Raw genomic sequence first — 61811 nt, forward strand, 5'->3', positions numbered from 1 at the left:
TGGATGATATGTTTTCTTTTGCTCATTTGTTCTATATCTCTTACTCTAAAAACAAGACAGAATTTAGGGGCAGGAGTGTGCAGCCATAATGGCTGGTGTGTTCTCCTAGGGGATGGCTTTTGCTCAGATTCTGGCTCCCGGAAACCCCACAATTGGGGAAGATGAGTTTGCAAGGTTTCTTCCAGCTCTTTTTTTTTTTTTTTTTTTTTTTATGAAAGGCTGATTTCTCATTTCTATGAAAAGGCACATTTGTCATAGACTTATCATGCACAGTTGTCAAGATTGCAAGAACTGTTCCTACTGCTTTTGGTGTTAGCACAAATAATTCGTAAATCCAGAGGAGTCATTGTTATTTGTGAACAGCTTTAAAGGATGCTTTTGTATTTCTTCCTGAATTAAGAACTGCAGGCAGTAAAATTTGAATCTTAAAAAAAAATAAAAACCAAAAAAAACTTACTTCTTCTAATACATAAACCAGATGTTCTTGTGATTTCTAAGCTGACATATATTCACTTCAGTGGAGTTAAAGAGATTTCCTAGATGGATAAGGTTTAAGCCACTAACCTGGGTCATTCCTTACTCCCAGCTTCCCAAAGTATCTGTTGTCCTCAGAAACTGTCTTCTTGAACCCCTCTGTGTTGCATCCCCTTCAGCTCTGACTGTGGTGATCAGCTTTTCTAGTTAGATATTTTGATGACAGTTACTGTAATACTTGTGCAGAAGACAAAATACATGGCAAATAATTTATTCTCCAAGAACCCCATTATAAGAGTGTTGTCACGTGCCTGGGAATGGGTTTACCACATGGCGTTTCTGCCTTGCCTGGCACTAAAAAATATCTGCCAAGCTTGCTGTATATGGGATGACAGATACCTTTTTTTTTTTTTTTTGAAATGCCAAGACTACACTTGTGGCTCAGGGTGCCCTCTGACTGTGAAACAATACAGGGGCATGTGCCCAAGCCTGCAGCCTGCACCAGAGTCAGAAGTGGTATTTCCCTTGCTATTATTAATCTGATTGGGGTATTGGCATTAAAATCTGGTGGTGGGACAAGATTAACCGTGTCATGGCTGATCCCACTGGTGAATAGAAAAGACTCAGGCTGAGAAAGAAGTGCAGGACAATAAAAACAAAACCAGAAGAAATAGAAGGATCCAAGTAGGGAAAAACATGAGAAGAAAGAGAAAGAAGAATAAAAAAGGGAAGAATTTGCAGCACCCTAAAATGAAGCATCAGTAAAGCACTGAACACATACCTCATGCCTTCTGCCAAGGGACATGCTCTGCCAGCACGACAAGCTGCCCACCAGCACTGGAGATCCTTCTACCTGTACTGTGGGATGAAGAGACATGCCTTTATACTTGCCTGCAGGATGTTAAATATAAAATTTGACTCCCTCCACAGGCTAATGTGATGCTCCTGGACCAGACAATGTTAAAAATGGTTTACCTTTATTTTCTAGCCTAAAACACGTCTGCGCTCTTTGATTATTCCTGCCAACTCAGCCTCTCCCCAGGTTCCCCCCACGTTGCTAGTTCCTATATAAATCAAGTGCACAAATGGAGGTTTCTCTCTGCCGTGTGCCCGTGTGCAGCCTGGAGCCAAGTTTTGCAATAAGGCTGACAGGAGACTAGACCTCTATTAAGAGAGGTGGCAGCAAAGAACAACACAGTGATTAAATGCAAAATTGAAATCATAATGAAAATTGGGGCACTGAAAAGAAATTTTAATTAAGTAAGGAACTGCAAATCAAACAAATGTATTCATTATTTAATCAACTAGTGAGTGCAAAAATCTCAACTAATCAGGAAAGTCTCAGGGAGCAGATAAAGAAACAAATCAAAGAACCAATTTAAAAGCCATAAGAAAATAGCACACATCCGCACTATAAAAGAGCATTTGTCTGAGAAACAGAAGGTGGGGATTTTTTTTTTCCCCCACAAACTCTTTCTCTCTCATCATTTTATGGCTTTGCGTTTTTGTGGTGGTGGTGGTGGGTTTTTTTTGTGTGTGTGTGTATGTTTTTTTTGCTTTTTTTTTGTTTGTTTTTATAATATGCTGTGATTTGTGATGCCATGTTTTCTTGCATGTTTACTTTTAACCTGTTCAATCACAAGTGACTATGAAGTGATGTTTTTCTTTTCCCATTCCCACCCTTTTTTCCCCCACTGCAAAACCCCCTATGACGTCTCGTTATATCCAATTTGTTTTACAGGGAGACAAAAGTTTGGGTGATCTGAGGGGAGCTGAGCACCTCATCCGTATGGTGAGGATCTCCAGAAGGCAGTGCTCTTAGCTGTGCTCTCACCCCAACTTTTTTTTTTCTGCTGATAGATGCGACCACGGGAGCGGGTGTGCATCGTTGGCTTAAATGAACTCCTTGCGAAGTCAGCAAACAGCTCAGCAGGAGCACGGAGAGCCCTCTCAAACCTCCGAGCTACTTCAGGGTAACCAAATGAGTCACAAGCAGCCAAGTAATTACTTTCCCAGGCTTCTTTACTCGAGGATTTGGATCTGTGTGCAAAACCACGAATCCAGAGAGAATTGGCCGTCATGCCTTGCGAGCGTAGACTTGTTTGTACTCAGAGCAGTTGGAAAGGGGCAGGAGATATGTTAAAGAGTAGTACAAACAAGTCATTTGCTGCACGGGCTGGTAAGTATAGCCTGCCTAGAGCCTAATAAAAATCACACACTTAATTAGTGGCTTCATTCAGTATTGTGTGAGCGGTGATTCACTGTGCCAGGCAAGAGGAGATGGGTAGCAAATAGACCTTGCACAAAGTATCTGAAAAAGAAGGTTTTTTAAGCATATAGTAAAGACCAGCTGCAAAACGAAGACCTGTGTGAAAACACGGTGGTGCTTTTAAAATGCAAGGGAGGCAAACTCTTCTGTAGAAAAGGTGGAAATTGAGTGCATATGCATGTAACAAAGTCCAATTTTACATCCTTTGTAGGGAATTGGGACCCCAGATATTGGGTTTCTTATTCTTTTTTTTTTCTAAAACACAGCACAAATGCTTTTCCTTCCATATTTCTTCTTGTCTATGTTATTTCATTGCTCCTACTGCCACAACAGCCAAGCACTTCACACTCATAGCATTTTTCACCTCCTCACATCTGTTTTGCAGATGGAAATGCCCAGCCCTACCTCCACACAGGGCTGCTGGTTGCCTGAACACTGCTTGGGGCTCCAAAGTGAAACTCTTGTTTTGCAGGGTTCAGGGGGCCTCTGATGTTCAGAGCTGGAAATGTCTTTTTAAATTAATGTTTCCAGGTACTTCAAGGTCTGCCAATAGCACTCCACAGCCTTTAGAGGACCAAATATCCCAGTGCCCATCTGGTTCTTCAGGCTCCTCAGGGTGCACAAAGTAGGAGCTCCCTGGTGGGGCTGGGGCTGCAAGCATGCTCAGAGCACATTTGCAAGACTTGAAAGTCTTTGTCCTCTCCAAAATCAATGGTTCCTGCAGGGCCACAGCTGAGGAAGCTGGTTCATTTATGTGAGACTTTACTATGTTTTTTTCATCCTCCCCTAAAAATTTAAGCCCATATTCTGGTCTCCGTGGCCACAAAAGCATAAGGGATACTGGAGCAGTGATGTGTGCTTCATTCCCTGCTGTTGATGCTGTTCCATTCTCTTGAAATAAATAAATGATAATTGGGCTGGGAAGAAGAGAGAAGTGCGACTCTATAGCTTCATGACTAGGGTGCTTTCCTGGGAGGGAGCATAGCTGGCTTCCAGTCCACTCAGTATTTTACTGCTTGATCTTAAAGAAAAGGCTTTGGTCTGTGCTATCCTCCGAGTGCCTCCAGAGCACACAGACCTTCCATCTCATTCCTTTGGTCCAGCTTTGCTGTTGATTTCATGTTCCAGGATAAAAGAGACTAAGAGAGCACAGTGCCAGCCACTCCTGTTGCTGATGCTGCGTGGAAGCATCTGCCCATCACAAGCCCCTGGGCGGCCCCAGGGAAGCCCAGTTCAAGTTTCACACATGTTTTGCTGAATCAAGGTTGACTTGACTTAAATTGCAGAAGTCATAATGCAAAGGTAGGTTTGGATGGTTGTCCCGCTGCTGACTACCACAGTTCAGAGCAGTAGCCCTTCTGGCTTACATGTCGTCTTGATGCTTCAGTGATCTAACTCCCACACTGTTCCAGTTTCATGGCCAGGATGCAGCATCCCTCTGCCTTGCAAGACTCACTCACCCTCAATGCCCCTGGTTCTGGCTTCGCTACCAGCACCCAACATCCCAGACATCCCAGAGCATCCCCTGCTCCCTCCTAACAACATTAGCAGGAGGTAATGACGTTGATCAGATCGAAAGGAAATAGCAAATTTGATTGTGCCTTGCTAGCAGGATTGGTATGCTGTCAGGAAGCACATGCACACATATACGTGCCCATGGAGTGACCTATCCTCACATGCACACCAGGCTTTGTCTCTGGAAACCCACTTTCTATTAATCAGCAGAGATCAGAAACAAGCCTCTTAGTCTACTATGGGAGATAATGTCATTCTGGGCTAAGAATAAATCTATCAGCTGGAAACTGGTTGAATAGTACAGATTTTAAGGAGGGTGAGGTCATTTTTAGGTTACATCATGCAGACACGTTGCATCCCCATTTATATACTGTGAGAGCATGCAGCAATTTCAGCTTTCCCACAAGAACGTATTTGAGTAAGCATTATCTTAGGAAAGAGGCTAGAAATCTTCCTGTGTACAAAAGAAGCTGCTTTATGAACTTCATCCTATAGTAAAGGAAGCATTATTATCTCCAGAAAATCCATCTCCCCAAAATCCCTGGTTATATCTTGAGCTGGAGGTCAGAACCGTGCTTGCTGAAGGGAAATCCCACTCAGCACACATCTAATTATTTTTCTGTCCTCCAGATCCCACGTAGCAGTCCCTGATAAAAGGATAGACAGGGAAGAGGAATCAGTTGCAGTCCAGTTTATGATTTTACATTATTAAGCCATTGGGGACTGCCAGACAATCTGAGAGCTTAGTGAACTGAACTCTCTAAGACCTGTTAAGTACTCAGGAGGCACTATGCAAACCCACAGAATAGGAGCATTAATCGTCAGGCAGAGCTGTCAGGATGCTCAATATGTGAGTGACGGATGAAAACAGAATGGAGAAGAGAATAGGGAAGGGCAGAAAAGAAGAATTTGGGGGTTTCACACACCTCCCCTCTCCAAAGCTCACAATCATTTTTCAAAACTCTTTTTTTCAGATTGATTTTGCTTTTTATTTCATAGGGGAAAATCCGTGCCTTAGCACTGATTTCACTGGAATTACTCCAGATTTACTGCAGCGTGGCTGTGCAGCATTGGCTCTTCATAATAATATGCCTCATTAGTGGCTACTTACAGTGTAACTGAATTATAGGACATCTAGTTCTGGGCAGTGGCTGCAAAATGGAGCGACGTGACACCTAATAAAGTACTTGTAAATGCCTTCTGGGAGTCACAATGCTATATTATTTATGAAATGCCATTGTGTTTTAAAGACAGAAGACCAGATGTTAAAATCTGCCTTATTTATATGAAATCACCAAGGATGAAGTCTGTTGTCTTTATCAAGCAGGTCCCAGTATACACCATGCACAGGTTGGCACAGAGCATTCCTGGAGAGTCAGAGGTCAGGCACAGCATGATATGCAGGCACCATCTATGGAGACAGAATGGCTCAAAGTGGATGTGTCCTGGTATGAGCACTGAGCCAGGTGTTACAGATGTGCAAAAATAAGTAGGGAATTATGTTCTTCCCACATTTGACTTCCCACAGCTGTACAGCCCCCTTGCTCAGAAGTGACTTTTTGGAACAAACCAGGAGCCTTTCCTAAGAGTCAAATCTTCTTTGTCTACAAGCTCTGAATTCATATTAAACAGCCTTCTGAAGAGAGAAAAGAAATGCAGTGTAAATCTGAGCTCCTAGCTTGCTGCGCGTGCTGTTAGGTGCCTGCAGGCAGCATGTTGCCCGAGTCCCAGAGCTCGTAGGCAGAGGTGTCTCCTGCCACGTAGGAGGTTTAGTCTGGTCCTACCCTGGGGCACTGCCACCAGGTGATTGCAGCTCCAAAATGCTGTCACATCAGCAGTGTTCAATGCAGTCTGTGTGCTGCGTTGCTGTGCCACAAAGACCTCTGTACCCCAGAAAGGAGCCATGAGGAGCTTACAAGGGAGCCCTGATGGTGGAGCAGGACCCATTACTCCCTTGGGCTTCTGTCCAGCTCTGAATATCAGATAAGTGAAGTCATTCTAGTCAAGCTCTTTCCTTTTTTTCTACCAACAGACGAGAGCATGGACTATCTTGCTTCTCAAAGCACTTACCTTCAGTGATTTGAGCATTCCTGGTCTCCTCCCAACAGGTACATCCAGTTGTGGTGAACACAGTGGGATGCTGTAAGCAACCACAACAGCACCAGCCCCACAAATATGGTGCAAGAATGTTGTGTTACACAGCTTAGGGCTTTAGTCCCCCAGAACTGCCTTGTCTGAAGCTTTGTTAGAGTTCTAAAGAACACTTAAAACAGAAATCATGATGACCAGAAATATTGACCTGCTTTAAACAAGCACTGACTTAGGGAAGAAAGCTGCTTGTTAGGGAAGAAAGCTGCTTGTTGGAGGAGTCTTAGATGAGTGCTCCAGTTCTCTTGCCTGGACTGTTCTCTACAGGTACTAAGGGACAGGAAAGGGGTGTAAGGCAGGATGGGCAAGCCTCTTCCACCACCATGAGCTTTTGTCCTCTTCTCTCCACCTTCTCTTCAGAGCAGACCTATAATACCCATGGAGAGGGTCTCTCAGAACAAACCATAGAATCAGAGAATCATAGAACAGTTTAGGTTGGAAGGGACCTTAAGGATCACCCAGTGCCACCCCTGCCATGGGCAGGGCCCCCTCCCAGCAGCCCAGGCTGCCCCCAGCCCCATCCAGCCTGGCCTTGGGCACTGCCAGGGATGGGGCAGCCACAGCTCCTCTGGGCAAGTGTGTCACTGTGCCAGGGCCTCATAGTGAAGCACTTAGAGAAACTCATTGTAACGAATAATAGAGAAAGGCTGAGGCTGGCTTGCTGGAGGACAGAACCTGGAGTAGGGGATATCCATGTTCTTTGGTTCCTACAGCACAGATGGTACCAGCACATTTATGTATGCAGCAGTGACTTCATTATATAAATACCTAATTATCACCAGTTTCTGTCCCCAGTGGAAATGACCTGGGGATTTCTCAGTATCTGATAGCTACATGGCTCAAAATGAGGAACGTTAATTCCTCCACTTCGGTGAGAGTAGTGCCACATCTCTGATGAATATGAAATGTTATCTCAGGCCAATGAGGCATTTCTCAAGCATACAATTTAACAACTACTTAGACATGACTGTGTTATACATCTTTTTAAATACCACTTCTTCAACAATATCCTTCTACAGCCTGCTCAGGTCAGAGCCAGGCTAGAACTACTCTGGACTTTCAAATAGCTGTTTGGGTGTACAGCTGGCATGTAAGGTCTCTGTCTTCTGCCACAAACTCATGGGGACTTCATAAACTATGCAGGATAAATTAATCCTTTATGCAGCTCCAGAGGAACAATGAAGCTAAAGTAAGGATGAATTGAAGAGCATGGTCAGTGTAGAGTGGCAGAAGAATCTCTCCTGTCATCTCTATCATGACATCTCTACCATGACCAGTGCAGCTGCGCCTTAGAGGTGAAGATGCTGCTTGCTGTGGAGGTTGCAGGTGACTTAAAAGAGCAGCTAAGGAAAATGTTTTGTACTCCTTGTAAATATGCACACACATTATTACGGTCTCTGTAGGCATAGACCAACATGACTAGTAATAGCCCAGGCTGCCCAAAGCCCCATCCAACCTGGCCTTGAACACTTCCAGGGATGGGGCATCCACAGCTTCTCATTTTTCCTCTCTCCAGACCCTTGGTGCCCATGGCACAGAACCAAAGAGCTAAACCTGTGAGCAGCTGCCTGCTGTGAAGCCCATAACCTCTGCCAGGTTTGTGGCTTGGCCTCTGAAGATGCTTTTCATTCAGGCAGTTTCCCCAGGAGGACAAAAAGCCCACCATCCACAAGTCCTTGCCACAGCTCTGACCCCAGGGAAGAGCAGTGCTGCCCATGTTTTGAGAGGTATTGTGGTGGTTTTTTTGGTCGAGGTGAACACCTCAGCCCCCTGTGGGGCTCTCCAAACACAGCCAAGCATACTAAACATACCCAAGCATAAATCCATCACTCACCTTACCAAAACCTGGTGGGCCACCACCTTCACCCCAACAGGGAGAACAGCAGGGACAAACCTGACCCACTTGCGCTTATAATTACTATGTGTGTGCAAACACTGCCCTCTGCCTCTTGGAGAAGGGCTTTGTTCTCGGCTTTGGGATATCTTGATTGCATTTTCTTTTTCCTTTCCTATGCAGCAGGGTGATAAAATAGCATTCTCCAAGCCTGGCCTCATGCTGGTGCCCGCTGGCACAAAAGGTGCTGAGAGCAAAACACCAGGATGCTCAGTTTGCAACTGGCAGTGCCAGCACAAGTATCCAGAGCCAAGGGGTGAGCAAAAATCTTTAGCTATACAGTAAGTAAAAGTCAGGGCTTTGCTTCTGTGTCTTAAGCAAGGGATTTTGGGGGGCTTGTTTCACCTTGTAGGTTCACATTTTCAAGAGTTTTCCATGAATGTAAAATTTGGAACTTTTTTTGTTTGTTTTTATCTGCGCTGAATTTCTCCACTGAAGGGGGAGATATAATGGCATCAGTTTGTCCCTGCAGGACATGTCCCTTGAAGGACAGTGTGGCCACCAGCACCTAGGGACTTTAATGGGACTTTCAGCTCCCATTCACACCTTGGAAGATCCCCTTGGCCTTTTGCCTGCACCGGCCATACACAGTTCCTGGTCGCTGCCCAAAGAGGCAAGGAAGGAAGGAAGGCTGTGAGCCAAGGAGTCGCAGGAAGAGAAGAAAAGGGGTGAAGGTTGCAGCCATTTGGGTTTCCCAGGCATGGCCTACCCTTCTCTAGATGTGGGATTCCTGGTTGAGGTGGCAACCCTGCTCCTGTTCCATGCTGGTTTAGCAAAAGGGTTACCATGGGGAATGTTGTATTCTTAAGAAATGCATCTTTTCTTCTTCTTCTTCTTCTTCTTCTTCTTCTTCTTCTTCTTCTTCTTCTTCTTCTTTTTTCTTTTTCTTTTTTTTTTTTTCCTCTTTTCTGGTCAATAAAGCTGCAGTTTGACTTTAGGGTGAAGATTTGGATCAATTCTCATTTTCTACAAAATGATTCACTCTTATACACTGAGGAATAGAATTGAAAATGTAATCTATCTTGTTGAGAGGTAGAGTCAGGGTCATGAAAATTAACCCCCAAGTGTCGTTTAGCATGCCTTTTCACATGCCAGCAAATAGCAGGGAACATCTTTGGATTTCTAAACAGTAATTTAGAAAGAAAAGAAAAAAAAAGAAAAAAAATAAATCAGTCCTGGCTAGGCATCTGAACGGATCCTGCCACAAAGTCATTTTTACCTGCAACGTAAAATAACCGAGAAAAATCCTTTTCAGCAATGATTCACTAGCAAATACTATTGCCAGACCCGAACTGGGATCTGGATGAATGTGTCTCACTGCACTATTTTTTAAAGCAAGGAAGAAAATGTCATTCAAAAACTTTTTGGTGGCAAATAGCAGGAGTTCATACCTTGTGAAATGGACTCCCTCGCATCTCAACATACTGGCTCCAGTATATATATTTTATTCTGCATGAAAACCCAGGGGGAAAGAAAGTTGTGAAGCACCATGGAGACATTGTGGGATGTGGGCAGGGAAATGTTTTCAGTTAAAAACTCAAGGTTTCAAATCCTTGTCAAAAGAAAACAACAACAACAACAAAAATTCATTAATGGAAAAGCTTTCACAGAGGCAGTGCAAAAAAGCTAGCTGCACTCACGAAGAATGGGGTCTGTGGATTTCATTCATCTGATGCATGAAGCACAGTTTTTTGAAAGAAACTAAGCTGACTTTTATCCTCAGCCCTGCACAACTTAGAAGCAGCGAGCTCTAAATTACTATCCTTCTATTCATCATCTGAGTTCCTACAGCGCTTGAGAGAGTCCCAGCTGTGGATCAGGATATCTTTGTTCTGGCCACTGTAAAAACACAGAGTAAAAAGTTATCCTAAGAGTTTCCAACCAAGGGAAAAGGTGTTTAATAATAGGTGTAATAGATTACTGGGGAATGATGGAGTGGTGTCTATCAGCGCAGTGGCAATGATACACGTCTATAAGCACAGTGGTGATGATACTCGTCTATCAGCAGCTTAACCAATACCAAGGGCTCTCTTGCAGCAAAAATAAATTAAAATGAGGGCATTGAGGGCACTTTGCAGACAGTCTCTAGGTGTCCACCAGAAAACACAACAGTATTTGTTTGAAGATCATGCCAGTGAGAAGAGGCTGGTGTTGGGCAGGTTTGAGGAGGGAATTAGCGATGACAAGGGACAGGACACAGAGGCCTTGAAAACAAAATCAGGCTGCAGTGGCTGATACAATAGATAAGGCAAAGTGTGGAAAGAGAAAAGCACAGAGGTGTGCCAGCCAGGGCAAAGGGGAAATGCTGTGAACAGATGTGTGCCTAGAAACACTGTGCTTGCCTAGGCTAAGGAAAAGGTTGCTGCAGATTTGGGTAAGGTACACTCGGAGCAAACTTCGGGCTTTTGTGAGTGGTAGGAAGAACAAATCCTAAATAACTAGAAACAAACTGTGTGGGGAGAGGCTGGGGGAGTAGAAGATGAACCATGTTGTCCACAGAGACTTGGCTGGGGGGAGCCCAGGAGGTTCCCCTGACCCCCCAGGCTGTGCCGGGTAGGTGGCAGAGCCCTGGCCCAGGCTGCCCAGAGGCTGTGGGGTCTCCTCCTTGGAGAGCTCCAAAAGCCGCCTGGCCATGGGCCTGGGCACCCTGCTCGGGGTGGCCCTGCTGGGGCAGGGGCTGGGCCTGAGGGACCCCAAGGTGCTGCCAGCCTCACCAGACTGTGATCCCTTGGTGCTGTGAGACAGCAGCTCAGCTTGGATGCCCAAAATACCAGTGAGATGCCTAAGTCCCAAGAAATGGAGGAAAGCACTTGCACACCTCTCTGCTTTTTGCTGCCACCTTCATGCTCACAAAGTGCATCCACCTCTGCTAGAGCAAATGCTGCCAGAGCCTCAAACTTACCTGGGGCAGATGCACACGTGGATCGGAGATGTGAGCACAAAGCCACCCACCCACCCACCGTCACAGCCGTGACACCCATGGGCGATGAGGAAGGAAGCCACTCGGCGCAAACCCATCACTCACCCGCTGCGCCTGGTGGCCGTGTCCCAAAGCCGCATCGGTGTCAGCTCTTCCGCTCTCACAACAGCTGCTAAAGCGCTGCTCCAGCACTTCAAAAGGGCCTGCTGAAGTGGTGCTGCAGCAGCCACCGCACACGCTCCCCTTATCTATCTGTGGGGATAAGACAAGACATCAAAGTGATTGATTCCCGGCTCTCCACATCAGAGCTGAACGCGGGGGCTGGTGGCAGCCCACGCATCCTCCCGTCCCACAGGAGCGTGCCTGCACGTGGGAAGGACTGTCAGATTCCCAGGGGCTTGCTTCGTGTTTTTTTTCTCCCCAGTCAACTTCATCTCCTTCCTGTTGGCAACCAAGCTTAATTTGCACTTTTGAAATTATTTCCTTACCTTTAAATAACAATAAGAAACACCCACAGAAAAATGTCTTGGTGCCCTGACAAGCAGATTTACAATGGGAAACAGTGACCACCCAGCAGCAAAAAATGATAATTATAGGCACATAATCCACTCTATCAGTCCACCAATAACCACAGCATGAAATGACCCCATTAACACCCCGAAGACTTAATCATTCACCTTCCTCCAATGCCATGTCAAATAAACAGCTCATGTAAACGCTTGTTATTTTGCTGGATGCAAAAGCCTACCTGCTAGCTGATAGAAAAAATGGGGAAACGTTGTAAATCAGAACTCTCCCTTGATTTATTTTAATTTTGCTAGCAGATAGTTGTTGACGGTCTACTTGAGCAGCAGCTGGCAAGCTGTTTTGCCCTCCCTCTTCACTCTCGTCATTGCCTAACACACTTGATACCATCCCTCCTCAGCAGGACTGTGAGGAATACATATGTCACACTGCCAACCCAAAGAAAAGAAGAGCATCTCTTATCTGAGCTGAGCCACCCTGAGAAGGTGCTGGCTGATGGGAGATAGGCAGAGGCTTGCTTGAGGGACCTCTGAAAGCTCCTTATTGCCTGTTGCGAGGTATCCAGATATGGGCTGCAAGAGGATGATCCAAGGGCTCACTTAATGTACGTCTTTCAGAGCTCACAGAGTGGTTTTTAATGGTAAAAGGAAAGGCAAACACATTGTCCCTGTTTCCCCCAAAGTGTGTCCTGGGTTTCTGCAAGGTTGTGTGAAAGGGCCCAGCTTTCTCCAGCAGGCTAGGAGCTGTTCTCACCAAGCAGGACCTGCTTGCTGTGTCAGTGCGGCATTTTGAGGGACTCCTGCTGTTTGTGTTGCATGAGTGAAGGTCCCCAGCCACCATTTCTTTCACGTCCTTCCATTCTGGAGCCCCTGATCCTGGGGACTTCCTGTAGATACACAGGAAATCAGGAAAGACTTTGGAAAACTCAAGTCTTTGTGCAAAGCAGAGGATAACAGTGAATGAAGCTGGCCTGAAAAGCCTGAGCTACACGAAACCCACTTGTTCTTCATCGAGGAAAGACACTGTGCTGGGACAACATCAGTTTCCCCGGTGCATGGTCGGGAAAGAGAAGCGTGTGCTCCTACCACCCTGACAGCATCTACTGCTGCAGAATAGCGACTGACCACAAGTGAGAAACAAAGTCCTGACGGACAGGCAGGGAAAAAAAAAAAAAAAGAAAAAAAAAAAAAAGGAAATGTTACAATCAATTAAGCAACAGAATTATATTCCAAGGAGGAAGTCAGTAAGACAGAAACAGTCGTGATACAAATAGCCCAGAGGCACACGCCGAAGGCTTTAGCACAGCCGGCTCTTTGCCATCAGCAGTGAGGGATTGTCCCGCTGGACACGCGGGGTCACTTTCTGCTTCGGTTCCTCCCGACGAAGAGCTGAGCTAACAGGTGCAACCCGGTGCTTAAATTTAAATAAGAATAACAGAAAGCTGTCAGCACAGCCATGGATGAGTGTGCGCCTGCCTGTTTAGATGAAAACGGGAACAACAGGAGAGCGCACGGGCTGCAGGGATGAGCAGTGAGGAGGGGACATTCAGCCTGTCCCCAGCGCCGGGGCTGCTGGATATCCTGTGTAACACGAGCAGGGAATCTGTACACAACGACAAGAGGTCAAGTGTCCGCTTCAGAAAGCTATGAAAATCACGGGAAGTGATTATTAATAGCTGTAGCGGGGAGTCGGAGGGCTTAGCAGGTGGCCCTTTCATAAGAGGGCTGTACCTGTTCTGTGGGGGACACGAGAGCTCACCCCTTGGTGCTGTCAGTCAGGCGCTTTGCCTCTGGTGCCAGAAGTCTCCATCGCAGGGAAAAGAGAAATGGGAGTGGGTAGGAGGGGAAGGTTGGGTGGGTCTCCAGCCTCTTTAGGTGATCGTGGGCAAATCCTTCCCAGGATCCACCTCTGATAAACAAATGTAATTATCTCTTCTTATCAATCACTGTTCATGTGAATTGTTAGTAGGGGTGATTATTAGGGACACCAGGAGGATCAGGCCATGCTCATTTGTATTCTGCTCTGGTGAGGCCGCACCTCGAGTGCTGTGTTCAGCTTTGGGCCCCTCACTACAAGAAGGCCATCGAGGCCCTGGAGCATGTCCAGAGAAGGGCTACGAAGCTGGTGAAGGGCCTGGAGCACAAGTCCTGTGAGGAGCGGCTGAGGGAGCTGGGGGTGTTTGGTCTGGAGAAGAGGAGGCTCAGGGGAGACCTCATTGCTCTCTACAGCTACCTGAAAGGAAGGTGTGGGGAGCTGGGGGTTGGCCTCTTCTCACAGGTAACTAGTGACAGGACTAGAGGGAATGGCCTCAAGTTGCGCCAGGGGAGGTTCAGGTTGGAAATGAGGAGACATTTCTTCTCAGAAAGAGCAGTCAGGCATTGGGATGGGTTGCCCAGGGAGGTGGTGGTGTCACCATCCCTGGGGGTGTTCAAGGGAAGGTTGGACATGGTGCTTAAGAACATGGTTTAGTGGTGACATGGCTGGTAGGGGGATGGTTGGACCAGGTGATCTTAGAGGGCTTTTCCTGCCTTAATGATTCAATGATTACTTTAGGACTTCCCAGTCATGTGAGCAAAATCCATTTTTCTACCCAAAAATTTGCATCAGAGGACTGGGACTTGCTGTGCAGTAGAGTTTGGCCCACCCTCACAAGCAGGCCTGAGACCCAGCTGCAGCTCCTCCTTCAGACTGGGTCTCCCACATCACAGGAGCTACCACACCGTGTGACAGCACTTTGGCCACTGGTATCGGCAGTTTTTGGAGCCTTTGCCTGGGGAAAGTAGGCATGGGCACAGTGATGGTCTCTCTGCTGACTTCCCTGTGCAACAGCCTTGTTTCTGCCCAGCCTGTCCTTGGTTCATTGCCCTGACTTGGGCTTCTGCATTCAGCCTAGAATTCAAATACCTAAAGTACTCAGTTTTATTCCTGGAAGCCACTAAACTGTAATAGAGACTTGAACACAGTCATTCTCACTAAAACCCAACTATTTTTCAAAATGGGTTAGATTTTGGGGGGTATGAGGCCAGACTCCACCCAGGAACAACCCTGAGGATGATGCCAGATTTGGAGCAAGTTGGTTCTCCATTTAAAATTGTCTCTGGGTAGAAGGGGGAGAAGATGCAGTACATAGTTTTTAGAGGGATTTGGTTGGCAGAGGCAATCCCTGATGCTTTGTTTGAAATAACTCTTACTCCTTTATGCAAGAAGAAGAGGTCATAATCCTTGCATTTCCACTGCACCTTATTTCTCCTGTAATCTGTATCTCATAAGCATTAACTTGATGCACAATAAATTATGCAGACTTAAAGTGGTCAGAAAACTCCCATCTGCTAAGCAACAAGTATGATCAGTGCTTCTTTGTTCACTCTGAGATTCTGTAAAAACAAGGCTTAAAAATTTGAAAATGTAGATTACTAGCAAACCTTAAAGGTTGTCTTGACACATAAGGCATTTAATGAATTCCCGGTTTGATCTTTGTCTTAGTTCTTCTAGAACTGGATTGTAATGATAGCATTTGGAGTCTCATTGTTTTTTGTATTTTTATTTTTGGAAATAGAATATTTGGCTTCGTTAAATAAACTAGGGATTGTTTTGCTTCAGAAAGAGTGATTGGCTTTATGAAACTAGCTAACTGCAACTAAAACCTGGGTGCATATGCTGCACTAATCATCCAGCTCCGTGATAGCTTCAGTAATTCAAATAGTCTGACATACAAGAAAGGAAAGTAAATTTAGCTTCAAATTGAAGGCTACGTATTGTTGGCATATTTGACCTCAAGAGATATTTATGAGCAGGTTATTCTTGGGGAACTTCAGCAGGTATAACCAGGCCTGCATCTTTTAAATTCTTCAGGGGCACCAAAATAAATGGTCAGTGCTTATGATATGGAGATAACACAGGTCTAAGCATGTGAAAAATCTGCCCCAGGGCTTCCTTATGTAAAAGGGCATGAAGTTCTTACAAATGGGTAAATCCACGCAAGAATTACCACTGATTCCTCCTTCAGACAGCTACACTGAAAATGTGGTTACTTAAAATTGCCATCCTTAATTAGAATGTACAAAGCCTGTGGAGTGCATGGGAATGCCCTCTGGAAGACCCATGAGCAAAGGGCAAAATTTAGGACACGATGCTTTTATTTCTGCTCCCTCCCAGGCAGCTCAGGGAGCTTCCTGCCCCTTGGCTCAGTGCTGCGGGGTCCGTGAGGTGGAAAAGAGATAAATAAGCCAAATATTGCAGCGCTGAACCAAGTAAATCAGGTTTCCAGGAGAATTTATGTCCTAGCACAAACTTAGAGTTAGTCCTGTAGTACCTGTGAAACTTTTCTTTCTTCTCTTTAGCAGCTGTGTAATACAGGCAGCTGTATTATGCCAGACTAAATAGGATTTTAACCAAATGTTTCCTTTTAAAAATAGATGTCAGGAAAATGACGGGGTCAATATTGCATGAGCATTGGCCCCCCTCAAACTGTGACACCTCCCAGGCACAGCCATGCAGACAAGTACAACTCCTTATGATGATCTTCTTCTGAAACCTCCATTCAGCTCTTATTTCCTTGGCCTATGGGCAGATGCAGACTTGGGGAGGTGCGGGTGCAAATATAAATGTCTCTGGTGCCTATCACTTTGCCCAGAAACCTCGGGACAGCTGCAGGGATGGCTGGGTGATGCTCATGACCTCCCTCCCCTGTGCAGAAAGGCAGATCAGATGATCACTGTGGTCTCTTCTTGTCCCTGTCCTTGCTAAAATAAAAGTCACCCTGCTCCTCACCCTGCGACTGGCTCCTGAAGGCAGATGCCTGCTCTCACATGGCATCTTAAAAAGCCCATGCATCGCAGTTTGGATGCAGGCTTTTCCTGTTCTGATCTGATCGCAGGAGACAGCCATCTGTGGAGCTGCATGGGGTCAGCACGTTTTTAAGGGCTGCCCCATTCTTCGGTCTGAACAGGGGAAGAGCATCCCTGGAAGTGACTCTGATGGGATGAAGCTAGATGTGAGCACTGTAATGACTTATCTTTCTTTTTCTTTCCTTTTTTTTTTTTTCTTTCTTTTTTTTTTTTTTTAATGCAAAATAAGGATGCCTTTTTCTGGCTCAGCTTATACTGCTTGCAGCTTGCCTTGCTCCCGGCTACATCTCAGTGGTAACAGAGGAAGAGACGTGATGGGTGGCGTGAGCAGGAGATTTGGCTGCTGTGCAGCAGCAGCTTCTTCTGGGACTATTCCACGGCTCTCCTGCCCCCTCTCATCTGAGCAGAGCTGTGTGTGGATGATGGAGAGCAAAAAAGGTGTGTGTCCAGCAGTCTAACCCGGTGGCATGGCACTGGACATTTGAAGAATTTGCACAAAAATTGAGATGAAGTTTTCCTTGTCAGATTTACTGCAAGTCCAGTGGGGTTAAATGTCCACCCTCCTCAGGTCATTAGCAGCCTTCTCCAAGCTTTGCTTCCCAAGCCCGAGGCCCCAGGTGTCTTCCAAGCATTGCAACAACGCGACTTCTTTGACACAGATCCCAGTTTCAGCCTGTATAAAGAAACAAACCTTTAAAAAGTCGGTGTTCTGGTTGAAACCTCCACTTTTCCTTTTAAAAGAGATGTAACTATTAAAATCAGATATTGTGTAGCCCATATCACTCTAGGATGGGCTGTTAATTCCCCGTCCATGTTACAATACATCAATGTCAGCAGCATCAAGGCATATCTCCCCCTTTCACCCGCAGGTTTATTTTGCTCCTGAGCTGATGGAAGGAAATGCAAAAGCCAGGGCTTGACTTTGGGCTGAGTTTTGGGGTACCATGTGCTGGCAGGTTTGCCGCTAAACTTACAAACTATGAACGCCCTGGTGTATTTGGCTGGCTTGACGCTGTGATAACCTCGCCAGCTTCCTGGGATCCTTCCAACATCACCTTGGCTGCAGCATCCAGCCCCTGGGATCTCTGGGCAAGCACTATTAGGGCCACAACACTTCCCTTCAGCTTCACCAAGGCTCATGCAGGCTTGGAAAGCCTCCATTCACCGCTGCTGGTAGCAAAGGTCGGGGTTTTCTGCTGGGCTTTTTTCTTCCTTCTCTCCGACTTGGAAGAAAGCAGCAGAACCACAGGTGATGCAATTCGATTAGAAGCTCCCGAGGCTTAAATTAAACAGAATTATTTATCAAATCTCTGGGCCATTAGCCCCGTCTTGAACAACAGCCGTGCCATAACCTCCCCCTCGCTCCTCCCACGTGCATTTCCCTTCTCTTACAAAGGCTCAGCAAGAGCCAATAAAACAAAATGAAAGGGAAAAAAAAAGGGGAAAAAAATTTAAAAGGCAGAGAGTAGCAGGGATGATAATGCACACCCAAGTAGCCACAGTTGCCAGATGCTTTGTGCTTCCACATAGCACCTCTGCATATTCCGCCCCCCCACTGATGCTCCCACCCCATCCCCAGCTCCATCCTTCCCATCCCACCCCTCCAAACCTCACTGATGAGGACTTCAACAACCAAGATTTCATTGCTGAGACTGCATGTGTTTATTTATATATATATATATATATATTATTCGTTTGTAGTTTTTTGTCCCCTCACTGATGGGAGTTTGGGTTTTAGCAGAGCTGGACATCCTTGGCCTTTACCTCCGTCACAGGGAGTTGTAAGGAAAGCCAAGCTCTGCACTCACTTATCTGTGGTCCTGGGAGCACCAAGCCACACATCAACTTATTTGTGACTTACAGTAAACCTGGCAACTAGGCAAATGAGTTACATGTCACTGAACAGACACTGATAAACTGGTTGAGCCTGAGAAATTTTACATCTCCATTTTTCATATTTTATTCTGTAGGTTCTGCTTTTTGATTGTTTTGTTTGTGTTTTTTTGTTTGTTTGTTTGTCTGCTTGTTTGTTTGTTTTCCTCTAGGGTAAAATCAGCCTGAGAAGGTCTGTTTAGACTGAGAAACTTTGTTTCTTCTTGTTTCTCTGCTTAAGTAAATTAACTATCTTAAATTTTAGCTGTCTTCAGTATGCCTTCCCTGCAGGAATGTTACTGGTGCTATTTGCAGAGTGAGATGATGTTGAACACATGTTAGAAGAGCAGAACTTGTCCCTTGGTACTTAATGCTTCCCCCAGCTTAGGCTGATTATCGGAGATTTCAGTTCTATCTCAGTACTTGCTTCCAGTTTTGTCCAAATTATTTGGCTCAAACATTCCTTGGCTGGAAAATGTGTTGAGGTCAGCCTCCCCCATGGGAATCCAAGGGCTTCTGAAAACACTGCAAGCACAGCCTGCTCCAGAGCAAGGAAATCAACTTCAGTACAAAAGGACGGAGCATGAGCTGGAGGTCCGCGAAGGTACGAAAACCACCAGGAAGATTGGGGTCTAGTTGCCAAAGTTTAGACCTGCTTGTGTTTAACCTGCACTGTTTTCCAGTTCCAGATGAAATAATAGCACAGTTAGATGTAGTCTGGATCAGTCAGAAAGGGTACAAAATGAGGATGTAAGAAAGCTATAGAGCTTTTATGAAGCCTTCTGTATTAACTTATATGTATAAAGAGAAACTGTACGTATATAAAGAAGATATGGTTGTTACAGTTCTGTCATCTTTAAGGAAGCTGGGTTTGTGCTTCATTTAGCATTTGATTATGAATGTAGCCCAATGAAGTTCTTTTCAACTGCTGTTTGCTAATTGGAAGCCTGTAATGATGCCCAGAAATGGTATTCCGTGTTGAAATGAATAAAGCAAGATTACATGATTAAGAAATGCATAGCAATTGCCTAATTAGATGTACAAGTAATAGAATAAATCTTATTGGAAAGTGCTTTCTGCCCACTTCCTGAGCTGTGAGACAATAAAAAATAATAATTAAAAAGAAAAAAAGAAAAAAAGAAAATCCAGCCAAAATGTAGTAGGCCAGAACTTTTCTTTTGCCAAGGGGCAAACAAAACTCCCAGGGATTAGTGGCCACTCCTGAAGATAGAAACAAATCAGGCTTTCGGAGTGGGCTCTGAGTCTGACAAAGCAAGTCATCCTATTTCTGCTTTAAATCACAACCTGAAAATAAAGGGCATTTCAAATGTCACTTGATGCAGCGTTCTGACATGGCTATATTTTGGTGAGGCACCTATCTTTAGGTCTATTTCTCTCAAAACTTTGTGCAGGAGTCAGCATCCATTTGCCGTTCTGCTGCAGAGCATCCTCAGTGCTGGCATTTCCCAACGGGTAGGAGCTTGGCGCATAACCCGAAGGCCGTCCCTTGCTTGTACGTGGCAAGGACAGATCCTGTTTCTCCTTTCCCTTACATTTGCTTCAGTCATTCACGGCCATGCAAAAACCCCGTCACCGCTCCACTGTGCTCACGCAAACACCAAGGTCAGTCCGTGCAAGGAATGATGCCTCGGAGTTAATTACCCCCAGTTTGATTGGGGGCGAGGGTAAAATCATGAGTACAATCCTGAAGTTAACAAGCACAAAAGAGCATTTAATTATTCTAGTTATGCGGCTATCCCCAGATACTTTCTTGCTTTTCCGACAGGATCTGCTCCTCGAGGGCATGAGGTAATTGCTGATTTCCTTGCACGCTTCAGCGAGCGCTCTGGAGTAGTTAATGATTTATGAGGAGAGCTGGAAGCGCTCGGCCGGCAGCACCATGCCCAGCACCTTGGATGCTGATAACAAGAACCCAAAGCCCAGAAGTGGGGCCAGACAGCCAGCAGGCTGCCACGCAGGGACTTGGGGATGCTAGAGGCTCTTTGCAGGGCTTCCCCTCCTGCAAGAAGCCTGCGAAGGGTCAGCCTCTGGAAAAAAAAAAAAATAGAAAAAATATCATGCTGGTGTAGCAACATCTCTCCCAGCCCGTTTTTACCTGCTGCAAAGCCTCCTCCAGGCTGATGGAAGCACAGCTGCATGAGCACCAAGCTCGTGGTCCGTCTGGAATCCTCCCCAGACTTTCAAGTTGTCAAATTAACATTTGCATCAATTTAATTTTCACATGACTCATCACTAAATGATTCAGTCTCTCTCTGAGCAGCCTTCAAATAGCACTGACCTTTCTTTCAAAGCTTGACCTCAGGTGGGGATTTAGAGGAGGAACATGAGAGTGATTCAAACGCAGATGCCAGGGTCAGGCAGCTTGCAAAGGAAGGGAGCTGTCACTGCACAGGAGATGTTCATGATGCATGGTTTCCTGCTGCCTTGTATCAGTTTCCATAAAGGACGGAGATATGGCAGGAAAGTTATTGCAAGACAACAAAAACGTGGTCATAGGACCCTAATGTTGAGATGGAAATGTGTCTTTGAAGTGAGATCTACGAGTTGTGTGAGACTCACCCAAGTCCTGTGAAGTCTCTTTGCACAGAGCTCTCTTTTCTACCTGGAGCAAGCTGGGACCCACTGGTGTTAAATTTCAGATGACACTATTGAGGAGTATTTGTGAGGGGCGCACGCACTCTTTTCTGAAAGCATAGAGGTCTACCTTTTTTCTCTGTTAGTTTCTGTAGCCTTTTGCTTTGCCTTTAAACACATCTCTGTGACACATAATGACTGAGCGATCACCCCAGCACTTGGTCAAATTGAAGACTGGTGCCTGCTAAGGTTGCTTGTAAAACCTCTCTGTCCCCACTGCTTCCAGAGAAGCACAGGCACTGCAGCCCTTGGGTTGATGGGGAATACAAAAGCCAAATGTGGTGATAATATTTGTGTGTTTGTAGGGAGGAAGGTGAAAATCTGGTGGGAGACATACTCCAAAGCAGGAATCTGCCCACAACCTGGGTAAGATGTGCCAAGTCACCCTTCTGGAGGCATCTACTGCCCTTCCAAAGCTAGTCAGGGAGCAAACATCTTCAGTAGGTGGTCCCTATGTTGTTGACACATGTCCCAAAGTGCTTAAATTGTTCCAGACAAGGTTGGGCTCAGCCTGGCAGTAACTCCTGAGTGCAGTGTGCAGGACTTAACTCAGCAGCAGCTAATGGGGAACCAAACAGCAGTTTCAAAGAGATCACCTGGCAAAAGACCTGCAGACAGGTCTACATGCAAGGGTGGCCCCTGTAGATCGTCCTCCCCATCCCTCGTATTTGTTACATAGTCCAGAGTAACAAAGGAGCAGTGGCTGCTTCTGAGCATCTGCTTCTTTGCACCACCCCAACAGAATCAGAGGAAAACTCAGGTTGGAAGGGACTGCAGGAGGTCACCTGCTCCAGCCCTCCTCTGCTCTCCCAGTCTGCTTCTTGGGGGAAATGAAAGCCATGCCAGGAGTAAGGAAGACCTGCTGGTTTGAGGAAGTTCCCACTAGGATGACCACCTTGGGCTCACCTCACTAAACAAAGTGAAGTGTTCTTTGCTCTGAAGGTGGGGTGCCAGACCCCATTCCCAGCATGGTACCTTCCTCCCCTTCTTTTCATGTACACCCAATCTTCAGCATCCTCCCCACCACGAAATCCTACTTTTCCATCTCTTGTATCCCCCCAAATACTTGCACATCTCAGGTCTTTGGCTTAGGTCAGTTTTGGGAGCCACCAGCAGCTTCCCAAGCTCCCTGCCCTCCTACAGTCGAGAAGGGCACAAGCCTGACATGGAGTGTCCTGGCTTCTCCTGAAGGCTTATTTTTTTAGTAACTCTTCATTTTCAGAGATTATTGGCTTGCTTTTATCATGAAAGCTGCCCCTGGCGATATTCATCCTTTCTTTGTGAGAAAAACATCCCTGGCCCGAAGTTATATAAGTGTCACGTGGGTTTAAGGCATTTTTTCCCCACTCACTCATAAGTGTCAGCTAGAGTTTCTTATCCACAGGCGGGGAGTACAGGAGCAGTTTGGGTCTCTTTGGCTCCAGTATCTCATCACGGGGCACTTTTCACTTCAGAAATCTCTCTTCCCTTCTCAGGCTACTCCTCAAGTCAGGAGAAAGACTGTGAACTGATGTCTGAAGGGGGTCAGCACAGCAAGCAGCTTATTTTTTTTCCCTCTCCACAAAGCTGGAAGTCGGGAGTGTTTATAAGACAGAAAGATGCAAGCTGCTAACCCTTTCATCTCACATTTCCTTGTGAAAGATTTGAACCGTGCACTAAACAAGCAGGACACCAAGAAAAGTCCCAGTTGCTAAAAACCTCATAGCTGTGAGAGTCACCTTGTTTGTGGAGTGATAGGACAGGATTCAAAGATAAAGACTCTTTATCAGGGGGTGTAGTGACAGGACAAGGAGTAATGGCTTTAAACTAAAAGAAAGTAGATTTAGATTAGATATTAGGAAGAAGTTCTTTACTATGAAGGAGATGAGGCCCTGTCCCAGGCTGCCCAGAGGAGCTGTGGCTGCCCCATCCCTGGCAGTGCCCAAGGCCAGGCTGGATGGGGCTGGGGGCAGCCTGGGCTGCTGGGAGGGGTCCCTGCCCATGGCAGGGGGTGGCCTTTAAGGCCCCTTCCATCCCACACCATTTTTTGATTCTTTGAAAGATATATAAATAAGTATGAAAAAATGCTGGGAAAGAGATAGCAGAAGTTGGAGAAAGAAAGAGAGTGCCAGGCTGTCCTCATGCTGGGGAGGTGAGCCAGCCATCAGCAGCACAAGCAGACCTGAGCTGGAAAAGCTCAGTCTTCTCCCTTATCTCTGTTGTGGGCACCTTCCTCCACACTGCCAGAAGTTCCTAGGAGCTATGGTCAAAGCCATGGATAACAGCATGCAAGGATGGTCCCTGTCTCTTCCAGACACACCCTCTGTACCAAAATCCAGGGTATCTGCTATGATTTAGCCTTAGACCATGAAAGACTCTCCCAGAGCTTAAGGACACCTCTCCAACCCCTTCCCCTGGATGGCTTTGTGGGAAGAGACAGTGGAGAAGTTTCCATGATTAACTCAAGGCTGGAGCCCTGAAGATTTCTAGTCATTAGGGCCAGCTTTATGAATCTGTGCTAATGTATTAGCCTCCTAATGTACCCATCTACATTAATGGTCCTGATTTATATCAGTGTTGAAATGACTTTGTTTCACTGTGTTAGCCTGAACACAACAGATCCTGAAACATTAAGATCTCTTAAGGAGAGGACACTTCATCATTTAGCTTGCTACTAAGACACTTTTTCTAATATTCCATCAACATCAAAAATCTTTAAAATGGCCATGAAACTCAGATATAGAAACAAGAAAAGTAGTGTGAAGTCATGTTGGGTCCTGACAAGTTCTGGATAACTGCAAGCAAGATTTTTGCTCAAATTTCACACAAACTGTGCAAAATAAGATGGAAAGATGTCCTCCCATTTTTATTTTTTTTTTCTGACCAGAAATGATTCAGTTTCTTAGAGTTTTAAGAAAAACACTTTCAGATGTAAAGCATGGTATTTGGACAAATGTCTCTTACACCTCTGGAACATGTCTTGCTGATCTATAAACTGCTCCCTTGATTCAGCCACAAATTTCTGCTATAGCTTTATCTAGGTCTCTTTATCCCCATATTACAAGAGTTTGATTCACTTCTTTCCCACCCATAAAATTTGTCTGAATACATGCAGTATCACAGAAACATAACTGCTGTCATACAAGAGGAGACTTTCCAGAGCTGAGATTTGTGCTCTTGCTTTCATTTTCTTTGAAGTACTTGAAGTGTATTATTTTACAGTGTTGTTAGCAGAGAAGTGTAACACCTAAAATAAGAGTCTGAGCTGTGGACACGTTGATATTAAGGATTTAGCCAATGCACTTAATCCTTACAGCAGGGTGTGATATACTTCCTGGGTTTAGTTGAAAGAAATTTGTTTGATTTTGTTGGTGGTGGTTGGTTGATTTGGTTTTTTTTTGTTTGTTTTTCTTATTCTTAGATCTTTTACAACAGCTTTACAGCCCACCCCCAGGCTCTTTTGATGAGAACTGCCACTGATCAGCACTGATAATGCAGTAAAAGAGGGACTTGATGGACATCTTCATATCTCTATCATCCAAATGCTGATGGGAACGCTTCCAGATCAATTGTATTTCCGTGTATGAAACCATCTGAAATACAATATTTTGATATGCAGATTTTTTTTATAGGCTTGAGCAATGTATCTTGCTCAATATAAACTCAGAAAGAGGGGATAAATGCCTCCTCCAAAACCAAAAGAACCAAAAGAAACAGACCCCTTGGGTACCTACAGATTAGATGGCAGTTGAGTTATGGCTTTGAGAGCCTTGGTTATGTTGAAATTTGGTATTTGCTTTAAGGCTTTTGGTTAAAGTTTCAAGAGATTGAAATCCCCAATTCATTTTATTTCTCTAGAAGATATTCATGGATCATTAATACATTCAGTTTATTTAATAGACAATAATAGCATTACAACAGGAAAAGAAGGGGAAAAATCAGTACAATAATTTGGTTAAGTGGCTGAGCCTGCATGATGGGGCTGGGACTTCTGGGTTTCATTGACCCCATGTGTGACCTTGAGACAGCTGTGTCCGACTGTTCATTTGCCTTCTGAATAACAACCTGCATTACAGGGGTGACGCAAACTCACTGTTCTGCCTAGGAAGTCCCCAAAGAGCATCTCATGAATGGTACCTCCCTCACCTGGAGGAGCTGGCAGAGGATCAAGGCTAAACATCCCACCAGGACATCATCAGGGTGTGACACGCAGTCCTGCTCCCTGCCAGGGCATCCTTGTGCCTGGCAGGTTTGGGTGAAGCAAAGGTGGGATATGGGAGTAACCAGAGAGATAACCTTGCACTTTGAGCTTCTCTCTCAGAGCTTCATTAGCACACAGTAATGCTCATTAAAACCAATGACCACCCAGTTCAAGCCCCGCTATTTCTTCATTTCCATTTCTTTAGTAAACTTGTAGCATCACCATTGAACATTTCATTAATATACGGCCATAGGTGACCTGCACTTGATCGATTACCTAAGCAGGTATCATGCCTCGTCGCCTACCTAATTGCATCCCTAAAAGAAATGGCACTTGGTCCTGTAATGCCCTATTTAAAAGTAATACAGTTGTGCTGGAAAGCTGTTAATGGTGCTGTGCCACATTTCAAAACAACACAGCGGCTAAAAACTCATTCAGGAGGAAGGCACTGATGTTAGGTAATGAAAGGAGAAGTGATGTAAATCCTCTGTGTGTGCTCTTCTAATTGTTTAATGCATGAAAATGGACAAACGCTTGTCGAGTGTTTCTTTGTTTCAAAGACAGAGCTGGTAATGCACGGGAGGATGGGTTGGCTGCTGCTGGCGTGGGCTGGCCCACTCCCGATGGGGTCACCACACTTCTGGCAGTTTTTACATCAGCAGCGAGTCTGGCTCTACAATTATGCCTCTTCTGAGGAGCTAATTGCATGCTTCATATCAGGCCCTGCCTCTCCAGAGCAGTCTTCGGTACCGATTCCTAAATAAAAGTGCATCTCAGAGGAGTTTGATTCGGGAGGCTGCAGGCATGATGTGGATGACCTGCTTAGGTCCTTAACATGAGCACAGTGACAGCAAAAACACCAGGTGCCTTGCCATGCTAGGATGATCCAGACTGCCTGCATCGAGCACCTCCCGATGTTTGCCACCACCCGCCTGCGCAGGATGGGTATATTTTGGTGCTGGTGCCCTGGGGGGCTGACAAATGGGAGATCAGGTTTCTAAGAAGCAAGAACAGGCTCCATCCTACAGCTGCTCTATGCCAGCCCGTAGCTTCTCCATTCTAGCCCTGCCACAGGCCATGGGTACGCCAAGAGTAGGACTTTGTCCATGTCCAGCTCCAGAGGTGGAGCTGGGATGTCTAGGATTCACCATACCTAGGAAAGAGAGACAGAGCATGAGAGCATCACTCGCAGGCAGACAGACCTGCTCTGGTCTCTCATCTCAGGAGTATTCCTGAGTTTTTCAGCCAACAACTGTCTCATATAAAAGGAATAAGTCATGCTTGAAGGAGGACCGGCCATGAGGTGAGACTCAGCAGCCCCCCAGGGTCACCTGGGCCAGAGCATCACCCATCACTTCGCGGTTAGGATGCCCTTCCCTGAAACCTAACTTTATTTTTCTTTGCTGGCAAAATACAGCAATTTCTTCCAGCTCTGCCCCCACAGACATTCCCCACCCGCCTAGATTAGAAATTCATAGAGCACACAATAGGACCGTGATTGCTATTTTCCACATTCTGCTCATCGTTTTCTTTAGTCACACCTCTGTGATGTTTAATAAGTCCTTATTGAATTTGACAGCAGTCGTATGCCAGAAGCACAGACACAGCATTAGTCATATTTCCTCTACTCTGGAGTAATCCAATAATGGCTAGGTAATTAAAGCCTGCCCCTTACTAACATGTTGGGCTTCATGCTTTTTCTTTTGTATATTCAAAATCTAGTCATTTTTTTCCCCTGCAGATCAGTCCTGCCAGAATTGCATGGAACCTTGTGAGCTGTGTGGTGAAGGCAGTGCCAGAACATCAAGGAGCAAGGGAAGAGCAAGTAAAACGAGAGCAAAAGAGGAAAAAAAGGAAGAAAAGAAAGATTGAGGGAGAAGTGAGAGGGGACAACCTGCAAGCCATAGGCACCCCAGGCCTTTTCCTGGTGCCTTGTTTTAGACTTCTGCAAAGTCACACCGAAAGTGAAGGAGCAACACGCCCCCCATGGTGCAAGGTAGTATTGCAGTAGGACACACAGGCACATCAGGCAACGTGAAATAAGAGTGCTTTAGAAAAGATGCTGGTCTCTACACCAAAATCCTTTTTTTTGAGTGTTGAGCTTTTACTTCACATCTGAAGAGAAGCAGCTATGAGGCAAGACAATTACATCTGCTGGTAAACCCATGATATTTGAACCTTTTTCTCACCGGTGCTCCTCATGGATTTCCTTTCTCATTTTGTTCTCCCTCGTCCTCTTCTACCTTGACTTTCTTTTGAAAGCCAAGGGCAGCACTTTCATATGCCAATGCTTAAAATTAGGACATAAGCACACTTTAAAATAAATATCAGGTCAACAGCACAACTATATTATCATTAAGACTGACAGCAAACTAATGCTGTCCACATAAGGTGGTTTCTAACCATTTCAGGTATGAGGTAGGAGAGCGAGGACCTGGTCGCACAGAGTGACCCTCAAAAGCCAGATAATTGGGGTATTTATCTAAATGTAGCAAGTGGCTTTAAGACTTTTCTTGGGAGCCCTGATATATTGGCTTTCCCTAAGGGAAAGATCAGTGTGCCAAGGGTGCAGCGCTGTCCTCTGACCGTGGGCAACAGCATCATGAACCTCCTGGGCTCCAGGCTGTTCTGTGGATGAGATATCTTTTTGACATTAGACATTTGCTGATGAGAGCTCTGGGGACCCAAACATCATGGCAACATCCAGAGCTGGAGCTCCACTTGTTGATCCTGCTCTTTTCCTGCACTCTCATTTGCAGTGCCTGCTACAACAGCACAAACAGGGGTTAAAACCAGGATCATGCCAGAACCCGAAAGCCAGTTCAGGAGTGACTTAGCAACATTGGCAGGAGATGGAAATATAAACTATGAAGGAGGTAAGGTGGGTCAAGGAGCCAAGCACGGTTGACCATGAGTGCAGATCCACTTTCACCTATAAAAAATGCTTAAATGTGCCAACCAACTCAAAGAAGAGTAGCAGTAGCAGCCAGGAATACAACACTTGTAAAAATAAGTGCACTTTCCCCGACCCCCCTTTCACATAATACTGAACTTTCAGCCTAAATAATGCCTTGAAGGCCAAAACCCCTTTCACATAGCTAAAGTTGGGTATATGTTTCTGTATCCTGATGCTTCAGGGCTTTTTGCAACCCAAATATAGCTGAAGAGAGCTAATATTAGTGCTTTAATTTTTCCAAGTCTTGGCCGTCAAGCCCAATATATTAGTGTTTATATTGTTAAATGTCTACCCTAAATTATATAGGTGGTGCACCATGACTGACTCAATGTTTTCATTTCTTGCCTTCTTAACTCTAAGGAGGCAAATTTCCTTTTTATGAAGAGCCCCCTTTGAAGTCATTGAGACTACTTGTGTGAATACATGTTTGTAGGATCATGCCTTGAAACCGTAAGTCTTTTGGGTGGGAGCCTCATCCTCTCACATGGACACAAAAGGCAGTAAACAAGTACATAATTCTGTGAAATTATACATTATAGCCGAGGCCTCTGCTCTGCCATGTGGACTCATTTGGAGCTATACTTTGCTCCATTAAAAAGAGTGTGTCTACTCAATAGCTAATGCTATATTGGTAGAAACTGAATATTTCATCCCGTGGTTGCAGATGTTATTGCGAAATCAGAACACAAGGGACTTCATATTTGGGGTGAAACCCTCTAGCAAGACCATTCTTTCCTGAACTTCAAGGCACATTCAGTGTGTCTGTACTGGTAAATTAAGCAGTGTGAGATCTGCTTACTACAAATGGTACAGGGGCTTACAGTAATGTTTCTCTTTACCTCTAGACTGGTTGGTTTTATCCAGATTTCTCAGGGAGAGAAGTGCCTGGCTCACACCATCACCCCTCCCACGCCCAGAAGAGTGCTGGGGGGCATGGGACAAGCCTGTGACAGAAACTATGCCAAACTCTGGACACCCTGGATGCTGTTGGCCCCACACCAAGCCCCATCCTCATCCTTTGCATATTCCGAGCACGCTTTCTGCTGCCTTGGAGCCCCCCACAGCAGGTCCCGCAGCCCCCTGCCCAGCTCAGCAGCCCACTCCCTGAATAACAAAGGGGGTGCTGACACCCTCAGAGCAGGGCATGGGGCTGCTACATAGCCATGGGGTATTGCCCTTGGGCATCTCTTGCCTTATCTCCACCAAAATGTGGAGATGTTTGCTGCCAGCTGCCTGGAGGAGGTTACTGGTGAGCCCTGTGAGGGTGAGAGCAGCTCCTTTGGGGAACTGAGCAGGCTTAAACCACCTCTCTCCTATGCCCCAGTTTAAAAATAAAATCGTGCTCCCTTTTTATAAGCCTGCTCCTTCTTGCGAGTTCCCAGAGATCTCTGAAAGGTCACGCAAGCTGCAATAACAGTCTTTAGTAATAGCAAAATGCTTCTTTTCAAGCGTTCGTGTGATGTGTTGGACATTGCTTACTAAAACATTCACCTAGCGGCGACGAAAACACCCCCTCAGACACACATACACACGCACACACACCCCACGGATAAAAGCTCCTTCCAATTGCAGCAGGAGATGTGACATTTCAAATGGGACAGACGAGGGCACAAATAATCCCTGGTGAAGAACAAACCTGTGGGGACTGAGAGGGGAGTGGGCAACCGCGCTGCTCTTTTCCAGCCTCGGTGCCAATATTCACATTTTTGTGATTTAATCAACAGCCCTTCAACAAGCCCCCACCATTCCCCTTCTCCCAGGGAGCAAATACAAAGCGGAGAAAAACCTGTGCTGGGACAAAGGGACAAAATCAGTTTCACAGTTGTTTGATAACAGATGTATCTTAAATATTGTGTACGTTAAACTCACGGCTTGCTGTCCACTCCCCCAGGCTGTCACAGTCCCTCCAGATATTAACAAGGATGTAAATTCAGATCTTCAGCTCAGTGTATGATCACCAGGACCACCTACAAGCAATGCCATAGCACTTGTCAAAAGACACATCAAATGACACATTGAGACATGAGCTCACAGTCAATAAATTACCCATCTCTAATTTAAAAATCCCATTTCCCTTTTCCCCTCCACGAACCCCTCTTTCTCAGGCATGTGTTGGCTGCAGCATTTACCTGGATCATAATTATATGGTAATTATTCCTTATCCTACCCCATATGCAGACACAGCCCTCTGTGACACCGAAACTTGGCACCATTAGGTGGGCCCAAGGTCCAGAAAAGTCCACCAGGGAACGCTGATCACTACATTGACATCTCACTGTGCCCTGAGGCTTGAACAGGCTGAAATTGGGGCAGCCATCAGCACCAGTCACAACCAAAGACACCTTCCTGCAGGGAAAAAGCTTAAGGTGTCATTTCAGAAGCCCTGGCAGGGTGAGGCACCTTCTGCCCTGCCCTTTGGGCATCCCAAGATGCGGGATATTCGTCTTGGACTTGTCCCATGCAGAAGAGCTGGGTTGGATGTGTGAGTCAGCACAGGCTCAGACCTTGGAGACAGATGTGTTATTGGGATGCTAGCACGGAAAACACAAGTCTCTGGGATATTTGCATCCCACCTTGTCCTTTTTGCTCCTTGCCCATCCATGGCACCAGCAAACCTTGTAAGGGAAAGGGCTTGGTGGAAAAAGAAAGGAAATGGGGTCTTAAGACCCCATTTAAGGTGTTGGCATCACCCCCCCCAGTGTCACCTCGTGCTTCCCTCGCCCCCCTTCCCTCTTCACCTTGCCATTGCTTTGCCTTTCTCAAGCTTCTCAGTCCAGTGTCCAGCTGCATTCGAGGAACGAATTTGTCGTCTGGGGGAGGAGGGGGTAGGAAGGGTGGGGGGAGAGAGGAAATAAAAAAAGGAAAGAAAGAAGAAAAAAGTAATTTACTGTGAAGCACTGGCTGAAAATCATTTTCTGAACCACTGCACAATTTTAATCAGGCGACCATACTGTATCCAATCAAGGGAGAATTTGCGAGGGGAGCGGGGGGGCGTTCACCGTGGTCTTCCCCAGAGGACTGTAAATCCAAGCTCTGCTCAGGAAGACAAGATGTCTCGGGCTTCGCAGCCTGCCCAAACCTAATTTGCACTAGAATTACATGGCCATTACTAATGTATACAGTGACTCGAAATGATTACTTTGCTATTAGTAAGAGCAAGGCACTGGCTTTGGTGATGGCAGCTTCCGACAGAGGGGGAGAACCAGGGGGCGATAACAAAGCCAGGCGGCTGCGCTGAGCCTGGAGGGGGGTGAGGAAGAGCGTGGGGATGAAGAAGGCCATGGGGATGGAGACGGTCATGCTCAGGGGGGAGTCTGGCACGGCAAAGGGGTTGGGAATGGCTGGACTCAGTGTTTAACATGCTTAGCATATCTTGCATTAAATATATATATATGTATATATATATAAAAAAAAACCTGGCTATAAATATATATATATATATTAATACACATATATATTATATATATATATATATAGCACCTGACTTAATCTTGGGCTCACCGAAGTTTTACCATGAGCACCAAAGCTAGGGAAAGCAGAGAAGATTTAGCAGGAGAGCTCAAGTCCCACCTCCTCCTATACCCCAACGGTGACTGTGTCCCCCCCAGTAGTGGGAAACTGGTGTTCAAAGCCCTGCTTGCATATTGACCCCTAATATTCACTTCTGCTTTTTATGGACATTGCTTTTGCAAGAAGGACATGGCCTGCCTTGAACACCTGGCAAGGGTTCAAAATGGGCAACTCCACAGATGGAGAGAGTGATGCTCTGCTACCGGCAAGAATTATTCTGAGGGCAGGAACATCAGTTTCTCTCCTGAAACCACCTACTCACTACAGCACAGATCTCAGGTAATGAAAACATAACCCTGGAGGCAAAGCTCCCTCTCGCAGCCACACGCAGATCCTGGCTCCACACGAGCACACCCTTCGCATCCCCACCCGCGGGAATCTCCCCACGCACTTAAACACCCAAAGATGAAAGAGGCTGGGGAAATTTTGCTGCAACCTTTTTGCTGTTCCTGCACAGCCGCTGTTACAATTGCTCGGCAGACTACAGGGTGCCTGCAACAAAGCAAAAAGGAAAGGTTAAGAAGTTGTCACCCACGCTAATGTGCACAAAGCAATCGCTCTGCTCGCTCTCTGGCCCTGACAGGTACTCGCAGGGCTTCCAAGTGCCCCTGGCAGGGTGTGGGGACAGCGGGTGGCTCCGGGGAGACATACCCCATCACCAGCACATCTCTGCAGGTATCACAAGGGACCTGCTGATGGCACAGGGACACGGTTTGGCATCCCCCCTCCAGCAGCACCATAGGTTAGGTCAGCTTTGTCACCTTGCTTTCACAACCTCGTTGTAGCTTACCTTGCATCTTGCAGGGCTCAGGTGTTGCAAATGAATCCGAGCCCACGTCCACTTTCACAGCCACACTAATTCAGCTATGGTTTCATTTCACTATGCTTTCTGTCCTACTGCAGCTCCCCAGGTGCTCAGGCATGGCCAGCCTGTTCCCGGGGCAATGCATTGCCAAAGAGCATCAGCTGGGTCACAAAACAGCCATGCAGGGAGGAATGCATATTTTTCCAAAGGGGAGTAAAATAAGGCTGGACTACTAGAAAATGGGTATTTTTTAATCTGGACCTGAAGCAGAATCCACGTGTGATTTTAGCCAAACTGAGATGTGCTGCCTTCGTTTGCTCTCCCCTCTACTTTATAACTACTGTGCAGAGTTGTATCCTCCTGCTGGTGCTCAGTGACCACTGAGCAAACACCAGCTCCTAGTGCAGATTATGGCTCCCATCCATCACAGAAGTGGTGGACCCAGTCTGATCCAATCTGCCCGGCTCACACAATGCCAGGGAGATGGGCTGGTCCTCCTCTGGATGGATGCACCATGAGAGGAGGAGATGGGGCTTGATTCTGAAGGGTCGCAGCTCCCAGTCCCAGCCGCGCTCAACGCTGAGCCCTGCTCCATCAGCTGCTAGAAAAGGTTTGCAAGGGCCTTTTTTTGTTGTCCCAGAAAACATTTATTCCTGGCACAAACCAAACTTACCTTTGTGAGCAGCCAACCACCTCCACTCTGCTTCGGAAGCAGAGCTGGAAGCACTTTGTTCCAAAAATGTTTTCTGCTTCTCTCCCCACCTGCCGAAGGCGCTGGCAGGGAAGCTGGGATGCCAGCCACTGTACCTCTTAAACCAACATCGAAAGCCTTGCATTCAGCAGTTTGAAGCGAGTATTTTGGGAATATTATGTTGCCACAGCCATTAATTTTTCACATGGCAGGTGGGAAACCTGCCCTGTTTGAAGGGCATAGTGGGAACTGCCAATCGCTCTGTAATATTTTACACCATGGGAAAGGGGGGGATGTTTGTAGCCAGTGCTGAGCATCCATCCCAGGGCATCCATGCAGACAGTTCAGATATTTGAAGGAAATACTCAAATCTCTTATTCAGTCTTTTCTTCCAAGGCACGGCAAAGGCAGATAAGCCATTAATTGCACAGGCAGATGGCTATTAGGAAGCATATGAGAACTGGCTACACCAGCACTGTGTAGGTGGAGTTGATTAGATGGACCTGAATCAGAAAAAAAAAAAAAAAAAGAAAAAAAAAAGGAACATTTCCTACAACCCCGCCGATACTGGCTGATCTGCTTTGCTGCATGGTGAGAAAAGCTTTTCCTGTGTAACTGCAGGAGAAGACTATTCAAAATAACAGCAAAATTGCTCTTCACTTACCCATTGAGCCAGGTTACTAGTAAGAGTGCTTTGGGGTTTATACATAATTCCACCACAGCTTCGCTGCCAGGCAACAAAACATGGGGACAGGATGAGGACAGAAGGATTTGCTTCACACCAGCTGCCATGGGTTTAACAGCACCAAGGGATTGGGTTGGCTTGGCAGCACCTCAGGGTCCCTCGGGCCCAGCCCCTGCCCCAGCAGGGCCACCCTGAGCAGGGTGCCCGGGCCTGTGGCCAGGCGGCTTTTGGAGCTCTCCAAGGAGGAGACCCCACAGCCTCTGGGCAGCCTGGGGGTCAGGGGAACCTCCTGGGCTCCAGGCTGGGCCTACGGCCTCCTGTCCTGGCACTGAGCACCACTGAAAGGAGCCTGGCTCCGTCCTCGTTACACCCTCCCTTCAAGTGCAAACACAAAAAGAGTCCCAGGCGTTAGAGTACCAGAGGTGCCCACTGCTCTGGAAGCTGCCACCAAGTCCTAATGCCCCTCCCTGTTCCTCTGCCATTGTCTCTTTAAGGTGTGTATTTTGGGTGATGAACTCCTCAAGAGCCTCCTGGGGGCCCGAGGCCTTCAAATTCACCAGGGAAGGCCCCAAGCCAGGCTGCTTCCCCCACAAGCAGCCCCAGGGGACAGCAAGGCCCGAATCGGCTGCTTTGGCAGCGTTGACATAAGGTGGAGGTTTCCACTTGGAAGATCGGTGGCTTCAAGGCCGTGAACTGAATAAAAGGGCCTGTGACAGGACTTCTGCTTGGATGTCTCACAAAACCAGGTGGCATACTGGCCTCTGATGGTTTTCCATGAAGGGGTTATCTAGCCAGTCCCATGAAAACGCTCATGACTGAAAACCCTCAGTGAAACCCGGTGCCCACCTCCCACAGCAGTCATTGCTGGAAGCTTTGCACCTTCCACAAATCCTGGTTTTTCTATCTACCTGTCTCCATTTATTCTACACCCAAGTGTCTCTGTCAGGGAGATGATTCCAGTAATTGAAAGGACACAAAGCTGGGTGTTGTAGAAACTGAAGCTCTTTTATGGGTTTCAACCCAAATTTCTGGGTGTGCAGGTTCTCCCCTTCCGGTTGTCACCTGCTGTATCCAATACATATTACATTTTCAGGACAGGGACTGTTTCTCCACAGGTTAGTACAGCCCTTAGCACAACTAGCTAATGAGACCCATTTTTTTTTTTTCCACTGAAGTGCAAATTGAAAATTGTAAAACAGCGCTCCGAAGCGAGCCAACCACACAAAAAATAAAGAGCAGAACTTAAAACTGCTCAATAAGATGCTTTTATAGATGCAAAGCAATATTATTGCAAGACTACGGAGTTAAATCCTCACCTAGAATGAGATTCATGAAGAAGCTGGACTCAAAATTGTCTTTGGAGCAGATACTCAATTTGGCTGGTCAATCTAAAGGCACTTTAAAACATTGTCAAAACCCTTATCCATGAAAAAACATTAGCTCCATCCTGCACTGCTGTCAGTATAACATTTCAAACAACAATTCATTTTAAATGGATAGCTTAGTATATCACAAGCAGAAAGAAAGTTATTACGGGCCAGATATATTCGATTCATATCCCCCACTATTTCTGGCCACCGAGGCCGACACTGCAGAAGCAGCCTGCCACCAAAAGGCCAGACACCAACAGCACACTGAGCTGGGACGGTGGCTGCAAACCCAAGCAGCACCAGCCCTGGTGAAGGCAGGAGCTGAGAGCCCTTGAGCACAGCAGCAGCTCTCACTGCAGTGTTTTAGACAGCATCGTCCTATTTACCACCACTTTCCCCGAGTCAAGATTAGGAGCAACAATCAGGAGTAGGTAGCCAGTGGAATATCAGAAAATTACTGTATCAGGCCACGGCCAGTCTAGCTGTCAACTTCCCTTGCAAGTCAGCTATTTAGCTTTCGAAACAAACATATTGAAATAGTGGAGGAATGAAGGAGTCTTCTCTGTTTCTGGGACTCCTGGCACGTAGGTGCATCAAGGGGTTCACATCATCACTAGAGATGCACAGCTGCAAGTGATTAAGCTCGCAAGGGGAGTGACAGGTGGACGCAGACACAAGCGCTGTTCTCGTGAAGAATCTTGAAGCAATTTCTTGTGGAGGTGGCTCAAATTGGTGTTGAGTCAGTCCCCACACCCCCTTGCCATCACTTGTCCTGTATTTCTCAGTAAAAGAGAACACATTTGTTTTGTTACATGCTAGACTCCACAATTACCTCAGGCGACATAGCCAGCCGAAGACGTGCAGGTGACCATATCCTTCAGCACATGAACCATGGTGTACAAACCTTTGACATATGAACCACCATGGACGTGGTTACACAGTTCATCACCTGCTGCCACCCTTCGAGGGAAGCTGAGGAACACCAACCGTGCTGAAACAGCTGAAAATTACACAGGGAGTCGATGCGGTAAACCACAAGGCATGAAAATTATGGTAGTTGGGGCTTGCAGGAATTCAGTGGGGCACAGAAGGCCCAAGGAGGTATTGGGTTAGGGGGCAGCTGGTCTCCATGGCTGGCCTCTGTCAGGTGAGCCACCCTCAGCACTTCCACTCCTGCTGTAACAGCAAGCTGGCAGCAGAACAGGGAGGTAAGAGTTCTTCAGATACAACTGGTGCTGTCCAAACACAGGTTTTTGCCACAGTTGGACACGTACCTGTAGCAATGAGATCTGTTTCAGCTGTAGCTAGGTGTGTGTGAGCATCTGTACCTCTCTGTCCTCTCAGCTGAAAAATTCAGTGACAGAGGAAGAGGAAAGTGGAAGGTGGAATTAAAACCATAAATAACTTGGGTAATGCCGAAACGAGGAAGTTGATGCAAAAAGCAATGACCAAGTACCTTTTCGACAGAAGCTGATGCCACCACAGCACCAGAAGGCAGTTCTAAGGGCTGCCTGGACTCCTGTGAAGCACATGTAAGGCCCCGAGAACACACACGAAGTATCAGGCAGGTTGTTCTTCCAGGCAGCAACACTGACATCTATATCCCACACAGTGAGAGGTGGCTTGTTGTTTTGCAGTTTACTGTTTTGTTACATTCAGTAAGATTAACAACCAAAATTCTGGGCTAAAATTGAAATGAGCAAACATTTTGTCAGGACTTCGCCCAATCTGTCTCTAATTTATGTGGGTAGTAAGCTTTTACGATGTCCTTAGCTAGGCACACTTCTCTGCTTTTAAATGTCTGGATTTTGTAAATGGGTTCTTGGCAAACACAGAAGTATCATGGGAACCGTAACGACATTATAGCGATCTGCTTTTGGATCGTGCAACTGAACTGAGATGAAGGAAACTATACAGTTTTTAAAACATACACGTCAATGATTCACAACAGCCAAATAATGCTCCTGATTCATCCTTTAAGGAAACAACCCAATTCAGCCTGGCATCACGAGACCCTTCTCAGAAATTATTAGTTCTCACAATAAAACTATTAAAGGTATTTTTACTGCACAACTCCAAATTTAAATAGATGCTTTTCATTAAAAAAAAATATTCTAAATATTGACTTTTTTACTCTTTCTTTCCAGACATAAAATCTCACAGGATACAAGTCACACTAATTTATGGCTGAAGCTAAGATGCATACGCAAGAAAACAGTGCAGAACTAATGAAAAAATTTATTAAAATCTCCCAAGAAGGTGAAAATCAGAGCAACTTCAGCTGCAGCTGGAACAGAAGTGGAAATGCATTTTTGGTCAATCTGCTTTCATGTTGCAAAGCTGACAGACCAAAGCCTATGATGCTGGGCAAAAAGCCAGCGAGTGACCACCACAAATGAAAAGAGCAGCGTTAACCTCTCAAATCAAACAATAAGCAACAAAACACATCTATCCAAACTTAGTGGTTAAAGTGAAATATCTTACATTAATTTACGAAGACCTAATCTACGCTGGCAGCAACTTGTGTAAACTCTGCTTCAGCTGTTTTGGTTTGCTTTTTTAAATTTGCAGTATTCTACGGGAAGAAGCCTGTTGCAGATGACAACAGTTGACAGCTACTGACATGCTACGGTATCCAAAGCATGCAAGGTCAGCAGAGGTAAGAGACAATGTGTTTTGTTTACCACAACTAACTAAAGACTGTAAGGGATTCAGATTATGCCTTACAAGCCTCTATTAAATGTGTTAAGTATTTCTAAATTAACTTAATTTTAAAAAATCCCAGAAACTACCCCCATTTCTACAGCATCATTCTGAAAGACAATTGCAGGCTGAATTACATTTAGAAATGTTCCTGCTATACTCCCAAGGTGTCTACTGTCTATTTTTATAATATTCCTAGAAGGGATTCCGTACAAACCCCAAGTCTGACGTCCAGCTTGGAAAATAGCACAAAGCCTTTTCTGGAGGTCCTGTAATCTATTCATGCCAAAAAGGGGTCATTTTCATTTCCCACATCTAAATACTGCAGCAAGCCATGTGTGGGCATCGTGTTACACAAGAATGAACATTATCCCAAACCCATCATCTTCCAAATGTTTCTTTATTGTTTTCACAATTCAGAAAAGGATCATTTATAAAGCCCTGTTTTTTGTTTGCCTTCAGCTCCCCTCTCAAAGTACAAACACCAAGCATCTTCCTGAAGAAGTACTCAGCCAGCTTTCCCCTCTCTAGCTGCTGTTTGTTTTTCCTGCAGTAGTTCTTCCTCCTTCTTTTTGTGAAGCTTTAGGAGATACTCATCAGGCTCAATTCCTGCCTCCTTTAACTCTGACATGGCTTTCTCCAACCGGTGCAACGTACGGGCACTCTGCACTTTTCGAGTAGTGATGTACAACGTAAATTCCTTGAAGCCTATCAGTTTACAGGTGTCCACCTCACAGATATTTTTAACATCTCTGGTTTTGTCCACTTGGGGGAAGAAAACTAAACCTGCCATTTTTTCCAGCTCTTCAATATCTACTTGGAACTCAGTCAGCTGGTGACTGAAGCCTATGGGATCATTTGGCACCACAAAAGCCCCCAGCACCAAGGGTTCTTTAGATGTTCTGGTCCGTCTGGCAAGGATCACCTTGTAGAGGTGGGATGGCACAGCTACGTCATCCTTTCCAATTACCTGTCAAAAGAAAAGACACAGATCTTATCAACTGAGGGGAAAAGAGAAGTGAGACCAATCCTACTACCTCTAAAAAGGTGTCACAACACATAACTACACATTGAAATCATGTGCAATGTTATCAGACCAGAAGCTGAGGTGGAAAAGCACAATTTCATTGCAGCTCCTCATATAGCTGGTCAGGACTGGACTAGTCATTCTAGATCTGAATCTCAGACAGAAGAAGCAGGGCAGAGAACAGTTCACTGCAGGGTTGTTTGGCCACCGTTGGTAGAAGACTCTCCCAGAAAGTTCTCTGCATTTCTCATACCGCCGCTGACTTTACATTGCACTATTAAAAGCAACGATGCAGACAAAAGGCCAAAGGATTAGCCAGTCATTGTCTACATATTTGTAAAGATCCAGACCAAGGAGCTCTGGTAGAAGAATGAATTCAACTTAAGTCTCCCAAGCACTTACAAACCAGAGCAACTTCAGTTACAGCTGAAACTGAACTGGAACTGAATCTGAAAAACATATTTGGAACAGGGAGTCAGTCAAGACCCCAGCTCCCTAATCCTCTGGTGCTGATCTGTAAGTGTAGCTGACATGAAGGCATGGTAGAGGTTCTTGTCATGCTGCGTCACACTGTTAACACTTTGAGCGCTGTTTTTAATAACGCTGGGTCTATACGTTTTACATGAATCCTGATCTGACTGCTCCAAATCATGTACCTTTTAGCACCCATTTCAAACCTGCTCTAGCTTACCTTCTGCCAGTCATTTTTCATATCTCTAATACCCTTACACAGGCTGTTTTTACAAGCTGTATTACCTAAGGAAATACATTTTTGAGAGGCTCTGGATATAAAGTACATTCGGTGACTCAGTATCCTGAAGAAAGCCTATCCAAAGAAAATGCATAATTTGATGAATCTACTTCTTCCATGAATTCACTATGATTCAACTTAAGAGCTCGTATGTATTAGATTTCCTGCTGTGTCACTCAGATCAGGATCCAGGAATTTAACTGAAGCACCAGGATGGGATGATCAGGAATCTGACGTCACATAAAGACCACTGCGAACTCACACACGTATGTACACAGAAGATATCCCACCATGTCTCAAAAATTAGTCTCAGGGAAGATACCTACGATCAAAAGTGTAATCTCTCCAGTATTCGAAAAGTGATGCTCATGCATGCATTGTTAGGCTTTTCTTTTTTTTCCTGCAGCGTTGCTGAACTGGGTCTGCCGTGCTGACAAAGTACAACAGGCTCATGCAGGGGAAGTTTCAGTTTTGCATAGCCCTTCTGTATAATCACCCTTCCAGAACTCATGCTTTTATTCTAATGGCAACAGAAGAAAAAGATACAGACTCCCCGCAAGAACTACAAAGGCATCTTGTTTTTACATCAAATCCAGTAATTTGGTAGTATTTCCAGTACTTGCAATACCTGCAGAAGCAAAGACTGCCTATTTGATTTCTGACGGCTTTTGTTAGATGCAGTTAAAACACAATTTCAGAGAAAGCAGGCATTTATTTTGCTGCCACAACTGATCACATTAATTGCAAGTATTTTACAAGCTAAGTTGGTATATCAGTTCAGACATGCTTTGTCGATTTATATATACAGTATAACTCAACCACAGAAGAAATATTTCCTATGCATGCTTTATTCTGATAGTAGTCAGTACTTCTGCAAAAGGAAACACATTTTTTAAATTAAAATTTGACTGTGGGTACTGAAACAAAGTTCACTTCAGTCTATTCCAACCATAAACTATTTTCAGTTACAAATTCTTTCAGTGCTGGACATGCGTCTTCTACCTCTGATGCCAGTCCTTTCAGTCTTACTGGTTAGACTGAAACCAGAGAAAAGCACCTTTAGGAGAAAGGCAAACCTCTAAATACAGAGAATTTATTTCATGCTTTGTACAGCAATGTAGTAGTAACCTCACTACTGTCTCTGGCGAATGTGCTCTTAAGATTTCTTTACTCTGTTACCAAAAACAGAGTATTTCCTCCCCTTCCCTATACTAGGCTGTTTAACAGCATTGCTGTAGTTTACACTTTTCTACAGAAATGATCTTGCTTGTGCCACCAACACTCTCCTAAATAAAGCTCTGCTTAAACATCTAGCAGTGATTGAAAACGGAAAGCAATAAATAAATGCCTTATGCCAAAGTTACTTTCCTTTTCTACGACAGATGTCTTGATAGGGAAATGAGAGCTCCCGAGTGTCAAAGCACTTTACATTTAGCATTCAGTGTGGGTGAAACCACAGTTACAGCTCCTCAGGATCGACTGCATAAATAATCAAAACCGACTGACGTACAGGTAATTTTAAAATACACTGAAAACTACGCTTCGACCCACTGTTATACCTGGTGGGCTACACCGAAATACAAAAACGAGGAGTGTCGGAGTGTAACCTGCTTGAGATAGCTGGCACTCAAACCCGGGAGCACATGCGACGTGTTGGGGGTGGGAGGGAGGGAGCTAAGCAGCATGAAAAGCCCCGAGGGGGAGAGGAGGAGGGGATTCATATTTCTATATTCACCCGAGCACAAGCAGTGACTGATGCTGTTGAAGGCTGGAACTCTTTTTTCCCAGTGGAGAAGGGAGCTTGCAGAGCCTGTGCTGCAGTCCCACCTCCTCCCCGCTGGCAGGGCAGGGCAGAAGAGAAAGAAGGGGCTGTGCACAGCTGCGCTGCACCCTGAAGCTGCTGTGGCCTCCCCAGGGAAGGCAATACTGAGAATAAACCCTGCTCCCCAGATTCCCCTGGGCCAACAACCCCTCCTCAACATCATTCCTGTGCCTGCACTGCCTTCTCCAGGGCTCTTTGCAAACTTTTTCCTACTATAAATACCTGCATAACACCTTGGTCCTCCTTAGCTTTGTCCTCTCCCCTCCTCAACACCTCCCACACGCAAACACACACCAGCATCCTCTGCCTGTCGTATAAAAGACCAGAGGAAGGGTGAACATGTAGCTGGAGCTGCTGGGAGTACCTCCAATTAGGGGATATATATGGCATATGTAAAACAAACAGGTGAATGTGTGTGAGCGAGCTAGCAGAGGGAACAGGGGATTGAGGCTGAGGACTGAGTGGGTGGAGAGAAAGGCGAGGGAATGAACAGAGCTGCACAAAGAGGGGTTAGGTATGAAATGGAAACGCTGAATGCCTGGAGTGGGTGTTAAGGGAAAACAGACCCTGTGCTTATGCGATATTATGCCCCCCCCAAATATATATATATATATATATTCTATGCAAAATAATGCACATTTATGCATTGTATATGAAGTAAAGAGGAAAAGAAGGAAAGAGAGGACGAGTTCCAGAAAAAGGAAGGGTTGGCCTTTTGAGAAAAGCAGTTCTAAAAAACTCAGCTCGGTACAGGCAATGGCCATACGTGTAATTTATGTACCACTTCTGTTCCATGCAAGCTCTCTTTTGAGGATTTAAACAAAATTTAAGGAGTGCACAGGCTTTATACCGTATCCTCTGAGTAGCAATAAACTATTTCTGCAATTACTTTGCTGAGTTCTAATACCGTTAAAATGATTAAGACAAATTCCAGCCTGCCAAATGGCCAGAGTCCATGGCAGCGTCCTCTCCTTACACAAAACGGGGTGTAAAAGCTCTGCCACCAGCTCATTCTGCAGGCAGGGAATACCACCAAAGGAAAACGGAGGGTGCCTCATTTCTCCGACAGACTAAATATGCCTGACAAAAATTTTTCTGCACTTTAACACTTACATGAACCACACACAGGATGCATCACCAGTCAGCTCTGCTGCCAATATGATACAGTGATTCTTGTTAAAAAAAGTGCAGTTCTGGAGCACACCATAATATTTCCATCATTATGCTCTGTGATATACCACAATTTGCCTTTCTCTGGGAGTTGACACAGAAGCTGCAGACGAATGAATCCATATCACTGGCCCAGACACACAGCCCAGCAGCCAGGGAACGAAGCAGTGTGTGATCCTGCAGAAGTGAAGTTTGCAACAGAAGCAACTGGTAAGAAAAACAAACTCGACAAGTCACTTTCTAATGCCACCTAGAGGATTTTCCTACCTAACTACAGCAGCCTGAATCACTACCCTGACCTGTGCCATCCCGTTTATATCAATGCATGCCTAACAGAGGCAGGGAACATATGCCCCTAATGCACGAAAAGGGAAAATGGGTTAAGATTATCCATACAGAAGCTGACTTTGATTTGTGCTCGTCTATCCACAGGCAGCAGACGATCTTTTAGCAATCAATGCCTGCAACAGCTATCTGTCCCAGTTGGAAAAGAGCAACAGTTTTTAATAGTGTATGTGACTCAGAAATATCTCACGAGCTAATACAACAATCTAGAAAATACAGCCGTGGCATATTGAAAATCACTGCTGTCCCACACGCTTTTGCACCCTGCTGAGAGCCGGCCAGACGGAAAGTTTTCTCTATTCCTGTAAACTTTTGCTAAATCTTTCAGATTGTCAACAACCTCATGACAAGGAAAAAAACGCACTCTACCTAAAAGTCCTCTTTTTACAGCAGTAAAAGTACTCCTTTCCCATCATCATTTGGGATACTGATGTGAAGTTTCAGATATGACTTCACTTTTTTTTTTTTGTATTTGTTCAGCATACAAATGTTCACTGCCCTTTTTGGAGCTGCTTATTCCGTTATAGTTTGCTTTGTTCTTGTTTTGCTTGGTGATTTGGTGCTGGCTATAACTAAACTGGCATCATCTAATAATGCAACTTTATGACAATGTCATTTTCAGCATAGTGTTTATTGTGTTTTTTTTTTTTTATCATTATTGACATTCCACAAGTGTGTATAAATTTGTTACACTCAATGTTAATGCCCAATTAAACATGGACAGCAGTCACAAGGACGGGCCATTAAAATGCACACAATTCCTGACATTTAGAGATACTTATATACTGCTAAAACAACAAATATAACAGCAGTTATCCAAACATAAACAGCCCACGTGGACAGACGAAGATGAGGGCAGGAACAACAAGATTTCTTAAAACAGAGAGAATTTAGTGAACTTTGATAAATTCAGTCTCATACCTAAGTCACTGGATGAGGATTCTTCCTAAACTTGTCTTTTTGCATAATATTTTTTGCATAACTATTCTTGCTTGCAGTTTCTTCAATTAGAGGAAGGACAAATTTGATAATACCTGCAGAGCCATTAGGTATCACAATAAAGAATGAAGGCATTTGCTAACAACGGCATCCAGGGTAAATTTAAGCATATGGCATTAAATAATGTCACCTTCATGGGGGTAATTAGATAAAGACAGGAAAAAGCAGTCCCTAAAAATCACAGTTTGGGTTTTATGAGAAAGAAAATTCCATTCTTACATAAACTGCTTAATGGCAGAATACCTGAAAGATTGTATTAGAACAGTAGCAGAACTGTTATTCTTATTAGACTTTTTAAAACAAGCTTTATCATATCTTTGTTTTACATTGTACTTGTTACAGCTGCCCAGAGCAGTAAAAGCCTTATCTTCTTTTGAAAGGGTAGGAATCATTTTTAAAAGTAAGGACTCATGAATGGGAAAGTAGTATTTTGCCACCTAGTGACGAGAAAATGAAAATCAACCACGAAGAGAATTAGCAGAAGGGACTAGCCTTTTACCAGCGAGTGCCAGGTCTCGGCTGGCAATTATCTGAGATTCTTGTAGAACCTGGTAAACAGAAATCACGTTCAATCATGACTTAACTGCCAGCACACGCTGAAGAGTCCTTGCATCAGAGGGTACCATCACAAAGACATTAAAACGATAGCTGCAGATTTTCCCTCTGCACTCCAGTAACCATTTCTTCCATCCCACTCTGTCTTTAATAACCCGATTTTAGAACAAAGCCATGCTGCAAGCCTGGATGGACTGAAAACAGCACACGTACAATTCTCCAGGTAACAACACTCCTACATCTGGCCATTAATGAAATTAAGACGTCCGTCACATTTCTTGAAGTAAAAAGGACATTCCTGTCACCCAAAATAAGACTGCATCTCTCTCTGAAGAGAGGCTTGTTTCATTTTAGCTGTAACTTACAGCATGACACTGACCAGGCCCATCAGATGTTTTATTGTAGATAGTATTCTTCCTGCTGATACGACCCCGTGTTTGACAGTCAGGAGCTCATTATAATTTGATATTGAATTCTATATAGAAGCAGACAATCTGGCAATGTAAAAAAATCCCGTTCCTATCAGTATAATTTGTTTACTTGATTGTTGTGACAGCTTTAACCGCCTTCACTCCAATTCCTTCTGGATTTGTGTTACGCAGCACTGATTCTGCTGATAGTGTTTTTTCCCCAGTATTTGGGAGAACTCCATCAGATAGCACTGAGAAGAACTGAATGTTGTGAAGGCAGTTCTGGTAATACAGAAAACATTACAGATAAAAACATATTAACGAACTGTTACAAAAATGCACAACTGAGTTCTCCAAATGTATGTACTTCTGAAAAATTTGTTACGGCCATTTTGCTATTCCAAATCTTTGGCAATCTTAAAAAATAAATGAAAAAAAGAAACAAGAGATGGTAAAAAAGCTGTGCCTAAAAACACAATTACAGCATTAAAGGACACCCTCCGCCCTATTTTTTTTTTATTTTAATAGAGAGGATGCGTATAGGCATTCCAATCCCATATTTACGTGATGACAGACTACTACTCCCACAAAATCCATTTAGGTTATACTCAACACTGAGTCCACTACAGCCCCTATCACCACTCTTCCTATAATAAAAGAACCTTCAGCAGGGGTACAGTGCTAAATAAAAGCAACCCCATAAATCTACCCTGCACCTTTGGTGTCTCTTCTCCTCCAATCTTAACCCAGCGTCTATTATTTTCACTTGTACATCACGTCTAAATTTAGGGCTGACAGCGCTCTGGTCATTTACACCAGCTGATCTAGTAACTACCCATTTGAACGTAGGTTTTATGGGACGTGTATAATGGACCTACATCCCCTAGGTGGCTGTGCAGCCTTGAGCACATTTGGCAAAGCCCCAGTAGTCCCCAGGTTTATTTCTTCCTTTAACAAAGATGCCCGCTCTCCTGGCTAAGATACTATAGGGGAATCTCTACCACTTCTGAAAGCTGACTGGGGAAACCATAAAGTACCATCTTATATTTGAGAGGTGCAGTTTGTGTCCCAGGGACTTGTTTGCCACAGAAATAGATGACAAGTAAGTGTATTTTCTGGTTCAGCTGTTGTGCAACTCAGGCCCAGCTTAGGAAAGGATCCATTCCATTTTGAAAATTAAACCACAAACATGATTCCAGTATGAGCTCACTAAAAAGTACCGGAAAATGTTGTCTTCAAGCAATAAACAAAGCGTTATCTAAACCATAGTTTCTTTCATAGGAAACCTTTCTCAAATTAAACGTTAACTACAGTGGCATAGGGAATAAGAGAGCGGAGGGTTGAGCACAATGCGGCAGAATTACTGCAAAATTTGTATTTCCAACTCCAAATCTGCTGACAGAGGAAAATCACTGAAGTGACAGTCACTGGAGAACAGCAACGTACAAAACGAGACAATGTCATTTTGATTCAATCTGGACGAAGACGAAAAACCTGCATCTGCCTCTCCAATGACACAGAACAGATTTTTCCTGTTGGCATTCTATTTTACGTATATTCTCAAAATGTATTTTTCAGATACCAAGCGTGGTCATCAATCTACTCTTTGCAATAAAAGCCACTGCTGGAGACAGATGAAATGACAGAACATATCTGAGGATACAGCAAGTTCAGCCAATAGATAGAACAACGCTGGCATCTAAGGAGTTCAAGGTTAATTCCCTTTCTGGAATTAAACAGCAAATGGTACCAGAGTCCAAGCAGGAACTGGGAACAATGCCATGACCGATGCTCTGTTTTTCCTCTATAGTGATCTAAAAATAACCTTTTTGGATGTCTGATGAGAAAAACACCAGCCTGTAAAGCCACGGATACATATTTCATCACTCCTTTAGCCAAAAAACAAGGGAACTACAATTGAAGAGATGAACTGAAGCAAATCAACGGGGACACATTCACTGTAGTACTTCTATGTTTTCTTTTTCCACGGCTCTAGTCTTGTAGGATGAGAACAACATCAGAAAGGAGCTCAGCCTTAACAGTTACGTTGCCAGATTACACGTTGCGGGTTTCAGCACTTTGGTGTATACTACAGCACTTTTCCCTAAACAGCACATACAAAGAAAAAGGACACTTCCCACATCAGCTTCATAAGCCCAAACAATGAGGAGTAAAAGCCTTTCATTTCTAAGTCATTTGTTTGAACCTTACAGAGTTTGCTCCTGAAAGACAGCTAAGAGGTACCTTCCTGTCTCGTTCAGCTGCGAACTCTTTTAAGTGTTCTCGTTTTAGGGGCAGAAGCCCAGACTACCAAAATCAATGGCGATGACAGCAATTGTGTATGTTTGAAAAGAACTTCTCCTCACTGTTTTGACAGGTTGTGTTCCCTCTTCTAAGAGTACGTGTTGATGGATGGAGGAAAAAAAAAAAAAAATCAAAACCACAAAAAAAATCCCTCGACACTCTACTCTGAACTCTCTCTCCCTAAAGGAGGACTCCAATGGCAAACAAAGGCACTTATGCTATAAAGAAATCTCACAATAAACAAATTCTCGGCCTGCATTTATTTATGCTTAGGAGTGTACCCAAACAGGATCCAGCTCAAATAATTGCATATTCAACCCAAACTAGCCTTCCCCTTTCCACAATCAACATTTTATTTTTCCACCTGCTGACAGCATTATCTGTTCTTAAATACAGCTTAAATACAAATCAATCTATATAATGAATCTCATCCTAGGAAGCTGACCGAAGGATTTATGAATGGCCAAATGGCGAAATGAACACGTTGAGTATGATCGTTCCACCCTTTCCAACTCCACACTGAACTTCACTTCATAGTTTATATTAAGACCAAAACTGATAAAACATTCGTAAAAGACCAGAGTTGTCATCAAACCCAAAGATGATGAAGACATCTTGGCAACAGACAAGAACAGAACGATATGATAATCAAAGCAGCACGGACATTTTGTGCAACTATTATTCCAGCACCAGATCCTGGTATCGAGTTACTTTGAATAAAGGCAGTAAGATGCAGTGCCTGCCCTTATTTTTATTTTACCTGGGGAATGCTAACGTTTACATTTCAAAACCAAAATGTAGAGCCATAACTGTTTTTCAGAAAATGTAATCTTTCCTCTTTTAAGTAAACACTTTCTCTAGAGAAAAAAAGTAGATAAAGACGAGCAGTATTAAACCAAAACGGTTGATAGATGCAGTTGATAAATGATTCAACTGCTTCCTGGAAAATCATTTTACCCTATACAATTTTCAAGTCTGCTCAGGATTTTTAGCTCTTTGCAATGTAAGACTAAGCTGTATTTTTAAGGATAAATAAATGAAGTATCTTGACAACTACAAGGAAACAAATTCCAGCAAGCTATGTGCAAACCTGGAGAACTCTTACGGTACCATTCTGCATGACAGTAAGCCAAATGTTCAGCTTGACACTGTTGAAAAGGAACATTTCCCTTCTGCTCCCAGCTACGTGGTTTTGCCACATATCTCACAGTGTCACCGGTACATGCCGGACTCCTCTGTGTGCTGAGGTATCTTTCTATAGCAGCAGAAAAAAAGCCAAGGAAACAAACAAAAACAACCTGGTGTGGATGGACCTCTATTGCACTACTTCACTAAGTACCTTGTGGAAGGATGTGCCAATCAGCACCTGCACACAAGGTAAAAGGCTGCAAAGTATAACGGGCAGTAGCGAAGACAGCCCTCTCCCCTTAGGTGGCAAGGAACCAGAGCCAGAGTAAAGTCACCCTTGCCACTAACTTGTCGTGTGACACTGGTCATATCCTTTAGCCATGATTTACTACTTGTCCCCTTGAAAATAAGCACGGTTGTCACCTTCCTCACAAAGATACGGTGAGAACTGAAGGTTGCAACTGCCACCCGACATGAAAAAGATGAATTATAATTATTGCATTTTCATGTGCGTAACATAGGACTGTCTGAGAAACAAACAAACAAAAAAAGAAACAAAAACCAAAGCAGTGATTTCATTACAGTCAAGGTTATAGACTTGTGGGTGATATAAGGGATAGCTTTTAAAGACGTAAACAGGTAAAAGTGAACAGGAAAAATTACGTTCTGTCACGACTGAGTTCCAAGTTCAATCAAACAGAACTGAATGTGCATTTACAACAGAGAAATAGTGCCTAAATCTTTCTGCTAAACAAGCTAGCATTGAAAGCTGAACATCTTTCCCTTTTGTCTCTCTCATATCCCTCAGCTACAGAGGCTTTTTTATAGCAAGCTCGTTCATTGCTCCTCAGAGAACTAGCTGGACAGCTGAATCACTCGCGAGCTGAAGCTGCAGTTCATCTGAGCACTTATTTTCACAGAGAAGCGTTTTTTCAAGAGGTACAGAATATTGTATTATTTGCATTATGCTTGCTAGCATCTAACAACTGAAAGCAGCAATAATATGTCATTACAGTAGGGGCAGAAGAGCATAGTAAGGTTTTCGAGGAACCTTACAGATCCTACAGATGCCTAAAAGCATGCTTACAAGAAGTCACCACAAGCAACAGTAAATTCACCTCTCAACATGATAACCTTTCCTGTTTGTTCTATCAGTGATTGTTTCTAGAGACTGTGCCTGATCAAACACCTATCTTCAGAGTATTTAAAGCAAATAATAAAATGGGGGACCAAAAGAGGTACCAGTACCATGGACAAGCAATTATATTGCGTTCACCTAAAAACTACCAAACTTGAATGAAGTCTTCCAACTGACTTTGGTGTTCTTAGAGAAGGCCTTGCAACTGGGATTTTAAGTGATGCATATGGGGTACCACCAAGCAACTGCTTTTGAAATTGCTTTTAGCGGAACACAGGCACTGCAATCCCCTAAACAGGTTTGAGAAACCCCCACTACCTTTGTAGCGCACTGTTTCTAAAAAATACTTTAGTGACTGCATAGATGCATTCAAATCAGCAAAACCCACTAACTCTCTGCTCAGACACTGTCAAATATAAGTCAGAAAACAGTTTTACTGCAAATCGTGAAGACGTTCAATAGTTCTCTCAGTGTAAATAAAACAAATTATTTTAAAATGATATTTTTAACATGTAGGCAAGATATTTCCAATGAACTAGTCCCAAATACTATTGGACATATTGTACATAGTGAGATGTTTAACTTTGTTTTATCAAGCTACAGAGATATCAGACCTGTTCTTAAATTTTAAATAGTAATTTTAAAAAAGTATAACTACTGCATTATTAACCCAGCAACGTATGTACATACCTGGTAAGTAACACTCTTCTTTCCGTCATCATTTGTTTGAGGCAAGGTCAGAGGTCCAGAAACTACCCAAACATCCTCAAATCTCTCGGTCAATTCCCGACAGTACATTTCCATTCTGAAACATATTTGTCAGACTGAGTAGAGCCAGCTGGGAAAACTTAACGCAACAAACTTCAAAACAGACTATGAAGGGCAAGAGGACTTCTCCACGCTCACACAACTGATTCACATGCCAAAGAAGGTAAACCACAGGCCCAAGTCATACTTCCCTCTTGTTCCAGTTTCACTTATGTACAGATAGGCATGTGTTATCACGCACATCTGAAAATGATTTCTGTAGCCTTGCCACCTAACTTGAAAATCTGAATTCTCAACTTACTCCCACACCTGACACCAGAAAGATAACTATTGGTTAGATTAGCAAGACACTTGTTTTAAACAGGCTGTGGCATTCTTAATTCAAATGGTTCTACCACGTTACTGGGTTTGTATGCATCCCCCAAGGAATTAATGTCCTGAATAAGCAGCTCTCTCTGTAGCTCAAAGAACTTTTAGAGTTACTATGTGCCATTCCTACTAAGTCTACTTACTGCTTATTTTGATATGTAACTAATTAAAAATAGTTACTCCAAAAATGTTAACACTGTTTTTGTTTTCTAAACTAACTGATACAGTTTACAACATAAAATACTTCTCCAAACAAAAAGGTTTCTGGACCACACCTTTATTACAGAAAATGGGAGCTTGTAGCCACTCTGATCTAACATCCCAGGTGTTACAGAAATTACATAAAATGAGTACCTACTGGGCCTTTACTAAAGACAGAACTGTACCTCACTCAAATGGACAACAAGACCAGAAAATGAGACAGAGAACTCCAGCTAATCTGGCTGCTTGTATGGGGGAAAGTTTCACCTCCTTCTCCCTCCTGTTCCTCATACCTCTTACTTGGGCTACCTTTAGCACTCCTCACCTGTCCATAACCCTGAACAAAACCAGACTTTTTTCCTCTGATGGGTTAGTGAGTCAAAAAAGCTCACACAAACCAGAATTAGCAGGAATTAGCCCATCTTTCTTTGGTGATAGTGCGCTGCCATGTGACAAGCCAAAGCACTGACCACAGGCTAATTTTTTTTTTCTGCTGTTAGCTTTGCTTCTAAGTAGCTCAGCTCCTCTGGACGTCTCCCTGCATGGCAATACAAACACCACCTGGCACAAGGGAAGAAGGAGAATAAAAGCAGCTAGGGAACAGACTGCTGTTAGAGGCAGCAGGGACAGAGATCAGACTACAGGGACCATGAAGTTACACTCAAGACAGAAGGGAAGAAAGAAGCATGTTGGTAGGAAGAGAATGACAAATAAACAGTTAGACCACATCAAGAAACCAATCTAACAGTTTACTAACAGCTTCCTGAAAGACAGTCCTGCAGTCTCCTTTCCCCCTGCTCCCCTTGCCTGCCCCAGCTGCACTGTCCTACTCCATCTTCTACGTTGGCTCTAGCGTTCGTCTCACCAGTTGATCCAATTTTCTAATCTGGCAGAAATGCAACAAACCAAACCAAAACGTGGATCAGTTTAACTGGGTTAGTAAATGGCGTCGACTCGCTGTAAAGTAAGGCATGTATCAGAGCTGGAACTGGGAAAGCAGCAAAAACACGCAGCTGGAGGGCAAACACCACTTTAAAAATCATCAGACTGTTAAACTGTCTGAGCTGTACTGTCTGCACCTCAAAAGACAATTCAAGAAGTGATTAAAATAAAGAAAGGAAGAGAGTACTGAAGACAGGAAGGGATACAACACACACGAAGCGCAGTATCCTTAAAACTACATATCATTTAAAAAGTGACTGACAAAACAAGTGACACAAATATCTGGCTTGTGTACTTAAACTGTGGGGATAAGGTGCTGGGGTTAGGAGAAAGTGATAACAGCAGCTTAAACTGCAGGGCTGATAGTGCCAGGGAAAATTCCTAAACGCTCCCCATGATTTCCTGATCAGGCACCAATCCTGCTCCAGAGAAATAAGGAGGGTTTCCAGCCTTAAACTGGTACCAACGCTTAGCTTTGGTACAAGGAAATTTTATGCTCAAACACTTGAGGTATTAAAACAAAACAGAAACATCTCTTAAAATGTTATAGCATTTTATTTGTCTATAAAATAGTGTAACCTTACTGAATGCCTCATATGATTTTATATGCATTCTTGTAAAACTGGAAAGCAGGTGTGTGTCGTTGAACGATGATGCATTTCTGATATACTTTTAGTACAATACTGTACACGATTTTGCCAACCTTCCCTTGAGTGAGCCTTGTGAAATTCATCATTCTCCCCTCCTGTTTCTGAGTCTTCACATTCTTTAAGCCCTATGCAAGAAGCACAGAATGAATGCTCGTTTTATTAGGCTTTTTTTTCTGCTCAAGGGAATGAAAGAATAAAAACCGTACATAAAGAAAGGTAAGATTTACTTCCACTCGCTTCACCTCCCAGCTGATCCAGCCAGCATTCACAAACAACAGAGAACTTGCCTGACTGCTACTTGGAAGCCAGCACTCCAAGAAATACCTAAAAAAGACCTGGAGTAGTCACAGCTCAGCAGGGAGCACTCAGTTCTCCTATTCAAAGTGAACAGATGTCCACGTACAGAGATGGGGATACTCTGATACTGGAAGTGCTTTTTTGGAGACGTTAAAACTAGATCTAAACCCCTTTCCCTGCTCCTACTTATTTTTCCTCAAGGACAGAAATGTTAAGCCTGGTACCTTTACCCACATCAGCCAGAATAAATGATTTTATTCTAAGTAAACGCCCTGCAGGGTTTTCCTGAACAAAGAACTAAAGCAGTCATTATACTGCTCTTGCATTGTGAGTACTGTGAGTTACCTTTCAGAGAAGGTTGACATGATCTCTACAGATAGCCCGATATTTTTCATTTAGTTAGTTCCCTTATAAGCAATTGCTCACCTGTTCCAAAATCCAGCATTATTTTCATAATTCTGAGGCACAATGTTAGAGAGATAAAATGTTTCAGCCATAGCTCTCTGCATGAAGAAAGAAAATAGCATCATTTCATTGAAACATCTGAGCTGTAAACACATTTTAAAAGTTTTTGGATCAGAAGCCATTTCTAGTTTAATTTTACCATTATCAAAATAAAAGGTCAGACAAGACCTGAGTCAGAATATCTACAAAAACATTTTGGAATAAGAGGTGTAAAACTGAGGAGCAAACCTTGCAAATTAGATCTACTTTTTTTTTTTTTTTTTTGACAGAAACACAGTATAAGAATGTCCAATTCTAGAGGTACAGTAGTAATTGTTAACATGCTAACAGACTACCAATTCTGTAATGTCTTTGGAAGCAACTAGATACTCTTTATTATGAAGAGGACAATGCTTTCACTTGTGCTTTTCATTTATTTGAGTGATTAATCACCAGCTTTTTCTTTCTGTTAGAACAAAAGATAGAATATTCACCTCTATCTTACAATTTTGCAAATACATAAGGTGCAGGTAATGAAATGACGAGACCATGATATGCCAACACCTACATACCTGTTTAATTTTATGCTTTAAAAGTGTCAGAAACCTCTCTGAGTTGAAGCTTTACGTATCTCCAGATGTAAGGGATCTGGGGCTAAACAACTACACGTATGCAGGAAAATACAGTGAAAAAAAAATCCAAAATCTTAACCCAGAATCTTCACAGGTTCTGTAGCTGTCAATGTTTTTCAGATACTTCATCAAAATGAAGGAGCTGACAGAACTGTTTAGAGTAATGGGCAAACACTGCCTGCACTAATTAAACTGTGAAATTAAGGTTTTATAACCCAGTATTGGAAAGACTGTATTATCTCACTGCATTTCAAACCAGGTAGAGAATCTCTCTGTGCAGGTAGCTCATCTGCTATAGCTCCACAGCTAACTCAAATAACCTCCCACCAAGATGCTTCTAGTAGAAATAAAATGACTGGTTCTTTGATCTGATACATGCCAGGGTGCTGTCAGTGCCCCAGAGCATACTACTCTGCAGAGCAGAAATACAAATTCAAACTGCTTCTTAATTGACAAATTGCCTGCATTAGGCACATTTCACATGAGGGTCCAATAAATCCAAGGCTGCTTTGTTAGTCAGCCAAGGCATTAGGGCATGCTTTTCTTACAACTCAAACAAATGGCAGGTGAGGACATTTTATAGACTGAAAGAACTATGGCAAACAGGTTCTAATTTACCTCGTGCACATTGCCAGAAAGGAAAAAAAGGTTTTTAAATCATCCAGTCAATCCTCTTGCCAATGTAGAACAGTACTTAACAGTATCTTTGCTTTGCACAATCTAGCCTTAAACATTTCAGCACCTGCTGGCTGAAATGAAGTCATCTCTCCTCGTCTCCCTTTGACTGAGCTTCAGAAGACACTTGTGAGGTTTGGCTGGTGAAGGTTCGCACCTTCTTTGTTCCCATTTGAGACTCTAAATTTCGCTCAATTTAGACACCTGAATTAGACTGCATGAGCATCCTACAGCGCTCAGTCAAGAACAGACCTTGTAAGCCCGAGCTCAGGTCTGTGCTTCAACAACGAGGCCATATTCCATGTCAAAACAAACAGCGAAAGGAACATCAGACATCACTCTTAAGGGTCTTTTTACCCTTTTCTAACCGATAAACACAAATTAAAAAAAAACTCCTACTGTTGAAAATTTGTTATCTCCTGCTGGTGCCATGTGTCCTCGCGACCACCCGCTCCCAAGGTAGTCTTCATTGACGGCACTGAACATTAGAGGGATGTTAGGATCTGGTCTGAATTTACAGTGCCTTCGGTCTGCATTGCCTAAGAAATAACACACTAAGTTGTTATCATTAAACTATCAACAACAAGACATCTCACCAAACTGCCCATGGTTAAGGATTCAACACAGTAATCTGAATATTTTTCTCCTCAGCCATACGAGACAAGAACTCTACTTACAGATCCATGCTCCAGTTCCTACATTCCTTCCCACTACCCTTCCCTACTACAGACTACGTTTACTGTTTCATAGAGAAAAACAAAAGCAAAATAGTTTACCCTTATCATAGAGGCCAACTAATATTAAAGGCAAGTCTGATAAAGATATAAACCAGTATAGATTCTCTTTTTAGGACAATTAAGATTTACAAATCTTCACTGGAAGCTGTTCCATTTTTTAATGTTTGAACCACTACAAGCATTTCGTCTTTTACCAAGTCTAGCCTGGAAGTGGAACGGCTGTATTTTATAAAGTTACCATTGGTAATAAAGCCTTTCCAGAGAACATCATTTCATTTGTTCTTCATGTGCATAGAATTAAGTGAAGAGCTTTCCTGCCCCTCTCTACGATTCCCCTGCTGCCTTTCCAGACATTTGGAAATGATGTACAAAAAATGACCAGGCTTAAGCCTTCTGTAGGACTGTTTTTATTTTTATTTTTGCAGAGGGTTGTGGGAGGAGTTAACTGAACTGTTCCAGAGATGGCAGCCCACACTAAGCTGCTACCTCTGCCAGGGTGCCTGTGGCTTCTTTCTAGATTTCCTGGGCATACACCTTTTTGTGTCCTTGCACTCTGTCAAGTCCCAGTCCGCTCCTTGGGAAAGAAGTTACTCAGAGCGGGCTGCAACTTTGAGAAAACTTCATCCCAAACACAGGCCACTTCCTTGAAAAGGTGATGGCCAGGAAACTTGCATGAATTATTCTGGCACTGACAACCTCCAACAAGACACCATTTTTCTTAGGGAACAGCCTTGGATCCATCCACGAACACCCATTACGAGCAAGGTGTCCCAGGGAGGCAGCTGAGGGACACCCAAGGGCTGACTTGGCTGTGTTTGTGCAACAGGGACATGCAGGTGGGGGGAGAGCTTCGAGCACCATCACTGTTGTCCACATTTTTTTTTCCAAACGCCAATATAATTCAAAGTGTCCCCAGCATACTGATTTTTCTTCATAAAATTCAGGGTGTCAGGCACAATTTCACACGCGCAATATAGGGGACCATTACATGTTCTCTTTTCATTCAAGCATGAACCAGGGCCTGTAGACACAAGAATTTTCCTCAAACTTGGCACTTCATAAAGTACTTTCTCTTGCAATAAAACGTGAAGGGCAATTCTCAATGATTACCACTGTTAGTTGTTAAAGTTAGTCTTCTACAGCTGACTGTGCATATACATTCAGTGATATTACTGAGTGCATACACACCCTATGCATGCTGTGCTCCATGCTCTTCACTTGGCAGCTTCTCTATCCGAGAATATCTAAGGACCACAAGAAAGAAGGGAAGGAGTGGGAAATCAGCATATATATTGATAATGTATATTGGGAACCAGTGTCTGTAAGCAATTTCCTCTTCTTCACTGGCCATCTGTGCATATGCCCATGGAGGTAATGTCAAAACAGAGAGGTGGTCAGAGCATCTTTATGCAGTGCAGGTAGAAGGAAGGAGCTCTCACTTTTCTTTTTTGGGGTAAAGAATGTGGTACGATACTTTAACACAGGATCAACGCTTAGGAAGCAACACCGATGATGTTATCAGCATGCAAAGCAACAGAATTATCATTTTAAAAAAAATGACACTTCATCTCAGTATTTAAGACAAAGCACAAAGCATAATTTATCAATAAACTTGAAAAATGGAAAATATATCATGATTTATTCTCTGTCCACTGCTTTGACCTCATTTACATTTAAAGCTAATGTCTTCCCATTGTGTTACTTAAACGCTTAAGTTCTTAACAACACCCTTCCCCACTTTTTTTTCTTTACATCACACAGTTTAAAACCTCCAGTACTTGGAAGGTTTTTGTGACAAATACCCTGAACAACACAGGTATGCCCCAAACCTCGCAGTAGCTCTCAGATATAAGTCTTGAGCTGAATGTCTCAAGATGCTTATTTTCAATTTGCAGTTAGATGTATCTGATCATTTGGAAAAAGTTTTAACAATTTAACTTTTAAGGCCTGCTTGAAAGTAAGCCTGGAACTACCGCTCTCTTCTCAGAAAGAAGAGAAATCAATGATGCTACTTAGGGGTGGGTTATAAATATTTTCAGGATCGTGCTTTTAATTTTGAAAGGTAATTTGAAGATAGTGATAAAGATATATTTAGAGGGCTACTGCTTTCATAAAACATTTTATAATTATGCAGTTACCTCCATTACTAATAATTCACCTTATAAAAGCTGAACTAATGTTATAAACTTGATTTATAATGACTGTATACCATTCACATTTCACTCAGCACTGACAGCAAAAATCACTACGCCTGTCTTGCATAAAGAACAGGGAAGAGACTATTAGATAATGCACATCAGAAAATACAACAGAACTGCATCAGAGTAGGTAATGACTGCAGCGAGTAGGTATGCATTATCTAGCTTTGAACAATTATAACTGTTGATGCCCTCTGCTCCACTTTTATCTCAGAAACACAGATTCATCTTTTCTTCACATTCTGAGCAAATCTCTTCAAGATCTATAGGTGAAACAGTCTAGCTATTAAAGGCATTGACTCATCTGGGGCAGTGCCTCAACTGACATAAACTGTCGCACAGAACTAACTACGCTAGCTAAGGAAGCAAGAACAATTTGAGGGACTTGAGCAATGAGACTGAACTTTGCAGGTCTGAATAACGTAAGAAGCTTAATTTTCAATTTTACTTTTTATTTTCTCTCCATTCACGGTTATTAGAGGGAACATGACTTAGAATGTTTACACTGATTCAGCTATACTAATCTGGTGCTTTTATACTGTTTCATAAACTCACAACAGAAATTTCTCCTGGAAGGTAGCTCTAGTTCTTCTTCACTCCCCTGTCACACTCAGCCCTTGGGCTGTGTCTTGCAGACCTGTCATACGTGCAATACTAGACAAATCCCAGCAATATAAGGAATACTGAAGAGACCTGTCAACCAGCAGTGACAGATCTCTTTTAATTCACTAGCAACATCACCCTTAAAACGTAACAGAACTGACAACCACTCAGAGGCCTGCTGCCTCCAGAAAGATTGCGAATAGGTGGAAAAAGCCATACCTCGAGATCACTACAGGGTTTTTCTCCCAGCCTGCTCCTGGGTCCACCTCCTGTGAACTGCAAAACCCATTCTCTGTGCTGTAAATCTACGTAAATAAACACCTACATACCCAGTGTCTTCTGTTTGGAAATATGTTCAATCACCCATCTAGGCACGCGTTTTGCCTGATCATAAGACAGTGCATGATTTGTGTAACATCTGGTCTCTGTTCCAGCTTCAGGGAATCCATATTTTTCCAGCAGAGAGTCTTCTACTGGTTCTAAGGAGAAAAATAAACAGAAAATAATCCAAAGATGAAATGTGATCAGAAACAAGACAGTAAGAAAAGCATCTTGTTGGATGTAAATATACTGTATAGGGAACTACTTGAGGTTACTGCCACAATTAAAGACAAAAATAATTAAGAAAGCAATCCAGTGAAACTTTCTTCCATCAAAAACCAGCTGTGCTTTCCATCATGCCCTCACAGGAGGATCTGAGCTCCAGGACTAACTCATTCACTGTAATGCCTGCACACATCCACTTAGCAATCACCCTGGGCTGTCCTCTACAGGAGAAACTATCAGATATTTAGGGACGCATCGGCCAAAGAGGAGTTAAGGACACAGGATATCAACACACAGATTTCCCCTTTCAGAGACTCAGCCAGAAATCAGACTCCTCCTTGCAAATCACAGTGTGTTAAGTACAAGTCCTGCTATCACTAGGAATAGTTACACTCTGCTGAATGAACGAAAACTTCACTGTAAGATTTTTTTTACAATATTTTTATCTCATGGAGGAATATTCGCATCCACCTTACTCACTTTTAAAGCCTTCAAACTACAGAGAAATACATTCACTGCCACCAGACCCTGAGGCACCCCCAAAACCCCCTCCCTACAAACCTGAAACCCCGGGGGAAACGGGGAGAAAGGGATGAAATATATTTACGGCCTGCCCGAACTGTGGGTTTACAAGTAAACATATGTGTACGTGTGCATGCTGTATCTTTACACAGACATGCCGAGTGACCAGACCACGCAGGGCTGCTGCAGCTGCCCACAGGGGCAGCCACCCTGTCAGCTGCAGGCACCCGCTCTCCTCACGCACCACTTGGCTGCGAGCGGGAAGCCGCGTTTATAAGGCTATTTTCAGCCCTGAATCCCCAAAAATAACATCCCTCCGCCCTCCCTTGCCCCCTTCGGGCCCTCCACGGAGGAAGCAGCCAGGAAAAAGCAGCTCCGAGGGGGAACGGAGCGGCTGCGGGGCACGGGCGGCCGTGGAGAGCGCGGCCGCGCTGAGGCGGCGCCGCTCCCGCCCCGCGTCGCGCTACGGCTCCGCGGCTCCCCGCGTCCCCTCAGCCCCCGGCTCTTACCCTCCGGCAGGACCCGCTCGGGGGCCGGCTCCGGCTGGCTCTGGCTCCGGAGAAGCCGCCAGGCTGCCCAGCACGACGCGGCAGCACCCGCCGCGGCCCCGCAGACGAAGCCGCCCAAAAAGCGGCGATGGCGGGGCAAGGCCGCCATGGCGGACGGAGGGAGGGAGGATGGCGGCGCCGCGCTGCGCTACAGCGCCCCCTGTCAGCCCGCCATGGCGGCGTCGCCTCAGTACAATAACGTGCTAATAAAGGGTAAAACGGGATTTCCCCGAAAGCTTTTTTTTTTTAAAAAAAAAGAGTGCTCGCCCTCACGGGGACCGTGGGGACAGCCCGGAGAGGTGTGCTTAAACCAGTCCCCAGGCAGGGGACCGTACCGCCATTTGGTGACTGGACATAAGGTGCTTCATCAGTAAATCCGACAGCATGATTATTAAGTTTACCCCTCACTGGCATCCAAGCCTGTAAGCATTTCCTTCTCGGCTCCAACAAAGCAGCATTTTTGTTGAAAAGTAACTGGTATAGCAAAGAAAAATGCCAAAATATGAGGGCTGGGACTTCCCACCATCTCTTGCCTGGAGAAGGCCAGCCATGCTTCAATTTGAAGCTGAGCACACCTTTCTGCCTCACGTTTGTGGGATTACACTACTCACTATGCTGGTACAAGTATAATAAGCTCTTTTAAAAAAAATATTTTTCAATATTTTTCTATGTCCACCCCCCACCCCACGGTATCTTTCAGGGTATTCAGCTGAAGCTGAAGGTGGGGGGGGGGGGGGGGAAATAAAGACCATGAGTGGAAGCTCCATTACAATTCCAGGTCCAACGCTTGTTCTGAGCCATACCTCACACCAAAGCCATTTCCCCGCCTGTGACAGACCCCACAGCACTGTGCCACCAGGGAATTTGCCAACAGCTGCACCAGTGCATCCAGCCGTCCTCGCACACTGTGAGCAGGGGTGTGCTGCCCCGGATCAACCATGGCTCTAAAACCGGCTTAGGGTTAGCGTAACTTCCACTTCCAGCAAATATTAAAGTGTTAGAAGGGAGGGTTTTGTAAATCCGGTTGGAACCATTTTAGGTGATTACTGTCCCTTGCTCTGTTCTGCTCCTCTGCTCAAGCTGGCAGAAGAGAAGACACTTTAGGGCAAGGTCCTGGGATTAAGCTTAACCCCCATCACTGATGCTTGCAGCTGTATGACTGGACCTTGTATTGATACAGCTTAGTGTGCACGTAGTGTTGTATTTGAACAGTTCTCTGGGAATAGTAAGCGCTGTTACCACGGTGCTACAAGGGGCAACACGCTTGAAAGGACGCAGCTATCTGAGCTAATTCCCTCTTCCCCTTAGAGGGGTTTGCGAACTGTGGATCGAAGTACAGGCCTCAGCTATGCCTCTGCAGGGATTTCGTTTTGCAGCAGAGATGCCATTAAAACACCAAAAGGTTCTATAAAAAGAAAATACTTCGGATAGATGCCAAAGATATTACCAAATAGCAATGAGTTTTAACGTCGCAGCAACAACAGAAGCAATTATTTGTAATTTATTGTTTATTTTCATATACAAAAAGATAAACTTGAAATAGTTCTTTCTAGTTTTTTTCCTCCTATCTGTTGGGGTGTAGCTGCTTCACACAGGGCAAATACTACATTCATACTGGTTTATTCGGACACCCAGTGCAAAGCTGAAGCAGCAAAACTCCAACTTGGCAGATCTAATTTCAAACTTGAGACTCATTTCTAAAATACCACAGTAAAAAGGAACAAAGATCCACTGCAAATTCATGAACTATGATACAATGTTTTTTCCAAAATGTCTTCATTTCATAACTGCAATACAATGGATGTCTGCATTAGGCCTTTTTATACATACATTATATATATACTTTTGCAGAATATATATATAATATACATATAAAAATCAGCACACTTCAATCCAAAAGGGGTTACAGCAACGAGCTTAACTCTCTGTATACTTTTTTAACAGGATACTT

General features: G+C 44.2%; 1 protein-coding gene across 1 annotated transcript; it reads right to left on the reverse strand.

Moving 5' to 3' along the window:
- Positions 1-38462: 38462 nt before the first annotated feature.
- Positions 38463-60011, reverse strand: EXOG (exo/endonuclease G). The gene is made up of 6 exons (XM_080581706.1): positions 59822-60011; positions 58574-58723; positions 55106-55245; positions 53382-53458; positions 50419-50533; positions 38463-39049 (listed from the first exon to the last, which is right to left on the reverse strand). The coding sequence occupies exons 1-6, from the start codon at positions 59967-59969 to the stop codon at positions 38588-38590; spliced, it is 1092 nt and encodes a 363-aa protein (XP_080437832.1). The 5' UTR covers positions 59970-60011; the 3' UTR covers positions 38463-38587.
- Positions 60012-61811: the final 1800 nt, after the last annotated feature.

Source organism: Anser brachyrhynchus (genome assembly GCF_964034855.1).
Source record: "Anser brachyrhynchus genome assembly, chromosome: 2".
In the NCBI taxonomy this organism is placed as follows: Eukaryota; Metazoa; Chordata; class Aves; order Anseriformes; family Anatidae; genus Anser; species Anser brachyrhynchus.

Excerpts from the sequence above, each read along its gene's own strand:
- EXOG (XM_080581706.1), bottom strand. The coding sequence starts at position 59,969 with ATGGCGGCCTTGCCCCGCCATCGCCGCTTTTTGGGCGGCTTCGTCTGC. Across the intron at positions 58,724-59,821 it reads CGAGCGGGTCCTGCCGGAGG|AACCAGTAGAAGACTCTCTG; the intron begins GTAAGAGCCGGG and ends TTTTCTCCTTAG. Across the intron at positions 50,534-53,381 it reads AATGCTGGATTTTGGAACAG|AATGGAAATGTACTGTCGGG; the intron begins GTGAGCAATTGC and ends AATATGTTTCAG.